Genomic DNA, 72,089 nt, shown 5'->3' on the forward strand with positions numbered 1-72,089 from the left:
ACTCTTTCTCCCCTTGTAATTTCTTTCCTTATCTTTGTTTCCTCTCCCTCCTGTATGTCTCCCACACACTCTGTATAACTCCCATGCTTTATTCTTTCTTTCTGTATGTCATTTTTTCTCTGTCTTTTTGTACGTTTGCCACTCCGGGTGCGATTTGCACAGCATGCAGCCAATGCACGCCAGAACAAAGAGGCCTGAGGACCGTCCTAACTTCGTCCTCGGGCCTGATCATATTCCAGCCGGCTGCAGGTGCCAATTGGGCATTCCCCGGCGCAGCTCGCCAGTCGGGGCCTGACCAATTTCAGTCGGCTCAGATGCCAGCCGAGGCCCACAGGTGAGACGGGGGAGTAGGCAATTGGGAGGGGGTTCAAGTGCGGGCCAGCAGTCTTAATGTGGAGGCAGGAGGAGCACTGCTGCTCCCACATCAGGATAAGTAAAGAACGCCTGGCTTCTTTCACGGCTTCTAGCAGTCCCTTGAGGACTGCTGGTTAGGCCGCTGTAGGGCCTGAAAAAGTAGTCGGAGCTTGTGGCCACCGAGGAAAAAGACCCTGCTGAATTTAGCAATGGCCCAGGTTCTTGTGCAAATTGAGTGCAGGCCTTCCCATTGCTAAATTCGTCATCATTGTGCACGTTTTACAATGTTGAATTTCTACACCGGTCTGTGGCGCGCGTGCACTTTCACTTTCTGTATGCCATGTATATGTATTTATATTTATACGGAGAGAGAGATAGGGATAGAGAGAGTTAGATAGAGAGAGATAGATAGAGATAGAGATATAGATATAGATATAGATAGAGAAATAGATAGGGATAGAGATATAGATATAGACAGATATAGAGAGATAGAGGGATAGAGATAGAGATATAGATAGAGGTATAGATAGAGATATAGATGGATAGAGAGATAGATAGAGTTAGATAGAGTTAGATAGAGATAGAGATATAGATAGAGATAGATATAGAGAGATAGAGAGAGTTAGATAGAGATATAGATAGAGGTATAGATAGAGATGGACAGAGAGAGTTAGATAGAGATAGAGAGAGATAGAGAGAGATCGAGGGATAGAGATAGAGATATAGATGGACAGAGAGAGTTAGAGAGAGATAGAGAGAGATCGAGGGATAGAGATAGAGATATAGATGGATAGAGAGAGAGATGGAGAGAGATAGATAGAGAGATAGATAGATAGATGGATGAACTAACATGACATCCTTATATATTAGTTATGAACTAGATAGGATAGTCGGTTTCGGAAATCAAAAACTTTCCACTAGTGCAGTAGGAGATACTCTTCTGAAGTTGCAGTTGTGAAATGTTGCTACGAAAGAGCTTTACTTTGAATTTGGTTGTACATCTGTTGTGGGAGTATCTGATGTTGAGACAGATGTCCAAAAAAGTATTGCTGACAACCTGATGCTCACAACCTTCATGTTGATTAACACATAAATTCACTCCCAAAGAACCAAAAACATTTTTTTTTTAAAGTTAAATTGTTTTCACAGAATGCGCACATGCTGCCGTCACTTTTTGCTTCTAATGGTTGGATTCTATATTTAAATTTGGCAACCGACTGAAATCAGATCTGAAGTCATTCAAGTTGTAAGGAAATGATGTGCATTCATATTCAAATTTAATTTTTAATACATCAATTTACTTTGTTAAAATAAAACTGCAATGCATAACAGTATATTCAAAATGAAGAGCCAAACCTGATTGGATTTTCACTCCTGAGAGATTTGCAGCACCCATAAATTATTGTGTTTTTTCCCTCTTTATTGAGGCAAACTTTGTATTTCACATTCTACCCTGCATTTATTATTATTCATGTGGCAACATCAAGCAGCCAAAGAGAGCATTGGACATTTATTCGGTATCTAATTTTGAAGTTGTATTGTCTACCTAGGATGCAGTTAAGATCTACCATGACATCTCATCATGACCTGTGTTGAATTTGACAGGCTCTGCCTTCAAGACAAATTTGGAAATGCTCTACTTCCACTGATGCAGATCAGTGTATAAATACTCCTTTATTTATGAACGTATTCTGACCCAGTGTATTTTAGGTTACGGGCTTTTTAGTCATATGTTTATATAGCATCAAGAATTTATTATAAGGACATAAACAATTTGTTGGAGTCAAAACAGAAATATTGAAAATAAAATGAATGGGCAGCGTGTGGTTGTGAGTGAGATAGAGCTAATGTATCTGTGCCACACATGTAACAAACTAATGTACTGTAAATAAGCTCTACCTCATGTCAGACATGGAAGTACTCTCCAGAATATATTGCCTTTATGTTGAATATGTGCAGTGCCTTTGCTGTTAGTCTCTGAAAATCTAAGATAACCTTTAAGACACAATGTAGTCGTGCAGTTTGTTGGGTGAAGGATTATGGGTTTTTTTGCGCTCAGAGCTCGACATAAAATCATCAATGCAGAATGATGGACAAAAATGTTGAATTCTGGACTTGTTTACAAGTAAAACGTTGACCACTGGAAGAAAGGACAGTTGAACTACCAGGTAAAAGTTAACCACATCGTGAGACCATCCATCAGATAAGGAAGTGTGTGTGTATAAGTTTAGTTAGAACCTTGCTGAAAAACTCTTATCTCCATGACCAACCATCTCCTTAATCCCTTCTCCCATACCCTCTCCACCCTCACCGCCAACAAGTGGGAGGAACTTACGGACTTATCAGGAACTCAGCAAAGCTGATGGTTGGCCAGATGACGCATAAACAAACCACAGAGAAAAGCACGTGAACAAGGACACATGATTGGAGTAGGAGGAGTTTGTGTGAATGGCCATGCACTGAGCACGCATTAAAATGTGGATATAAGGAGATTGTCTTCGCTCCTTCAGTTGCTGCAGTCGACGGTGAGAAGTTCCCACCTAGGAAGACGGAAGACATTGAAAGTGAACCCTCAAAGACTTGGGACCGATTACCTCTCCTTCTTGAGTGTCAAGACTGTCCAGAACAAAGGTTGTATTATGATTAACTGTTAATTAATCAAGTCAAGTGTTAATAAAACATTGCAAAGCTTTTTGAAGTGAATTGGCTTGTGTCTATAATAAAAACAGAAAATGCTGGAAATGCTCAGCAAGTCAGGCAGCATTTGTGGAGAAAGAAACAGAGTTAACGTTTCAGGTTGATGACTTTTGGTCAGAACTGGAAGATGTTAAAGAGTTAACAGTTTTTAAGCGAGTACAGAACCAGACAAAGGGAGTGAGGAAGGGGAGGAAGAACGAAAGGGAAGGTCTATGATAGGGTGGAGGGCAGGAGTGATTAAATGACAAAAGGGATGATGGTGCAAGGCAAGGAGGGTGGTAATGGGACAAGTAAAGAAATAAAAAATGGGTCTAGAGGAGCTGTAAATGGCAACAGCAGAACCATTACCAGCACTTACGTCCAAAAAAATAGGAGCATTGGTTATGATCTGAAGTTATTGTGTTTTTGACTGGTAGTCCCTCCGTTTCAGACCCTAAAAAGACTAAGGAGATGAACCCTACATGGGACAACAAACAGCTGAGCCATGCAGACCAGAAAGTTCCCAGGTCGGATCCCCTGATCGGTGCGGAGTTAGTTGGTATCAGCCAGGTGGCATTGGAACTACAATTGACACCTGTGCCCCTGTGATTTGTTGGGGGGGTGCGAGGAGAACATTCCTACTCCTGATCACTAGCTACCAACCCCCGCTGCAAATACAAATGTGTGTGGACATCGGATGAGGGCTGGGATCGGTCTTAGTTGTGATGTCCCCTACAGCCTAAAGTTCTGCCACTGACAGGACTTGCCTTTGGGTGAGGGACGGGAGGATGCCCAGTGCCTATGGAATCATACGTCAGCAAGACGTCAACACCTTCAGGAGAGGAGGGAAGGAGAAAAAGATGGTGGATAAAAGGATGAACAATAAAAAATCAGCAGTTATAGAATCATAGAATCATACAGCACAGGAAGAGGCCATTCGGCCCATTGTGCCTGTGCCAGCTCTTTAAAAGAGCTCTCCAATTAGTCCCACTCCCCTGCTCTTTCCCCATAGCCCTGCAAATTTTTTCCTTTTCAAGTCTAAAAGTTACATTTGAAAGTTACGATTGAATCTGCTTCCACCACCCTTTCAGGCAGTGCATTCCAGATCATAAAAACTCACTGTGTAAAAATATGCCTCCTCATCTCCCCTCTGGTTCTTTTGCCAATTATCTTAAATCTGCGTTCTCTGGTTACCGACCCTCCAGCCAATGGAAAAGGTTCCTCCCTATCTACTCAATCAAAACCCTGAAATCAATCCATAGTTATTCCTAGTTTAATCTTTTGACAATGCCTAGCATGCAACAGCTCAAAGGTAACTGAGGCAATCCAGCCAAAACGTGACCAAGGTCACACATTCCAGGAAGCCCACCTTGAAGAAGTTCTGCTCTTCTCGCCGATGACATTTCCGTTTGTCTTTTTACTTGTTCACCTTCATTACTTTCTATTTCCATTCTCGCGCTTGATCAGGTATCCACTGAAACTCACTTTCACAGTTCTGATGAAAGGTCATCGATCTAAAACATTAACTGTTTCTCTCTCCACAGATGCTGCCGGACCAGCTGAGTGTTTCCATCATTTTCTGGTTTTATTACACATTTCTAAACATGTATTTGCCTAAAAACTTGTTACTTCAACACAAAAATTAGCAATGTTTCAAAGGTTACGGGCTAGAAATTGGGCAGTATGGTGCCCATTGTTTCGGCGCTACGTGGCCTTCCGAAATGCCAAATGGCATCTTGGCCACGCATGCATGTTTCCAGCATGATGTGCACCGGACGCAACCTTGGTATAGGTATTAGCGCATGCACACATACTGAACGCCAGCAGCATGTAAAGTAAGGAGAAAATGGATACAATCAGTGTGCAACGCTGCTTTAAAGTGGGACTTAACGTTCGTTCAACTCAACCCACAGTCTTAACCACGACCATCTGAATATGTCTTAGAATGCCTGGAGGACCCCCCACCAGTGCTATTTAAGGGACCACGCAGAGTTACAAGTTAGTAGCTGGATTATTGCCTTAGGCTGCTGATACATTTGTAACTGTTTTTAGAGGTCTCCTACACTTGAATACTAAGAAGAGGGGACATGGCCTAACACTTAGAGCCAGGACGTGCAGGAGTGAAGTTAGGAAATGCTTCTACACGCAAAGGGTGGGAGAAGTTTGGAACGCTCTTCTGCAAATGGCAGCTGATTCTAGCTCATTTGTGAATTCTAAATCTGAGATTGACAGATTTCTGTGAACCAAGGGTATTAAGAGATGATATGGGCTAAGGCGGGTATATGGAGTTAGGTCACAGGTCCACCATGATCTCACTGAATGGCGGAACAGGCTCAAGGGCCTAAATTCCAAAGCCACTTGCTGCCTCCTGTTATGCGCCACCTTCTCCTGCAAGAAAGCGGGACATGTGTCTGGGTTATGTACCTGTCATGGTTGACTAGCTGCCAGTGTGTGTGGCCTGTGAGTCGTGGGTGGACGGCTTGAAACAGTGGTAATGTATAAGGGTGAGAGGAAGCATCCAATTGGAAGAGTTGAGTACTGATGGAAAGACTTTATTGGTATGTAGGTGATTGGGGTGTAGTGCGTGGAGCAGTGGGCATATGTCTGGAGGGCTTCTAGCGCACCCCCCTCCCATCCCGGCGGATATAGAATGTCCCTCCTTCTGTCCACCTCTTGAACCAAGGCCTCTAGTGCATCAGCAGAGAAACTTGGTGCATGCACTCTTGCAGGCCTGGCACAAACTCAGATCGGTCAGGTCTGGTAAGCAGATTGGAGAATGTGGGATTTAGTGGTGCGCAAGTTTAAAATAACTCATCACTTTCTAAAAAGGGGCGGGACCTGCATCTGTGTTTTACGTGTGCGATGTCTGATCTCCGTTCAGACTCCATGCAGACAGCAAACTGTTATTTTTAGCAAATAACAGGTACCAGCTATCTTTAAGAAATTTTAAGAGACATCCTCCCTTTAAGAGATTGGAACTCCCCCTGCTGGTGGAAAGTGCACATTTACTTCAATCATCGTGTAAGGCCTATTTTTCAACGCTGCTTGAAGGTAAGTACTGAGGCCAGACGAAGTTCTTGTCCTGCCTGCACGGGGCTATCGGGCACGGGTTAATAGCGGATCGCGCTTCCCACGCCCAATGATAGGCCTTATACAATTTTTTTTTTCCTCTACTTTTACTCAAATAGTTGAAAGAATCATGTAAACAAAGCAATGCAAAATTCACGAAATTTACACTTTTTGTTCAAAAAAAACTAAGGAAACAACCAATTTCATGGAAAGTCAAAAACACAATGGCCATGATGGGAAACTTTTTTGAAATTATTCAGTTATTCAGGAACGTTTCCCCCATCAGTGCATATACAATTCTTTCCTGCCCTCAATGATAACATTCAGATTTGTTACAAATCATAATCGAATTTTTATCATTATTTGTCTTACATTTGCAGCCTCAGGCCTTTCCCTTTGACACCAACTTCTTCAGTCTCCAGATCAGGACTTGTCCTTGGCCATAACTAACACTGAAGCCTCCATCACCTCTAGTTGTGAGGCTGAGAACGTTACCATTATTTTGACTTGGGTCGTTTTTGTGTGTGTGTTTTCTTTCCAATTTTGTTCTCTAATCTTTCTCCGGTTATTTGACTCATCGCAGCTGAAGCCGAGCATAGCTTCAGCCAGCACCCACACCAAGGTTCCAGCAGAGGTCACTGAACAGCGATCAGGAATAGGCACCATCATGGCCTGTTGTCTCTTCCCTAACCCAGGGACCCTTTGGCTCCACTGCTGCCTCAACTGAAATCAGCTAACTAAATACAAACTGGGAATTGAACCAAAGGCTCAGAAACATTTTTTTTCCCTCTAAGCCATTAAGGGAGCTGAGGATTAATGTTTAAGGAATTATTTCATTGGCAACTCCATCCAAATGTAAAAGAATTCTACCCTGGCACATTATTCTAAGTAGCCATTGAAAAATTCATTGTGTAATTACTTGTAGGCGTGTTTCTGATGGCTTATTGCTGCTAGTCTATTATCTTTTTCCTTTGACACTACTCTTACTCAGGGCCCTGGTTATCTTCATTCATACTGGAAATGAAAGAAAAGAAACAAACATTTCTGTCAAGCAAAGAACGATCATCAGAATATCGATCTGTCTCTTCTATGCTTCTTCTCTTGTGATAATTCTTTCTTGCTCCTGTTGCCATTTCTTTGCCTTGATGATGTCTTTAACTCTCACAGTTGTCAGCTCTTCCTTTAAACATGCACCCTCCCACCTTAATCTCACTTTGTTCTTATCCTTCCAAGTTGACTGTCACTGCTCCGCTTCTCACCCTGCTTCTCTTGTGCATCCCCGATTTCCTTCGTCCCACCATTGGCAGCTGTGCCTTCAGCTGCCTAGGCACTAAGCTCTGGAATTCCCTCCCTAAATCTCTCCACCTCTCTACCACTCTCTCCTCCTTTAAGCGCTCCTTAAAACCTACCTCTGTGACCAAGCTTTGGTCACCTGTCCTCATGTCTCCTTATGTGGCTCGGTGTCACATTTTGTCTGATAACACTCCTTTGAAGCGCCTTGGGACGTTTTACTATGTTAAAGGTGCCATATAAATGCAAGTTGTTGTTGCCCATCTTGCCAGTATCCTTCTACAAATTGCTCCTTCTGGCTGTCCTTGCACGCTATCGGTGATCATCAGCTCAAACATTCCACCAAAGGTTAACAGCTCCCAAACAATTATTTCTCTTTCTGCCTGATATATGGAACATCCACATTCCCATTCACTGGGACTCCAATGTGCTATAGATCAACACCAGACTGCAATGAATTGTCCCTGTCGCCATAGAAATAAGTGCACTCAGAATTAAAGGCATTTCTCTGCAAAGATATTTTCAAACTTTGTAAGCACGTGTTAAAAATGTGATGCACAACCAAAAAATAATCTATCTCACACAATTGGTTTCAGCTCAATCGTAATCCATTTACTTTTTTAATAAACTAGCACTCAGTGTTATATATCCTTTCACATCATGGCTTTTTATTTTCTTCAGTATTGTTTTTTTTCTTGGTGCTTCTTACTGCCAAGAAGAAGGTGGCGTAGAGACCCACTCTCGGGCTTGCCTCAGTGCAGCTACTTGCTGTCGGGAAATCTCTACCCTCTGATCAAAGTTTCCTCACAATGTTAGCTGTGGATCAGCGGGTGGCACTCTCAGCTCTGTCCCACTCCCAGAGACTTAAGCATATAATCTAAGCTGACAGCGGAGTGCTGCATTGTTGAAGATGAGATGTTAATCTGAGGTCCAGTCTGCCCTCTTGAGGTAGATGTAAAAGATCCCATGGCACTATTTTGAAGAAGAGCAAGGGGAGTTCTTCCAGACTCCAGGCCAATATTTATTCCCTCAGCCAACACCTGAAAAACAGATGATCTGGTCATTTATCTCATTGCTGTTTGTGAGTCCTTGCTGTGCGTAAATTGGCTGCCGCGGTTCCTACATTACAACAGTGACTTCACTTCAAAAGTACCTCATAGGTTGTAAAGCGCTTTGGGACATCCTGAGGTCAATTGAAGTCTTTCTTTTTTATTGCTATCAGAAAACTCACCCTGGATAGATCATGGGTTTGGAGCATTGGATCTCCAACTGAGCTTGCCACAGTTCGATTACTAATACACATGGGTATCAGTCTTGACAATTCTACTCACATTTAGAACTAAAGAGACATCTATTACATTCCAATCACCCTTATTTTCGCCTCTGTTTGCATGCATAACAGCAACTGCAATTGAAGGTAATCCATTGTGTGAAATGCTTTGAGGCTTTGTGGCATGTGCTATATAAATGCACGTGTTGTTGTTTAGCATTATTAGTTCCGTTTAAAGTTTTGATCAATATTCACTTACCAAGTACATGATTTTATTTTTTAACTGTGACAGTCTCGACCTCACCATGACGGAAACAAAAACATGTGTAGAGCGCCATCTTCTGGTGCCTACTACCAGCCCAAAGTCATCACACTCTGCAGCCATTTGGAATTGAGGCTATTTCAAAGGCATTCTCCAACGTTAATCATTGTTATCTTTCCTCTAGTATCGTCAAGTTCCTAAAATTTAAAATCATCAACAACAACTTGCATTTATATAACGCCTTTAACATAGTAAAACGTCCCAAGGTGTTTCACAGGAGGGCTATCGAACAAAATTTGACATCGAGCCACATAGAACAGGTGATCAAAAGCTTGGTCAAAGAGGTAGGTTTTAAGGAGCGCCTTAAAGGAGGAGAGAGAGGTAGAGAATCGGAGAGGTTTACGGAGGGAATTCTAGAGCTTAGGGCCTCGGCAGCTGATGGCACGGCCGCCAATGGAGGAGCGCAGAGAGGGTTGTAGGAATGGAGTAGGTTACAGAGATAGGGAGGAGTGAAGCCAAGAAGGGATTCGAAAACAAGGATGAGAATTTTAAAATCAAGGCGTTGCTGGACCGTGAGCCAATGTCAGCGAGCAACAACGACAACTTGCATTTATATAGCGCCTTTAACATAGTAAAACATCCCAAGGCGCTTCACAGGAGCGATTATCAAACAAAATTTGACACCGAGCCACATAAGGAGGTATTAGGACAGGTGAAGATGAAGATGAAAAATTTGCAGGGTTATGGGGAAAGGGCAGGGCAAAGAGGCAAAAAGTTTGATCAAGGAGGATGAGAATTTTAAAATCGAGGCATTCCCAGATCAGGAGCGAATGTAGGTCAGCGAACACAGGGGTGATGGGAGAATGGGACTTGGTGCGTGTAAGGATACGGGCAGCAAAGTTTTGAATGAGCTCAAGTTTATGGAGGGTGGAAGATGGGAGGCCAGCCAAGAGAGCATTGGAATATTCCAGTCTGGAAGTAACAAAGTCATGGATGAGGGTTTCAGTAGGAGATGAGCTGAGGCACGGGCAGAGACGTGCGATGTTATGGAGGTGGAAGTAGGCAGTCTTGGTGATGGAGCGGATATGTTGCCAGAAGCTCATCTCAGGATCAAATAGAGTGCCAAGGTTGCGAACGGTTTGGTTCAGCCTCCGACAGTGGCCAGGGAGAGGGATGGAGTCGGTGGCTAGGGAATGGAATTTGTGGCGGGGACTAAAGACAATGGCTTCGGTCTTCCCAATATTTAGTTGGAGGAAATTTTTGCTCATTTTGGACAAGCATGTGATAAATGAGAGATAGTGGAGGGCTCGAGGGAGGTGGTAATGAGGTAGATCTGGGTGTCGTCAGCGTACATGTGGAATCTGACGCCGTGTTTTCGGATGATGTCGCCGAAGGGCAACATGTAGATGAGAAATAGGAGGAGGCCAAGGATAGATCCTTGGGGGACTCCAGAAATAACAGCGTGGGAGCGGGAAGAAAAGCCATTGCAGGTGATTCTCTGGCTACGGGCACAGGACTAAATTTTCATCAGTTATTTTTGCCTGGACATATGGGGTAATTTCACTAAACATTTACTGTTGAATGTGCTGCATCGTCACCGACAGTAATGCAACACTAATGTAGAGGGCTTTCAAGGTAAGATGCACAATGTGTAAAACACCAATTAAAACAATTGATAAGGGACAAATCTGACTCAAACAAGAAATCACCATTGAAATCACCTTGAGCTCCATGAAACGTATTCAGTCAAAACTGGACCAAGGCAACAGAAATATTCAGTGCACCCTAGTGACAACTTGGCTCAGCTGGTAGCACACTCATAGAATCGTAGAATCATAGAATGATACAGCATAGAAGGAGGCCATTCGGCCCATTTTTAAAGATTCGTTCATGGGATGTGGGCGTTGCTGGTGAGGCCGGCATTTATTGCCCATCCCTAATCCTATATCGGCTCTCCAATTAGTCCCACTCCCCTGCCCTTTCCCCATAACCCTGCAAATTTTTCATCTTCAAGTATTTATTCAATTCCCTTTTGAAAGTCACCTCTGAATCATCAGATTCCATCTTTGAGCCCCACAACAGGGGCACATAATTTGGGCTAACACTCCAATGCGGCACTGAGGGACCACTGTATGAGTGACACCGGCAAGGCCACATTTATTGCCCATCCCAATTGCTCTGACAACTGAGTGGCTTGCTAGCCCACTTCAGAGGGCAATAAGAGTCAACCACATAATGTGGAGTAGAATCACACGTAGGCTAGACTGGATTAGTGAACCAATTGGGTTTTTAATGACAAAACAATTTACATGGCCATTTTTTCTAGTAATAGCCCTCAAATTACCAGCTTTATCAAATACAATTTTGTAACTTATCATGGTGGAAATTAAACTCAGAACCTCTGGGTTACTAGTCCTGTACCATAAACTACTACACTACCAAACCCTTGTTGTAGGTCTGTCCTTCGAATGGATTATTAAACTAAGGTTCTGCCTGTACCAGTGATTCAGGTGAATTTAAAAAAACTGTTGTCACTATTCAAGGAAGAGCAGAGCGTACTCCTGTACCCGCCTATGCCCATCAACATTCTTCTCTCAACCAATACCACTATTTATCTCATTGCTCACTACAGAACGGCGGCCATATTTTTCTACGTAAGAAAAGTAACTGCATTTCAAAAAGTATTTAATTACGTCAATCACTTTGAGACATTTCAATGCAAAAGGTGCTATATAAATGCAACTGTGATTTTTTTTTTATTCGTTCATGGGATGTGGGCGTCGATGGCGAGGCCGGCATTTATTGCCCATCCCTAATTGCCCTTGAGAAGGTGGTGGTGAGCAGCCTTCTTGAGCCATTGCAGTCCGTGTGGTGAAGGTTCTCCCACAGTGCTGTTAGGAAGGGAGTTCCAGGATTTTGACCCAGCGACGATGAAGGAACGGCAATATATTTGCAAGTCGGGATGGTGTGTGACTTAGAGGGGAACATGCAGGTGTTGTTGTTCCCATGTGCTTGCTGCTCTTGTCCTTCTAGGTGGTAGAGGTCGCGGGTTTGGGAGGTGCTGTCGAAGAAGCCTTGGCGAGTTGCTGCAGTGCATCCTGTGGATGGTACACACTGCAGCCACAGTGCACCGGTGGTGAAGGGAGTGAATGTTTAGGGTGGCGGATGGGGTGCCAATCAAATGGGCTGCTTTGTCCTGGATGGTGTCGAGCTTCTTGAGTGTTGGAGCTGCACTCGTCCAGGCAAGTGGAGAGCATTCCATCACACTCCTGACTTGTGCTTTGTAGATGGTGGAAAGGCTTTGGGGAGTCAGGAGGTGAGTCACTCGCCACAGAATACCCAGCCTCTGACCTGCTCTTGTTGCAACAGTATTTATGTGGCTGGTCCAGTTAAGTTTCTGGTCAATGGTGATCTCCAGGATGTGAATGGTGGGGGATTCGGTGATGGTAATGCCGTTGAATGTCAAGGGGAGGTGGTTAGACCCTCTCTTGTTGGAGATGGTCATTGCCTGGCACTTGTCTGGCGTGAATGTTACTTGCCACTTATGAGCCCAAGCCTGGATGTTGTCCAGGTCTTGCTGCTTGCGGGCTCGGATTGCTTCATTATCTGAGGGGCTGCGAATGGAACTGAACACTGTGCAATCATCAGCGAACATCCCCATTTCTGACCTTATGATGGAGGGAAGGTCATTGATGAAGCAGCTGCAGATGATTGGGCCTTGGACACTGCCCTGAGGAACTCCTGCAGCAATGTCCTGGGGCTGAGATGATTGGCCTCCAACAACCACTACCATCTTCCTTTGTGCTGGGTATGACTCCAGCCACTGGAGAGTTTTCCCCCTGATTCCCATTGACTTCAATTTTACTCAGGCTCCTTGGTGCCACACTCAGTCAAATGCTGTCTTGATGTCAAGGGCAGTCACTCTCACCTCACCTCTGGAATTCAGCTTTTGTCCATGTTTGGACCAAGGCTGTAATGAGGCCTGGAGTCGAGTGGTGCTGGCAGAACCCAAACTGAGCATCGGTGAGCAGGTTATTGGTAGATGCCAGTGTTGTCGCTGTACTGGAACAGCTTGGCTAGAGGCGCAGCTAGTTCTGGAGCACAAGTCTTCAGCACTACAGCCGGGATGTTGTCGGGGCCCATAGTCTTTGCTGTATCCAGTGCACTCAGCCGTTTCTTGATATCACTTGGAGTGAATTGAATTGGCTGAAGACTGGCTTCTGTTGATGGTGGGGATATCGGGAGGAGGCTGAGATGGATTATCCACTCGGCACTTCTGGCTGAAGATGGTTGCAAACGCTTCAGCCTTGTCTTTTGCACTCACGTGCTGGACTCCACCATCATTGAGGATGGGGATGTTTGCAGGTCCTCCTCCTCCCGTTAGTTGTTTAATTGTCCACCACCATTCACAACTGGATGTGGCAGGACTGCAGAGCTTTGATCTGATCCGTTGGGTGTGGAATCGCTTAGCTCTGTCGATAGCATGTTGCTTCCGCTGTTTAGCATGCATGTTGTCCTGAGTTGTAGCTTCACCAGGTTGGCACCTCATTTTTAGGTACGCCTGGTGCTGCTCCTGGCATGCTCTTCTACTCTCCTCATTGAACCAGGGTTGATCCCCTGGCTTGTTGGTAATGGTAGAATGAGGAATATGCCGGGCCATGAGGTTACAGATTGTGCTGGAATACAATTCTGCTGCTGCTGATGGCCCACAGCGCCTCATGGATGCCCAGTTTTGAGCTGCTAGATCTATCCCATTTAGCACGGCGGTAGTGCCACACAACACTTTGGATGGTGTCTTCAGTGCGAAGACGGGATTTCATCTCCACGAGGACTGTGCGGTGGTCACTCCTACCAATACTGTCATGGACAGATGCATTTGTGACAGGTAGGTTAGGACGAGGTCAAGTAAGATTTTCCCTCGTGTTGGTTTGCTCACTGCCTGCCGCAGGCCCAGTCTGGCAGCTATGTCCTTCAGGACTCGGCCAGCTGCGGCGCTACCGAGGCACTTTTGGTGGTGGACATTGAAGTCCCCCACCCAGAGTACATTCTGTGCCCTTGCTTCCTCCAAGTGGTGTTCAACATGGAGGAGGACTGATTCCTCAGCTGAAGGAGGGCGGTCAGTAGTAATCAGCAGGAGTTTTCCTTGCCCATGTTTGACCTGATGCCATGAGATTTTATGGCGTCCAGAGTCAATCTTGAGGTCTCTCCAGGGCCACTCCCTCTTGACTGTATATCACTGTACCACCACCTCTGGTGGGACAGGACATACCCAGGGATGGTGATGGAAGAGTCTGGGACGTTGGCTGAAAGGTATGATTCTGTGAGTATGGCTATGTCAGGCTGTTGCTTGACTAGTCTGTGGGACAGCTCTCCCAATTTTGGCACAAGTCCCCAGATGTTAGTGAGGAGGACTTTGCAAGGTCGACTGGACTTGGTTGGGCTTGGTTTGCCTTTGTCGTGTCTGGTGCCAGGTGATCCATCTGGTTTTATTCTTATTGTGACTTTTTTTAAGTGAGATTTTACAACTGAGTGGAATCAACCACATTGCTGTGGGTCTGGAGTCACATATAGGCCAGACTGGGTAAGGACGGCAGGTTTCCTTCCCTAAAGGGCATTAGTAAACCAGATGGGTTTTTACAACAATCCGGTAGTTTCATGGCCACCATTACTGGTACTAGTATTTTAATTCCAGATTTAATTTAATTAATTGAATTTAAATTCTCCAGCTGTCGTGGTGGGATTTGAACTTATGACTCTAGATTACTAGTCCAGTAACATAACCACTATGCTACCGTACCCATTAAGTAAAGCTGTGAGTTCAGAAATGTGTTACAGAAGTGAGATGTATGTGTATTTGTTATTTTTGTAATAATTTGCTGCTGGTCAGTACCCAGAAAGTAAAGCTTGGGTTTCAATATAGGAAACACATATAAAAAGGCCTTAGAGAAGGTGCAGAGGAGATTTACCAGAATACTGAGGATGGTGGACTCCAGTTAAAAAAATTCCCCTCATCTCCCCTTATATTCTTTTGCCAATTATCTTAAATCTATGACCTTTGGTTACCGACCCACTGCCAGTGGAAACGGTTTCTCTCCATCCACTCTGTCAAAACCCTTCATAATTTTGAACACCTCTATTAAATCTCCTCTTAACCTTCTCTGCTCTAAGGAGAACAACCCCAGCTTCTCCAGTCTCTCCACATAACTGAAGTCCCTCATCCCTGGTAACAGGAATAACATGGGAAGTAACATTGTCAAATAAGTTCTCGGGACTGGATAACATTCAAATTTCCTTCACTAACAGAAAAAAGGGAGAAAGGCATTTTTTCTGTACAGTTAATGACCCAACAATGGAACTGCAGGAACTTGATAAGTGAAATATCTGAGAATAAGATGTCGTTAGCAGATCGTTAATAATGGAGAAAAATAGGTATTCTGTTTTTCCTCAAAATTTCATCTGTTGGGGTCTTACTTAAGAAGGGCACGATGGAGGAAAGGTCAGAGCAGCTTTAGTAGAACACTGGAAAAGCTTGATGTAAAGAGAAGGAAAACTGTAGCAGCAGGAGATTCAATGGAACAATTAATGGAAGGTATCTTTGCTGTGTAAAAAAATAAAGTTAACAGGGAACTGCTTTGTCTGTTAAGGGTTAAAGTTGCAGATATTAAGAGGAAGGTAGATGGGCTAATGTAGAGGGGGACAGCAGTGGAAGCATTCTACTTACGAAATAATGTCACAGAGTGCTCAAAAGCAGATTTAAACATCAGATCTTGTTGATAAAATAACGGTGTGTTAACGACGCACGCTGTTATTAATGCGCAAACCGGCCAGCAAGTTCAGGGGATTAAGAGATACACCGTGAGTTGCAAATCTTCAGAACTTGCTGGTTGATTTACGCTGCTCCGCTGTTTGCTTTGCGCAAATGGCATCTCGTCCTTAGCCGCCTCGATGCCCCGCTCCAGTGAGATTTGGCCCATTGTCAGAGAACTAAAAGAGAGGGGCTGAAGTAAATGCATACTTTCCACCAGAAGGGGGAGCCCCAATCTCTTAAAGGGAGGGTGTCTCTTAAAATCTCTTAAAGGTAGCCGGTACCTGTTATTCGCTAAAAATAACAGTCTGCTGTTTAATCCATCTCTGGTAAAAGAAGAGAGTTCACAAATGGAAGTAAATGAGTGGCTTTGTCAGTTGGCGCCAGTAAAATTGTTTTGGCTTCAGATATAAATAACAGTGACTGTTCTGAACAGTTGGGCATTGATGACCTTCAGCAGGAATGGAAACAAACAAACATAGCGCCTATATTTAAAAAGGGTGACAAGTCTGAACCAGGCAGCTATGGAGCCATTAGCCTAACCTAACATCAGTTACAGGTTAAATAACGGAAACAATTCTATGGAGAAAGATGACAGATTGTCCGTATAACAATAGGTTAATAAGAAACACCCAGCATGGTTTGGAAGAGGAATATGCTGCCAGAAAAACACTTTGAGGCCATGACAGATAAAGTAGTGGTGAAACTCCCTATGATACAATTTATTTTCACTTTCAGAATGCTTTTGACAAAGTGCCACACGAAAGAGTTCCAATTCAACCAAAATCAAGGGAATTCATATCAGTACATGGGACTGAATATCAAGACGGCGAAAATAAAAAAAACAGATCTTGTGAACGGTATGATGTCAATGGGGGAGGAGGAATTCCACTGGGCTTAGTGTCTCGAAGCTTGTTATTTCTAATCTACATAAAAAAGCTGGGTATTAAAGCCAAATGTAAGCTTATCAAATTTGGTGACATCATTAAAATGGAGGGAACAGTAGAAACCAAAGGTGCAGCTAAAGATTGGCAGAAGGGTATACATCTTGGAGCAGTGCTAATACTCTTGCCACTAAATCAGAAGGTTATGGGTTCAAGCCCAACTCCAGAGGTTTGAGCACATAATCTAGGTTAACATTTCAGTATAGCACTAAAGGAGTGCTGCACTGTCAGAGGTGCAGTCTTTCGGATGAGACGTTAAATCAAGGTACTGTCTGCCCTCTCAGGTCAACTTAAAAAAAATCCCATGGCACCTTGCAAAGAAGAGCAGGGGAGTTCTCCCCGATGTCCTGGCCAATATTTATTCTTCAAACAACACCACCACCAAAAACAAATTACCTGGTCGTTTATCTCATTGCTTTTTGTGGGACCTCTCTGTGGACAAATTTGCTGCTTTCTTACCCTACATTACAATAGTGACCGCACTTCAAAAGTACCTCGTTGATTGTGAAGCGTTTTGGGATGTCCTGAGGTCATGAAAGGCGCTATATAAAAGCAAGTTCTTTCTTTCTTTAACATCAGTTATGCTTTAGCCAGACAAATAGCAAGTGTAATTTAGCACTGAGAAATGTAAAGGAGTACACATGTGTTGAAAAGTTGCATCATAAGTATATGGTCAAACCACACTTGGAGTATAGCTTTCAGTTCTAGTCACTATGCCAGAAAAAAGTGTACAAGAATTGGAAAGGGTACTGAGATGGACCCTAAGTGTGAATGATTGAGCTGCATGGAATCAATTTAGCTTAAGATTCAAAGGGGAAAATTTGGTTAAGGCCTATTATTGGGCGTAGGTAGAGCAATCCGCTATCAACCCGCGCTCGATGGCCCCTGCGCAGGCAGGACAAGAATTTCATCCAGCCTCAGTACTTACCGTCAAGCAACCGTGAAATCCAGGCCTTACACGATGACTGAAGTAAATGCGTACTTTCCACCAGAAGGGGGAGCCCCAATCTCTTAAAGGGAGGAAGTCTCTTAAAATCTCTTAAAGGTAGCCGGGACCTGTTATTTGCTATAAATAACAGTCTGCTGTCTGCACGGAGTCTGAACAGAGATCAGACATCACACATGTAAAACACACATGCAAGTCCCATCCCTATGTTTACACACTGATGAGTTATGTTAAAACATTGAATAAAGGTTGCACACTACTAAATCTCACATCCTCCAATCTGCATGCCAGGCCTCATCAATCTGCCGATCTGAGTTTGTACCAGGCCTGCGAGAGTGCATGCACCAAGGTTCTCTGCTAAAGCACTTGAGGCCTTGGTGCAAGAGGAGGACAGAAGGAGAGACATCGTATATCCGCAGAGGGAACAAGAGACCCTCCAGACATATACCCAAAAGGCAGTGGGAGGCAGCGGGGGACGAAGTCAATGCCAGGCGCACAACATCATGTACATGGATGCAGTGCAGGAAGAAGTTCAATGCTTTGAAATGAGTGGGCAAGGTGAGTGAGGTCAACTATCAAGTGGCGTCTCCTATCAATTGTACCATTAGCTGCATCCACTGCTCCACACACTACACCCCTCATCACCCACATACCAATAATCTCTTTCCATCAGTACTCAACTCTTCCAATCAGATGCTTCCTCTCACCCTTACACATTACCACTGTTACAAGCCACCCACCCACAACTCACAGGCCACACACACTGGCAGCTAGTCAACCATGACAGGCATATCACCCAGACACACGTCCTGCTTTCTTGCAGGAGAAGGTGGCGCATAACAAGAGGCAGCAAGTGGCCGTGGCATTTAGCCCCTTGAGCCTGTTCTGCCATTCAATGAGATAATATTTGATCTGTGACCTAACTCCATATACACGCCTTAGCCCCATATCCCTTAATACCCTTGGTTCACAGAAATCTATCAATCTCAGATTTAGAATTCACAATTGAGCTAGCATCAGCTGCCGTTTGCAGAAGAGGGTTTCAAACTTCACCCACCCTTTGTGTGTAGCAGCATTTCCTAACTTCACTCCTGCACGTCCTGGCTCTAAATGTTAGGCCACGTCCCTGTATTCAAGTATAGGAGACCTGCAAAAACAGTTACAAATGCACCAGCAGCCAGAAGCAATAATCCAGCCATTAACCTGTAAAAGCTGCATTGTCCCTTTAAATAGCACTGGTGGAGGGTCCACCAGGCACTCTAAGACATGTTCAGATGGTCATGGTTAAGATTGTGTGTTGAGTTGAGCGTTAAGTCCTAAAATGTGTCTATCACTTTAAATCGGTGTTGCACACTGATTGTATCCATTTTCTCCTTATTTTACATGCTGCCGGCATTCAGTATTTGCACATGCGCTAATACCTATACCAAGATGGCGTCCGGCATACGTTACGCTGGAATCGTGCGTGCGCAGCCAAGACGCCACCTTAACACTTCGGGAGGCTGCATAGCGCAAAACAACAGGCGCTACGCGGCCCAATTTCTAGCCCACAGTCTACAAAGAAGACAGGAAAGTCAGACTAGAGAACATTCATTAAAATTAGTGAAAAGTAAGTTTAATAGACATTTTAAGAAGAATTTCTTCACTGAAAGAGTGCTAGATGTTTGGAATAAACTGCCATGAAAGGTTGCGGAGACAAAAACATTAGATAGTCTCAGAATAAGGGGTCGCCCGTTTAAGGCAGAAATGAGGAGGAATTTCTTCTCCCAGAGGGTCGTGAATCTTTGGAATTCTTTACCCCAAAAAGCTGTGGAGACTGAGTCATTGAATACATTCAAGGCTGAGTTAGACAAATTTTTGATCAGCAAGGGAGTCAAAGGATATGGGGAAAAGGCGGGAAAGTGGAGTTGAGGTAAAAATCAGATCAGCCATGATCTCATTGAATGGCGGAGCAGGCTCGAGGGGCCGAATGGCCTACTCCTGCTCCTAGCTCTTATGGTCTTATAGATACATTCAAAATGCAGTTGGATACTAACATGGGATAGTTAGCTTAATAGAGGAGTGAGCTTCGATGGGTTTAATGGTCTCTGATGTATTGCCAAATTTGTTTCAGTTTCCTCTCTAATCAAGAATCAATATGAGCTCTTCCCAATACCTTTCACCCCCACTGTGAAAGATTTGCACAGCTCCCATTGTAGTCTGTTGTACTTTGAAGCAATGTTAAAGTGAGTCAGCCTTTTACTAAGTGCAACATTTTAGTTAATGCGTACCGGGACAAAAGTATTGCTGTGCATTTGAAAAGAAGAAAAATACCTTCACAGTGTACAAAGCCACAAGGTCAGTTGTTTTTTTATATATGGTCGTTAGTGATTCCCAAGTAGGCTGTATTATCAGTATTTCAAATTCATCTCAGGACACATTTGGAGGCAGAAGGACTACTAAATCTGTTCAAAATGCTCCCCCAAGACAAAACTGACTATTAGGATGAGGTAAAGCTTTTTATTACCACTCTGTCACTTGTAAGACATTTCCTTAAAAATTACAAAGTTGCATAAAACCCACCTTTATGGTTCTGATGCTGCTGATCGGCAGGTCACTGTCCTCTTTAAAATTATCATTGAGTTACAAGGTACAGTAGGTATTCGTGAAGTGAATTGGTATTTCTGCAGTGTTATAATGTTGGTAGAGAATCTATAAACATTAAAATAAGTACAAAACAAAAACTACGGGGTAGAAATTCGGGCACGGCCATACTTGGGCGTACCAGGGGGCACGTAGTACAAGTGAGGCCTTCATTTCAATGGAGTCGGTGTGGTGCGAGTGGCCAACGGGCGAAGTCAACATAGATCGAGCCGCTGCTAGCGTCGCAGCAGCCCTCAGGTAGGTGACGGGAGGGTGTGAGAAGTGGCGGAGGAGGGGGATCGGAGGGTTGGGGGGGGGGGAAGTGGTGGTGATCGGGGGGAGGGAGGGTGGAGTGGTTGCCCGTGTTCTTTAAATGTGGGGTCGGAAGGAGCACTCCTGTTCCTACCATCTCCATATTCAGGTCAGTGAATTTCAAAAATCTACCTTTTTGGTAGCAGGTGGCCCCCAAGGTCTGGTTTTACTGGGTGCAGCCCATGCTGGCACCGGCTGCCACAGGGCAAACCAATCTTGTAGTGGGGGGTCTCAAGCAGGCATTAGGCCCCTTATTTGCATATGCAAAGGGCCTAACGCCTGTTGCAGGCGTGGGCATTGTACATCAGTTTTTTTTTCCTTTTCCAATATGGTGGGCGATACGCTTCTGGACGGAAACCTGCACGTGCTTCGTGCCTGCCAAATTGGGGGCTTAATAGGCCGGTTAGCGCCCGAAAAGAGGGCATTGCACAGGCGAATTTATAGGCCAAAGACAGTCTAGTGCAATGATTGCACTGATTTCTCAACCTCTGCAACTTGGATTTGATTGCGGAAGAAACGTGTGGGAGGAACTTCAGGTGACAAGAGCCCCATGTTAAATGGGTTTTGACAGCCTCAACCCATTTCCTAAAAGTGCCCACAAATCTGGCACTAATAGGCAATCTCATCCAGACAGGCAGCAAAGTTGGCTGGTCTGGGCAACGGAAATGACACCCACCCTGGTACAGCACGGGTTGCATGTCTAAGGTTGAGGCTGAGGGCACATGGCTGGGGCCTTGTTCTGCATCTGACTGTGCTATACCAAACCGAGTGTGCTTGATGCTGACTGATTGTTGGGCACCTGAATTGACAGCGTGTTCCATTGCCCACTGCTAACTCACATTAATGGCCACAAAAAAAAATCATTCATAAAAGGAGCACAACATGTTGGAATCTCAACTGGCAGGATCAAGATTTTAATCCCCATTTCAACTGTCATTTGTAGTCCATCTTTCCCAAAGGATGTTGCTTGAGAGTTCAACCAAGAAGTGGCATGAGTGACATCATGCACACAAACTAGGAACCATAATTATAAGAGCGTCACTAATAAATCCAATGGGGAATTCAGGAGAAACTTTTTACCCAGGGAGTGATGAGAATGTGGAACTTGCTACCACATGGAGTAGTTGAGGTGAAGAGCATAGATGCATTTAAGGGGAAGCTGGATAAGTACATGAGGGAGAAAGGAATAGAAGGATATACTGAGAGGGTGAGATGAAGTCGGGTGAGAGGAAGCTCCTGTGGGGCATAAACATCGGTATGGACCAGTTGGGCGAATAGCCTGTTTCTGTGCTGTAAGTTCAATATAACTCGATGTAAAATTCTGATTGTTTACTTTCACCTTGCCCAGGAAAATATTATCGTCAGTGGGGCCTAACTTGGGAAAGAGGGGTAGAAATAGAGGGAAATTATGTTTAAAAAAATTTAAATTAACAGGCAGCTAGCTATATAGCAAATGAATGATCTTTTTCACTGCTTTGGGTATACATGGAAAATAAATGGAGCATAAAATCTACGAGGGTGAACGACCCACAGGTAGCACAAACTGACACTGCAGTGATTCATTATTCTGTAAATGACTGCCACTGGGTCATTTATTTGATTTATTCCCCATACTGTATGACTAGAAGAATGACTGTATAAACTGTAACTTCAGTCATTAAGCATTCCCCCAGTGATTCAGTGAGTAATTCTGTGGATCAGGCTCTCCAATCTCTTGCGTTTGACAGTCGCCTCATGCTTATGGAGGGACTTGTTTCTCCATAGTCTGAAATAAAAACGGAATGCTCTGGGAATGCACAACATGGCCCATCAGCATCTGAAAAGTGATAATGGTGATAAGTTTATTTAGAGCACTGACTAAATGGACACATAACAGCACAGTTCTGCTCCCTATACTATACTCAGTCCCGCCCAGAGTACTGTGCACAGTTCTAATCACTGGAAATTAATATTGGCCAGGTTCTATAATGGGCGGACTGCCCGCTCCACTGTCCAGTTTACTGGCCAAACGGAGAAGATCAAGGTCAAATATTTTGAACTTTGGGACAAGCTGGATAAAAACACAATGGCCATTTCTAGTCCTGCACATTCCTATGTTCCACACATGGTAGTCGAACAGATAAATGGTACGCTATCTACTGTACTCCCACTGCCAGTGCACTTCTTCCTGCCATTACCAGGACATGTGACGCAACAGGGCTGGTTTTAGTATCTGGTATTCCTGTTTTTTTTGAAGTAGCTACCATTGCTTAAACTCCTGTAATGTGAAAGTGCCTTTAAGTTGGTGCTAATATACTGGTAGATGCTAATAAGATGTTAATGCACTTTTATTATGGTTCTCTCTAGCTAATTCGCCTTATTAGCAGCTGCCAGTATGTCAGCACCTTTTTAAAGTTGTATAAAAAGGTAGCTCACTAGTAACCCACTCGCCTCTGAATCAGAAGGTTGTGGATTCCTGTCCCATTCCTAGAGGCTTAAGCACAAAATCTATGCTGACACACCAATGCAGTACCGAGGGAGTGCTGCACTGTCGGAGGTGCTGTCTTTCACGTAAGATGTTAAACCGAGGCCCTGTCTGCCCTCTCAGGTGGACTTAAAAAATCCCACTATTTCGAAGAAGAGCAGGGGAGTTCTTCCCGGTGTCCTGGCCAATATTTATCCCCCAACCAACATCACTAAAAACAGACGATCTGCTGATCATCACATTGCTGTTTGTGGGACCATGCTGTGTGCAAATTGGCTGCCATATATCCTACATTACAACAGTGACGACACTTGAAAAGTACTTCATTGGCTGTAAAGCACTTTGGGAGATCATGAAAGGCACTATAGAAATGCAATCTCTTTCTTTTATTTTACAGTTGTAGTGCTGATCAGTATTAGAGCTAGATTATTGTTTTTGTTGGCAGGATCCGGGTTTGCAGAATCCTGCACGTGAACTGGGCAGTGTTGCCGGTGAATTGAGCCTTAGCAAACTAGAGAATGCACCTGCTTGGTGCAGGTAAAGTCGTTTTATTTAACAGAATGGTTCTAATTAAAGAAATATTTTGTAGCACTGCCACAATTTGCATATGCAGCAGTTTTCTTATTGCGAATATGTCATCCATTTTACAGTACATCATGGAAAGGAATGGATTGATTTCAAAGCTGCATTTCAGAGGACAACTATGAACTATTGGAACCTCAGTCTCTTGGTTTGTGACATTAACTGAATCTCTGAATAAATTTACTGTCTTGTGATAACATCCAGATCTACAACAATCTCCGAAAAATTGTTTTTTAAAAAAAAAGATTCATTGTTATGCTGTGTGCTATTGTCAGATAAATCTAAAGGATACTTATTATAGGCTAGTGGCTCACGGCCAGTGTGCACAAACCTCTCTGTGATCCTTGCAGTCACTCTTTGATTATATTCAATTCACAATTCAACTGGCTTTCAGGCCCGCAGGGAAACAAAACCTCTTCAGTCAACTATCCTTGGCTGGTACCCAGGATAATAAAGTTAAAAGGACAGGAACTGGTGACAAAGAACTGAGAGTTTTGCGGCCTTTTTTGAGGTAAGGTGTTGCGTAGAATGGGTCAGTTCATAAAGCATGAAATCCAAGGTAGCCTGCAAACTAAATGATAACTGTTCAATTGATAATTAGGCATATTTTTATCATTTTTTTAAAAATTCAATTCTTATTCAACAGCCAATTTGCAAAATTCCTTAGTCTTCATTGCTCTACAGAGATCTGGGAGGATGAAAAAGACATTGAGAAGTTCCTCTGTGGATATATATATATAATCAAGCAAAATAGTATTTATAAAGAGAAGATCTGACGGTTATCAAAAGAAATTAACTAACCTTTGTCTCCAGGCACCTTTAGCTTCCTGCAGCTTGTGGCATTATATTGATATCCTTGACTGAAAATAACTTGTTAACCTCAAAAGATTTCACCTGATGTGACACAAATTTGGCTTTGGGCATCAATAACCCTATTTACTGTTTACAAGTCTCAGAACAGCAACCAGATTCCATTTAACTGTATCTAATAAACAAGCTTCTAACACGTTCAGGAACCGATGTCAGGAGGCACCTCTTTACACGGAGTGATTAATGCCTGCAATGATCTGTCAGGTAAAGTAGTAAAGGTAAAAACCGTTGAAGCCATTCCAGTGTCAGTTGGATGTGATGATTGGGGGCAGGAGAAATCATGGCCTTTTCAGGCGCAAAACGGGCGCCTAAGCATCCAATATGACAAGCGGCACGCGCACACACATTCCGTGTCAGAGGTACGCCGCCCGTCATCCTGGTAAAGGCAGAAAAGAGGCGTCCAGGGCCCACTCCTGAAACAGGCATTAGTCCCTTTGCATATGCAAATAAGGGGCCTGATGTCTGAATGAGGCCCCCTGTCCAAAATTGGTCTGCCCTGAACATAGCTGGCGCCGGTCCGGCTGCCTCGAGGAAAACCAGGTCTACATGCGGCCTAACCGACCATCCCTAATGGGACCGCTTAAGGTCACCGCCAAAAGGTAAGTTCGTTAAAAAATACTTAACTGAATGTGGAGCCAGGAGGAGCTGGAGTACCGAAGACCGATGTCAGCTCCCACTTGGCCCCCACCCGATCACAAACCCCTGCCCTTCTCCAAGCGATGCAGCAGCCTGAAATTCAATGCCGATTCACTGGCGAGTTGCCCGGGGATGTCCGCCATTTATCCACAGCTCGCTGGGTCATTTAAATGGGGCCCAATATCGGTATTAATTTTGTTTCTACTGGCATTCAGGTTGAATATTGTTACCAATTCTCCTCACCACCACACCATTACTAGTGACAGCGGGCTTCCCAATAGAGAATACCCAACATCAGAACTGATTGGGCCGATAATGGAATGCCAGGCAGTTCAGGCTGCATAAGAGGTGCTCTGTGGCTCACCTCCCTGGTGCTCACACACTGGCTTCTGCTGATAGACATGAACATACTTCACTTTGGCAGGCGATTGGACCGTCCAGAAGCTATTACTCCCTAAAGAAACTGGGTCTGCAGACCCAGTGGCCTCACTAAGATATAAGATAATAAGGCTAGAGAACCAAAGGTGAGATGAGGAAAAACTTTTTCACGCAGCGAGTGGTTAGGATCTGGAATGCACTGCCCGATGGGGTGGTGGAGGCAGATTCAATCATGGCCTTCAAAAGGGAACTGGATAAGTACTTGAAAGGAAAATATTTGCAGGGCTACGGGGATAGGGCGGGAGAGTGGGACTAGCTGGATTGCTCTTGCATAGAGCCGGCGCGGACTCGATGGGCAGAATAGCCTGCTTCCGTGCTGTAACCTTTCTATGATTCTATGATTCTCTATGTGAATGCCTGACTAAATGTAAACGAAAGAAAAACCTTGCATTTATATCGCGCCTTTCACGACTTCAGGATATTCCAAAGCACTTTACAGCTTATGAAGTACTTCTGAAGTGTAGTCACTGTTGCAATACAGTTTTATAGCACAGAAGGAGGCCATTCAGTCCATCATGTCTGTGTCAGCACCACGTTTGGGCAAGCCAAAACTAATCCCACTGTCCTACTCTTTCCCCATATCCCTGTGCTTCAAATATTTATCCAACTGTCCCTTAAAAAATGCAATAATCACTGCCCCAACCACTCCACGTAGTAAAGCATTCCATGCTCCAAAGACCATTTGCACATAGAAATTTCTACTAATCTATTGCTTCACTGTATTACTGACTATTTTAAACTAACAACCTCTCACCATTGACTCCCCAACTGGGAAAATAAAGGGGGGGGAGGAGGAAATTGGATAAAGCTTATTATTGGGCGCGGGTAGCACGATCCGCTATTAACCCGTGTCCGGTGTACCCTGTGCAGGCAGGATCAGAACTTTGTCCAGCCTGTGGACTTACCTTTAAGCAGCGCTGAAAAGTAGGTCTTACACGACAATTGAAGTAAATGCATACTTTCCACCAGAAGGAGTAGACCCAATCTCTTAAAGGGACAATGGGTGCTAAATTGGGCCTCCCGAAGTGTCAAGATGGTGTCTTGGCTGCGCACACACGTATCCAGCTTGACGGTCACCGGACGCCAACTTGATATAGGAGTTAGCGCGGGCGCAGATAATGAACACCGGAAGCATGTAAAGTAAGGAGAAAATGGATACAATTAGTGTGCAACGTTGATTTAAAGTGAGAGACACCATTTTGGGACTTAATGCTTAACTCACAGGCCACACACACTGGCAGCTATTCAACCACGACAGGCACATCACACAGACACACATCCCGCTTTCTTGCAGGAGAATGTGACGCATATCAGGAGGCAGCAAGTGGCAGTGGCATTTAGCCCCTCGAGCCTGATCTGCCATTCTTGAGATCATGGTAGACCTGAGACCTAACACCATATACCCGCCTTAGCCCCATATCCCCTAATACCCTTGGTTCACAGAAATCTATCAATCTCAGATTTAGAGTTCACAATTGAGCTAGCATCAACTGCCGTCTGCAGAAGAGCGTTCCAAACTTCTCTCACCCTTTGCGTGTAGAAGCGTTTCCTAACTTCACTCCTGCACATCCTGGCTCTAAATGTTAGGTCATGTCCCTGTGTCCTTGTATTCAAGTATAAGGGACCTCCAAAAACAGTTACAAATGCATCAGCACCCAGAAGCAATAATCCAGTAATTAACCTGTACATCCTGCATGGTCCCTTTAAATAACGCTGGTGGGGGGGTTCTCCAGGCACTCTAAAACACGTTCAGATGATCGTGATTAAGACCGTGCGTTGAGTGGAGTGTTAAGTCCCAAAATGGTGTCTATCATCCATTTTCTCCTTACTTTACACGCTGCCGGCGTTCAGTATTTGCGCATACCTATACCAAGATGGCGTCCAGCACAAGTCACGCTGGAACCGTGCGTGCACAGCCAAGATGCCATCTTGGCACTTCGGGAGGCCATGTAACGTGGAAACAAAGGGCGCTACTTGGCCCAAATTCTAGCCCATGGTCTTTCACCATTCACTATACACCATAATGTAGGAGATGTACTTTTGGATTCTTTCTCAAAAGCACCCTAATCACAGTATGTCATGCTTTCAGTGGCACTGCATGAGAAAAGGCCTTTCACAATAATCAACAGCCTACTTGGATATTCCACACCAAGACACCACTAACCCTATCCATAACTACAGTTCCCATCATTTATAGTGGGCCCGTTCGCGTGAAAGCGTCTTGCCCACTACACGCGGTGGCCGGTATTTCATGGGTCACGGAAGCTCTTCGACCTGAAGCGTTAACTCTGTTTCTTTCTCCACAGATGCTGCCTGACTCGCTGAGCTTCTCCAGCATTTTCTGTTCTTATTTTTGTTATTTACTTATTTTTGTTCTCACATTCAGTGCACCTTAATGAGGTGTTATTTACTTGTCTTTGTTCTTGCATTCAACGCACCTTAATGAGATGTGAATTAGTGAGTAAGCACAGCTGTTTCTGCCCGAAATAAATGGAGCACTTAAGACATTATAACCAGTAACTACAAAATTGATGTTAATGCAAACGGATATTGGCGGATGCTTTTTGGCCGATATAAGCGACTGCCCGTTTTAAACGTGGATGTTTTAAGTGGTGGGGATTGTAACCAGTTTGGCAATGATTTTGAGGAACTGTCTTCACAGGGGTTTGGGTCATCACAACAAGGCACATGCAGAGCCATATCATCTACTGCAAAGATGTCTGAAGCTATCATGCAGCTTCAAGCTTGCACACCCAGTGAGCTGTGGCCCACGGTTTGGCTCCAACTCCTTGTAATCATGCTGTAATATTGACCAACAGGGATACTGATGAGAAGTGGCTGAGAGGACCAACCTCCTGAGAAGTATCTGCTGCAGCTTCACCTCAACTTCAGTAGCTAGCAGAGAAAAGTTGGGTACTGGGCCGTTTCACCACTTGGCTGCAGACTCTTGCATGCATCTTAGCTTTCATTTCTGCCTGAATCATTTCAATGCCCATGGGGTGTTCCTAATACACATCACAGGTCACGTGGCATGCCATGTTAGAGTACAAGCGTGTTGTATCTGCAAACGTTCCTTGTTATTACTAATGTGCGATTCTTGTATCATTGTTTGCAGCATTGCCTTCTCAGTGGTCATTATTCTGTCAATTATTCTCAAAATCAATACACCATTTAACTTTTACCCTGGTCATCACGTACCATTCTCATAAACTGTCCGTCTGTTCGGCAGGATTAAAAGCGAGGTAGAAAATCGTAACCTGAGGTGCAAATGGAGAGTTTGCAATTGTACATTTGGAAATTTGCCCATCCAGTGTTTCTGTCACATTCGGCTTTTATTTGAAAGGTTTTTTTAAAAATCCATTCTGTGCGAAACTTTCTTCCAAACACTACTCTGTGAAATCTGTTACATGAATTGTTGCCCAACACTAGTACTGGTTAGCTTGTAATTAACAATATTAACCTTCCCTCGTTTGCTACTTTTGTAAAGAAAAATGTTACATTCTTTAAATAACATAATTGCCCCGTGTCGATTTTTGGGAAGCACACACAAACCATCCTAACTCGGGTAAGTCTGGGTTTATTTTTCAATATAACAGACCTGACCGAACCCTGTCGGTCTGACTTTGATTTGTAAAACTCCACTATTACGATGTAAAAGACATATGGATTTCTGTTCCATCTCCCTTTAATTGTGATATAACACTGAAATATATGAAGCAAACTAAAATGTAACAGAGTGCTGTGGAAATTAGCAGTAACTTTATGGAGAGGGGTATTATGATACTCATAATCTAAGCAAAGACTATTTTAGGTATTTTAACTCAGTACACTAGAAGGAATTAGGTTTGCAGTTCAAAATATATTTACCAAAGGTTGTAGGTCCAATTCCTGCCAAATAAAGTAAGTCCAACCTAACCTCCATTCAGCAAAATAATGCACATTATTACACAAAACTATATTTACATTATCACTCTTCAGATGTCTAATTAGCAGACACACATATTTACAATGGGTAAATTCAAAAAAGAGCACATTATCGGGAATTTGGTCCAATATATGTCCAACAGAATCATGAGATTTATAAAGATAGTTCTATTAATTATGATTTAACTATTTTAACTCTGGCTAACCGTTAGCAATATACCAACATAATGTACTTTAAAAAAAGTTATGTGTTGCAAAGTAATTTCTTTGGCAAAATGGTTTTTCAGTAATTAATGAAACGGTTGGAAAAGTGGCGCTGGTAATATCGGTCTGGTATATTCTTCAGCTGCTTTTCAATGATCTTTATTTGCTTGGTTCACCTTTTGTTATGGTTTCCTTTATGCGCATGAGACACTATGATGCTAAAAATGAATTACAGCCAGAAGCTGTATATAGATCCCATGCTAAAATATTAAACCAAAATTGCGTTACAATAAATTGACTTAAGCACTTGCAACATCACCGTGAATATTGCCACTTCTCCTCGGTACACATTATACATTCAGAAAAGTAAATTTTCACTTTACATTCAGTTCACTCAAGATTTAAATGAACAAAACATCTGGTTAAAAAAAACTAAAATTAAGCTTCCCATCAATGGCACTGATTGTGATTTCTCACTATCTTGTAAAAGGAAAATTAGGGTGTAACTAGCATGCAACATTGTCCTTTTAAACTTACTCTTTTAAGATGTTTCATGGGTTCCTTCAGACACCTCACATTTAACGCTTGTAATCCAATATGGCCGCCGGAAGTTATTGAGTGACGTCATTAGGAACACCCTATACTTTCAGCCTTGTCAAAGGTTCATCAAAGGTTGAGCCTCCATAAAGACTTGTAGAATTGTTGTCCCCCAATTGTGACCCTTCCCTTTAATTGTCCCTATCCCTTTAAATTTCACTTGCATGCAATCTTGTATTCCCAATGCTGGTGTATTCCCAACACCCACCCTAATCTGCACCTGAAACTATGCCAATGTGACCACCTCGAAAAATTGGGTGCAATGAGCAGACTTACACTTCTGCCCTACATTTTTGCAAAGCCTGTCAATAACCGTCTAAACTACACTAACGGCAGAAAATCTATTCCACTGTCTCGCCTAACAGATCAGCTGTGGGCTGCTCCAGCTCCTTGCAGCAGATCAGATTGGGTGTCTTTGATGTGCCCTTACAGGAATGGGCTGGCCGACTCAGTTATGTTGGAGAGGGTCAACCGTCATTAGGATAGATGGATGGGAGTTCCACTCCACCACATTTATGCCAGATTGGGATTCCTGGAATTTCAGGTCCAAAGTCTTTGAAATGATGCTGTGCAAATATGAATGACTATACTTAAACAGTTGTATCAATTCCTTGTAGGAGAAAAGCTCTTAAAAAAACCCCAGTGGTGTCCTTATAACGTACTGAGGGAGTGCTGCACTGTTGGAGGTGCCGTCTTTCTGACGAGAGGTTAAACCGAGGCCCCATCTACCCTTTCAGATGGATGTAAAAGATCCCATGGCACTATTTTGAAGAAAATCAGGGGAGTTCTCCCTGGTGTCCTGGCCAATTTTTATCCCTCAACCAACATCACTAAAAAAGAGATTATCTGGTCATTATCGCATTGCGGTTTTGTGGAACCTTTGTGGTAAATTAGTTGCCGCATTTCCTATATTACAACAGTGACTACACTTCCAAAGTACATCATTGGCTGTAAAGCATATTGGGACATCTTGCGGTTGTGAAAGGCAGTATATAAATGCAAGTCATTTTTTCTTTCTTTTCAGCAATTCGGCTGAACTCTGGGCAAACAGGAAGAGTTAATGCTAAGAACGATAGATACTTCAAGGCAGCCCTGCACACTGTGAGAGACAAAAATGATCTCTTACAGTTAGCATTTAGTTTCAATTAGTGACTGGAACCAAAAAAAACACCCAGGCTTGTCAAGAGTGAATGAAGCATTATTTTCTGATGACCACGAGAGTGTCCTGTTCCCCTTGTTGGGATTATGGGATTATGGCCAACACAATGAAAAAAAGTCGTCATGAAAAGCCCAGAAAAAAATTATTCTTGTTTGAGGTACTTTACCATAGGTATTTGTGGCCTAGCAGAATAAACAATTTTGCAGCTAATCTGACCCTTTTTTCCTGAGCTTGTTCATTATAAGTCCTTGACTTATCAGTCTGAGGTATTTGTCACCAAATAAGTGTATCCCTACAACAAATGTATATCGGAGTTTAGTTAAAAATAAATCAAAGGAATTTACCTTGTGAATCAAATGTATAGAAGGCGGTGTTTATGACACAAAAAGTCAGTTGTGTCACAGTGAGAAAGTTCAAGAAAGGAAGTGAGAGGTTACAGGAGTTCAGAGAAGCTTAAGAACTCCATTAGCCAGACAAAGGCTGAGAATTCAGTCTACCACTTGTCTATAAGAATTATGTTTCTGAGTACAGAAGCAAGATTAGTTATATTGAGGGAACAGACACCAGGAGGAGGAAGGAAGACTATGATGACAGACTGAGATTGATCACTCCGACGATCTGAAAACAAGCCCAAGTATCTTAGACAGAGGCAAGACAACCAACTCTGCTGCCCTGTTTCAGAAGGACAAGGTCATGTAAGCTCCTGAATTCTGTGTGAAAGCTGCAATCTCACTAGCAGTAAGCTGAGTGAACTAAGCTCTTAATATGTCCGATAGACTTATTACTCAAGGCTGTTATGTTGTCATCTATATACAGAATCTGAACTAACATTGCTGATTTTATGTGAATGTTAGACATTGTGTATAATATCAACAAAGTGGAGTCCAAGTAATGCTGAGTTGCCGTGATACACTGGAATTACCTTTGTAACCTCAAATATTAGCCCTGAATTTTGTCCGATGTCCGTTGCACCACTGTTGCACTAGAATGTTATTCCATTCACCAGCACTGGGAGTTGCACACAAGTTGCCTGGGTAAATTAATTTGCATATGAAGTGGTGCAAATTCTGGCATAATTGCATTCTAAAAGTGCAGTGAGCATCTTAGACCCCAGGAAACTTCAGTGCAGAAGAGATGCAGACTCTGTAAAGACTGTAGTCCTATTTAGAGCATTTGGGGACAGCAAGAGGTGGCAGCAGAAATGTATTTTTCTCAACAGCATTCCATTTTATCCACTCAGGGCATCTCCCACCCTCATCTGAAGTGCCAGAATCAGATGCAGTAATAAGTCAGCTGTGCCCACAAGGCACCATGACAGGGCAGCATCTCGTCAAGGGGCAATGGATTTTTCACAGGTTGACCTACAAGACCTCCTGGAAGAGGTGGAAGACAGGAGGAACTGACGCCTGGATGATATTGCCCTGATCCCCTGTGGCAACATGATCGTATCCGGTGCCAAAAGAATTCAGGCCAGTGGTCACTTTCATAGCAACAGACAAGAGTCATCCTGGTAATGGAGGGAGGGTGAAGACCTTCGCAAAGAAGGTCACACAAATCTGCAAATGGCAGCAACAAACACAGGCTTCCTCCGAGAGATCCTCAATGGACCTGTGCTGCCTCTAGACATGCTGCAGAGGGCAGTACCTGGTGGGCTGGTGTCTTCTGCCATGCTGCCTTATTCTCCTCGCCTCCATGTGCTGCTCTTCCTCCTCCATAAATATGACATAGAGAGGTATGTCCGTCAGGAATTCCATAGCCTCTCCAGAGTCGTTTGAGTATGTTGAAAAATGTAGGGAATAAAGTGAGTCTGTAGCACAGTGGGGTCAAGTGCAAGTTTCAGTGAGCAATCCGTGGGGAGAAAATGGATTGAGAAAACATCTGTGAAGCCAGAAATCAGACAGCAAAGTTTGGGAACTCTTCAAAACTCCCTCAGTACTGCACTGAAACGTCAGTCCAAATTTTGTGCTCAAGTCACTGGAGTAGGACTTGAATCCACAACTTTCTGACTCAGAGGCAAGAGTGCAACCACTGAGCCACAAATGACACCTCTAGTGCTAAATTATCTTTATTTTACAAAAGCTGCTATTATAGTGGTATCAGGTCAAGTGTTAAAACCCGCTATCATAACAACAGTGGATGGTACTGGTCAACACAGAGTGCCAGGCAGTGTTAAGTAACCTGGGCACCTCCAGAAAGTGCTAATGACATCTGACAGTTTAAGTGCCTGGTGGAGGGGCATGGGACCCTCGAAGGAGGAAATGCCATCAAAAGGCAAATGGGTTAATCCTTGAATTAGCCAATGGTATCCACAACCTGCAAGCTATGACGCCACTGAAGTACATAGCAAGTCACTGAAAGAGCTTCTAGAGACAGCCTGAAACACAACACCAGGGTTCAAGTCCCTGTCTTCTAATGAAGTCTGGAGGAGTTCAGACGATCATCGGCCGGTGATATTGATGCTATTATAGCACACTGAGCATATTCAAATATTCAGCCTTGTGCAAGGATACTGTAGCAAAAGGAATCATCAGTTTAGTACTAATTGATTGATTTGTGAACCAAAATCATGAACTAGAAACCACTCTTTGACTCTCTACAGTAAAACAAATGTAGAATAATCAGCTTTCCTCAAAATATAAAAAAGATGGTCAGCTATCCCACATCTCAAAGTTCTTTCTAGTTGATGTGTTTATTCCCATCCACCTTTGCTGCACGTGTTTGAAACAAATTACAACCTAAGTGGTTTTGTGACATGGTTGTTAAGCGATGACCCAAGAAATGTCTACACATCCTAATCTGTAATACCTTTGGAACCTTCCTGCCTACTTTCAGTTAGAATTAATAGAGGTGTTTAGAATTATAGTGTGACAGGGGTCAGAAACCTTTATGTCAAAGCATTAAACCTGTGGTTAAAGCACAGATTTGTAAATTTCTCTGAAATGCATCCTATTACTTACAAGGTGTTTTCAATTCTCAGAGTATGATAGGGATCTGACACAAAATCTATTAATGCATTTAATGACCACATGTATGTCCATTGTGCCTCTCTTTCCTCCTACCCTTGCCCCTTACATTAAAACTAGATAACAACAAGGGCATATTGTCTAACTGGTGAGATTCACATACAAACCCCAATGCATATATTCCTCTCTACTCTTTCAAGGCAGTAAGAAAAAATTTGCATTTATATAGTGATTCCTGACCTCAGGACATCCCAATCACTTTACAGCCAATGAAATACCCTTGAAGTGTAGTCACTGTTGTAATGGGAAACGCAACAGCCAATTTGCACACAGCAAGGTTCCACAAACAGCAACGTGATAAATGAACAGATCATCTGTTCTAATGAAGTTGGTTGACGGATAAATATTGACCAGGACACCAAAGAGAACTCCCCTGCCGTTCTTCGAAATAGTGTCGTGGAATCTTTTAAATCCACCTGAGAGGCCAGATGGGGCTTCGGTTTAACTTCTTATCTGAAAGACAGCTCCTCCGACTGTGCAGCACTCTCTCAGTACTGGAGGGTTGTCAACCTTAGACTCCAATGATTCTGGAGATTCTTGCAGGACTGTAATGCAGGGCCCCACCAGGTATATTCAACCACTTAAAATGAGACTTCAAAATGCATATGGTCTGTTTTATTAAAATTCTTGTTCCATGGGCCTCATTATTTTGTTCTTCTCTTCTGTCTGCAGATGCCTTACTGGAATCATAAGCCATGACTGCAGGGAATATCCCTGATTACTAATCAATCGTTCTGATACATGGACTTGAGCCGTTCAGGCTAGTGTGATGAATTCACGCATGATAAAAGTTTCATGGCGGCTTCTGAGGTGGTGGGCATTTATGTACATGATAAAATGATTGACATCACACACTAGCTGGACCTTTATTGAATTGAAAGCTATTAATGAAATTGAGAAGGTTACCGTATGTGGCTTTCAACACCACCTATGTTCCATCAATTGCTGTTTTCACCTGTGTGAACCATACCAATCTACAGAATTGGACTGCTCGCTCTCTTTGTTCCACTAGTTCCATGGAGAAAATAATAAACTGCAAGGCCTGTCTGAATAGAGCACCAGTGACCTTCTTTATACAATAGTGTGCTGCTGCTTAACTAATGTGACACAGGTCAATCGAGGCTACCTGGAAGGACAGAGTGGCAAAAAAAAATTAAGGGAGTAATCACTTTCACCAATACAGATAATGTTGTACTCTTGGTGGAAGTGGGCTGCAGATCCTAAGTCGGCAGTTGGTATATCTCAACAAAAGCCTGTGGTGGGGGAAAGGGAAAGCTCAGCCTTCTGAATAGCTTCCAATGTATCCCATTGTATTCCAATGTATTCTAATGTTCTTCTGTATCCTCATCCCTCTCCTCTTCAAAAATACAGAGATTCCCATTGGGAAATTCATTTCCCCATTCTGGAAATTTACTTTTCAAGTACTCATGAAAACTCTCAGGAGAAATCTTCAGAGAAGATCCGGGGTAAGAAGCAAACAACATTTCTGCGAGTAGCATGCCTGCCTGTTTCGGGCATGAGGCCACTCAAATAAGCAAATCGGGGTCATAGGCCAGATGCTCACCTTGCAGGTATACCAGGCAGCGAGCAGCCTTACCAGGGGTCTTTAAAGGGACCGCTGGTGGACGCTCAGGTAAAGGCCCAGAAATCTTTGGGGGAATAATTTTTATGGGAGCAGATGTGCTGCTGGCTCGTGCTTGACTTTCTCGAGATTAGCTCTGCCCCTCCCATCTCCCCTCCCCGGCCTGACGTATCGGCTTCCTCAGCATGGTAGAGACAGCCAATTCCCTGCCCTCCCAGAAGCAGCAGCAGTGCCCCCATTTAGGGACCACAGATCACTGGAGGCATTCAAATGAGGCCTAAACCTGAAAATAGTTCTGGCCTCCAGACACCAGCTTTGGGGTGGGTGGTTAGACCACTCGGCCAACTTCACACCCAGTTCAGGCGGATGTCAAGTTCCCCCCTTATGAGTCTAGATCAGGGGCTTCAAGCAGAGGAGATCAGTAAGAATGACCCTAGTGCAAAGAGCATGAGCTATGAAGGAAGGTAGAAAAGCCTCAACTCTACAGTCTTGAGAGAAGATTAGGTGGTGACCTCATTGAGGTATATAAAGTATTAAATGCATAGATAAAATGAACCCAAGTATTGTTTTAAGGCCTGTTAGATCAGTAGAATGATAGGACATATATCTAAATTAGTAAAAAGTAAGTTTAAAATAGACTTTAAAAAAATCTTTACTCAAGGGCCTGATAGACAGTATAAATGATCTACAAGGTAAGGTATGGATGTTTGAGCTGCGATGAATGCTATCTGGGTAAGTTGAAGTACTAGAGGGACAAGTTTGATGGACCAAATGGCTTTTTCCTCGGCCTTGATCTTTTCTTATGGTTCTTATGGTCTTAAGATGTCCCTCTGAGGTGGGGCTGAGACACATGTAGGAGGCAGGATAAAGGGAGTTTTACTCCGGATTCTTATACTGGGTGCCTGAAATGGAAAGTGTTCCATTCACAAGCACCAAAACCCCTTACCTTGATTAATTGGAAAAAAAAAGACACACAGAAAGTCATTAAAAATGTATCTGTATAACGAAGCCATGATACTGACAGTGTTAACCATCTTCCCATTATGGCTATAAACTGTATTTATTTCTGACAAAGGGGTGGCTGTTGTTCATATCATAGTCTATGATGCTGCCTAAAGAGTTTAAGAATCAATGTTAGTTTGTCCACTTTGGTCGTGATTGATTTATTTTACACGAGCTGAGTGATAAACATAGATCCCAGTATTAAACATAGACTTCTGTCTAATTGTTCTTTTTTTTTACCAATCAGAGCCATTAGTTACAAGGTTTAAACAAAAACCTAAGGCTCACACCAGATGGATATAAATCCCAAAAGGGCCTATTCAAATAAGTTTGTACAAACAAAAACACCTGCAGACAGGCAAATTTCCAATAAAAAAAATTACTTCGGGATTGTTGCAGTCTCCAGGAGTTGTATTGTACCAGGAAGTCTATTGGCAAAAGTGATTGCTTCACGATATATAGGAAACCAAAGACATATCTGAACCAAAAGAGATGAGCCAGCATTCCAAATGAGATTAAAATGAGCACGGCATTCTTGTAATTGCAGAAGTAATGCAGCTAGGGATTTGAGAAGCAGAAAGACTTTGCCTCAGACCTAGAAGCTTACTATGATGTAGTGTACATTGTGAAAGATTGTGAGCACAGGTTGAATTATACAATTTACAAATGCTGGAAGCTGACTGGAACCCTGCTGGAGTCTAATGCTTTTAATAGCAACACTGATAGAAGTGCGTCCTTCTTAAGAACAAGTTAATTCCATCTATGGGCATTATTCTATTCATTCCAATGGGGCTACAGTCTTAAAAATTAGCCGGTCATTGCTCTGCTAGATTTCATAGGTTATGATGAAGAATCTAGGGTTACCTGAGCGAGTTGATTTCTGTAATCATCTGGTCAGAAGCATCTAGTTTTTTTTTTAATAGTCCATATGTCTTTTATAAGAACAGATGGGAAATTCCTGACAATTGCAATTCTTTTCTTTGCCAAATTAAGTTTCCTATTGTCAGGAATCAGCTGTATGTGACCATATGCATCAATGTGTTTCATCAGCACTCCCAGTTTGTGTTTAGTCAGCATTTCTGGCAGAGTCTGTACAAGTGTCCTACAATTACAGTGCACTTGCCAATACTGTGAGTGGGAAAACATATGCTACTGATGTTCGCTCCCTTGTCTGAGCCATTGGCCCAGAATGTTTTGCTGCCATCATTTCATAGAATCATAGAATGATGCAGTACAGAAGGAGGCCATTCGGCCTATCATGTCTGTACCGGCTCTTTGAAAGCTATCCAATTATCCCCTGCCCTTTCCCCATAGGCAGCAAATTGTTCCCCTTTAACTGCCCCTTTAATCCCATGGGCTTCAATTTTGCTAATAAATCTATTGTGTGGTACTTTATCAAACGCCTTCAGAATCAGAATATTCTCCTGTCCCCAGCACTCTCTCCCTCTCTAATTTTCTTCATCTTTATTGCTCCATCTGGAGTTCTGACATTCAGATTGCTGTTCCATGACCACTTCACTTATGCTATGTAGGTGCAAGCTACTCATAGCTCGACAATCCTGCCTTGTCAAAAATAAAGCGAGAATTTTTAAAAACTGTAAATTCACTCATTCTCTTTTGTTAATACTATACTTTTTGGGGATGTAGGGCCCAGTGAGTTGTCTCATACAAGGATGATGCCAGAACTGTGAGGTTATAACTATCAGGAAAGGCTGGGGCTCTTTTCTCTAGAATAGTGACCTATTAAAGGTCTTTAAAATTATAAAAATAGTTTGGTAGGGTAGAGGTAGAGTCGATGTTTCCACTTGTGGGGGAGTCCAAAACTAGGAGCCATAAATATAGGATAGTCACTAATAAATCCAATAAAGAATTCAAGAGAAACTTCTTTACCCAGAGAGTGGTTAGAATGTGGAACTCACTACCACATGGAGTAGTTGAGGCGAATAGCATAGATTCCCTTAAAGGAAGCTAGATAAGTACATGAGGGAGAAAGGAATAGAAGGATATGCAGATAGGGCAAGATAAAACAAGATGTGAGGAGGCTTGCGTGGAGCATAAACACTGGCATGGACCAGTTGGGCCGAATGGCCTGTTCCTGCGCTGTACATTCTATGTAATACTGAGCTTTCACCGCTGTGTGATGCACCACTTTTACACCAATGTAAAATGATTTGTGCCCACTGATGGCCTGGAGAGGTATTTACGTGGGAAATTCCTGGGTTCCACAAAAAATAAGGGGTCCTTATTTGCTACACAAGACAGGTTTTGACCGTTAATACCGCCCCCTCACAGGCTCACCGTTGCTGGGAGGGAGGGATATTCAGTACTGCAGTTTTAAAACACTACAGGCATTTAAAGGAGTGCATGTCAAAGATAGCAAGCAGTCGCAGGGACGTCAGCAGCTGGAAGGGCCCTGAGATTTTCGGATGCATCTGTGTACGTCCTTTCGACAGGAGTGTGCCGGAAGAGTAAGACTGCTGGGGACTGAGGGCAGGATGCCCCATAACAAATTGGTTCAAGGCAGTATGGAGGGAGGTGGCAGAGGCAGAAGACTGGACTCTCCATCAGCCGAAGATAAACAGAAATAAATGCGATACAATAATGAAGAGAATAAAGAAGAATTATATGGGAGACTTCGGCAGTATGATGAGTGTCTAGGGACAGAGTAAGCAGTGGCTCAGTTGATAGTGCTCTCGCTTCTGAGTCAGAAGGTTGCGGGTTCAAGTTCCATTCTAGAGGCTTGAGCACAAAATCTAGGCTGACTCTCCAGGGAAATGCTGCACTGTTAGAGGTGCCGTCTTTCAGATGAAGCACCGTCTGCCCTCTCAGGTGGACATAAAAGGTCCCATGACACTATTCAAAGAAGAACAGTGGAGTTCTGCCCAATATTTATCCCTCAATCAACATCACTAAAACAGATTATCTCATTGCTGTTTGTGGGAGCTTCCTGTGCATAAATTGGCTGCTGCGTTTCCTACACTACAACAGTGACTACACATAAAAAGTACTTCATTGGCTGTTATAATGCTTTGGGGTGTCCTGAGGTTGTGAAAGACACTAAATAAATCCAAGTTCTTTCTTTCTTGCTAGTGTATGTCTTAAATCACAGAACATAATGAAATGGTAGAAGAAGGGAAAAAGCTCACCACAGGCCTGATATATTTGATACTGGGCATAAACTTGGCTGCGGCCTTCATTAACTGAGCCAGGGGAGTTCTGAAAGATTAATGCTTACCGCTCTGTAGTGGGACTTGGGGAAATAATGCAGAAAAATTACATTTTTTGAAAATAATGCTCTTTGTCCTCGCTAACAGCTTTACTCACACAAGGAGGTAAAAATTGGTTATGGCCCATTTTCACAGACAGTGCACACCCCAACCAGGAGGCCCAAGGCTCACCCAAAATTGAACTTCAGGCCTCATTTCAAAATGGGCGCAGCATGATCCAATTTCTAGGCCTGCACTTTGGGGCTGCACCTTGTCATATAAGTTTCCTGAAAAATCGATTAAAGGATTCAAACAGTCTTTCCAGCAGAGTAAATGTTATTATTTCAAGTCAATAATTTAGTTAGAAGTTGCATTCTTTTGAAGAACCTTCAGTCTGCCCTACAGGGGCAGAACTAATGATTCAGTGATGAGCATCTCTTCAAATTAGCTCTGAATTTGTACTGCAAAAGAATGTAATTGGGAGATCTAGCCCAGCTCCGTTATAATTATGCCAAGGTGTTCTTTCCCTGATGCATTCTATGTGAAGGGAAAACCAGGACAGTGATATTTTAGTGCAATATTTATCAAGGGAAAGTGTCTCTGATGTCAACCAATTAATTTTATACGGCTGATGTATGGTACCCTGAACTGTGTCAATTTCACTGTTCCGTTTTCAAGTAGTTTCTTTGAGGGTATCCATCTCCTATATTACATTGTATCTGTGGCAAATTACTGAGCTTTCCTCCAATGTGACTCAGTAATGATTCAAAAATGGCAAATCTGCATCATCAACATGCATTTACGTAGAATTACATAGAATGTACACCACAGAAACAGGCGTTTCGGCCCACCTGGTCTATGCTGGTGTTTATGCTCCACATGATCCTGCTGCCACCCCTCTTCATGTAACCCTATCAGCATAACCTTCTATTCCTTTCTCCCTCATGTGATTATCTAGCTTCTCCTTAAACGTGTCTATGCTATTTGCCTCAACTATTCCTTATGGTAGTGAGTTCCACATTCTAACCACTCTCTGGGTAAAGAAGTTTCTCCAGAATTCCTTATTGGATTTATGAGTGAATATCTTATATTTATGACCCCTAATTTTGGACTCCCCACAATTGGAAACATCTTCTCTATGTCTAACAAACCCTTTCATAATCTTAAAGATCTCTATCAGGTCACCCCTCAGCTTTCTCTTTTCTAGAGAAAAGAACCCCAGCCTGTTCAATCTTTCCTGATAGTTATAACCTCCAAGTTCTAGTATCATCCTAGTAAATCTTTTTTGCACCTTCTCCAGTGCCTCTATACCCTTTATATAATATGGAGACCAGAACCATGCACAGTACTCCAAGTGTGGTCTAACCAAGGTTCACACAAGTTTAACATAACTTCTCTAATATTACGTATCAGGACTATCCCAGCTTTGGGAGGCGCCAAGCTTAAGAGAGATGTGTCTTTGCACCATAGAGAGGGATGGAGTATCAGATGGTGAGTCACCCCAGGCCGGCAGAGGCCTGTGAATGTATCATGGCTGAGGACCCCTGAAATACTGGAAGAAAAATACATTTTAAATGAATTAAAATTAAAAAACAAATACAGGGCCTTGTATTACCACTGGTCTTTGGGGATAATTTTGGCCTTGTGCGATAGTGTTAAACGGGTGATAGCAAGTCGGCAGCCCGGTTTACATCTTTCCCTCAATGAAAATAAAAATCGAGAGAATTGTAAAATGGGCTGCCAAATCGCTATTTGTCTTTAATTTTCATTCAGCTAAAATGTATTTATAGTCACAGGCCTCTGCCAGATCGGGGTGACTCACCTTCCAATTTTCCATCCCTCTCTACAGTGCATAAAAGCATCTCTCTTAGGCTTGACGCCACCTAAACCCCCAGCATTGAAGATTGACAATAATGGGTCCTGCCGAGAGTCATCAGAAGCAATTAAATGAATAATTAAGGAACCAAGACAGTAAGAAAATGGGACAGATTTAACTTGTCGAGATCGGGTTTAACGAGGCAGGAGTATCTTGATACTCATCCCTCCCACAAGGCTGCACGTGCCTTGACATTACCATTGAGTTTGGCAAGTTTAGTCGCATCACAGGACTCAGGCAGCAGTCAGCAGCGGAGCAGGCGGTTCTTGGTTTGTGACTTAGCATCACAGCAACAATTATATAGTGCCTTTAATGTAGCAAAAACATCCCAACGTGCTTCACAGAAGAGTTATCAACAAAATTTGATGCAGAGCAACATAAGGAGACATTAGGACAAATGACCAAAAGCTTGGTCTATAGAGGTAGATTTTAAGGAGGAGAGAGATGGAGAGATTTAGGGAGGGAATTCCAAAGCTTAGGGCAGCTGAAGGCACGGCCACTAATGGTGGAGCGATGAAAATTGGAGATGCCCACGAGGCCAGAATTGAAGGACCGCAGAGATCTCAAAGGGTTGTAGGAGGGTACAGAGATAAGGAGGGGCGAGGCTATGGAGGGATTTGAAAACAAGGATGAGAATTTTAAAATCGGGGAGCTGCTGAACCGGGAGCCAACGTAGGTCAGCGAGCACAGGGGTGATGGGTGATGGGGTGAGTTAGGATACGGGCAATGGAGCTTTGGACATTTGGACAACCACAGTCGCACGTCACTGAGTTACTATGGAAGGAACATTCACATCGAGGCCTCTATTAAGCTGATAAGTGGTCTACGAATCCGTCTACTAATTTACTCTAGTCTGAATAGGGTCATTAGCGTTCCCTATAAGCTGAAGATCAGCCTGCTGCCACTTCCTCAGGGTCCTTACTGCTAGGTGGCTGAGCGCCTGCCTGTTTCCAGTGATGGCCCATTTTAATATGCAGATCGGGGACCTATGACAGTGGTCTGGTCTGGTCAGAGCCTGTGCCGTGCACTCTCTAACCCCTTTAGCTGCTGAAAGAACCAAAGAGGCCGTGAGAATGGTATGTTTAAATGATTTTTGTGAGGTCAGGAAGAGCAGGAGTGCACCTCCAGGCCCCAGAAAAATAATCGGGCCCACTGCCGCCCAGGGACAACCCTTCCCCTCCCCTCCCCTCCCCCTGCCATGTGATCGCGAACCCCCAGCCCCAGCCCCAGGAACTTACCTTGCTGCCGGGTGGGTGGCTGCGATGCCCGCCTGATATATCGCGCCAGCCTGTTTGGCGCAACTCGCCAGTTCTATTTAAATAAGGCCCAGGCTTCCAAATGGCTCTGGCCTCTTCACTGTCGGAACAGGCAAGCTGCCAGTTCACTCCGCTGGCCAAAAGCAAAAAACGACCCAGTCCAATTTCAAATATAAATTCTGCCTTTAAATACCAGTCAGTATTAAGGCCAAACAAACAGCATCAAATAACTATTCTGCAAGCATCGTATCATTAAAATCACTCAAGCAATGTCAACAGTACAGAGGAGGTGCAGGAAGTATTAAGATGCACTGTAACCACGGATTAATTGGTTCTTATTGACGAGGCATATCTAAAGTTTTATTTAGGTAGAGTTAAATCTAGCAGAACTTTATTTGATCAAAATTGCAAGCGTTACTCACTGTTATTTCTCAAATGCAAAATACTGTGGATGCTGGAAATCAGAAGTAAAAACAGAAAATGCTGGAGAAGCTCAGCAAGTGAGGTAGCATCTGTGGAGAAAGAAACAGAGTTAATGGGGTCGATTTTAGCACCCGCGATCGGGTGCGTTCCTGGCAGGGGGGGGCCACGAAAATCGGCGATTCCCGGGGCGGGGCGGGAGCCCGGCTCCGACCCGCCCACTTCCGGGTTCCCCACAGACGCGCTGACGTTCGCGCGCAGCCCCCGCATGTGGGACTCCCGCAGGCAATTAAAGCCAGCGGGGTGCCACTTAAGGTATTTATTTTGGTATTTCAGGTCGTTTAGGGACCTGATTAACGTGATATTTTAGGAGGGGTGGGATTTTAGAGACAACTGGGACCGTTTCCCGTACTGGGGGAAACACTCTCAGTTCAAATGGACGTGTTGCAGCTATCAGCCTGTGGCAGCTGCAAAGGTCCATTTGACAGGTGGTGGGGGGAGACCCTCACTCATTGCAGGAGGCCACTCTGTCACTTGGGACAAAGTTTGGCCTCCACCACCCTCCTCCTGAGAATAAAATTCACCAACTTGCACATTTACCCCGGTGTCCAGACACATGTACCTACCTTGCGGACCCCCTCAGATGTATATCTTCCGGATGGGGGCCGCCGTAGCTGCAGTCATGTCCTCCTCGGAGGGCAAACAGCATCACCATCCTCACCGGCCACGCCATCCACCTCTGACACGTGGAGCTCCACAATACAGTGCTGTGACACATCCACCTGCACAGTAGGAGGGAGGGCAACCGCAGAGAGAGATGCGTCGCAGAGGGCACTACCCTCGCCACAGGGTCCACAGACCGAGGCTCAGCTTCCTGGACCTCTCTGAGCAGCAGTGCACACGGAGGCTCAGAGTCACTCGACATGTAGTCGTGGACATCTGCAGCCTCCTTCATGCCGAGCTGCTCTCGGTTGGCCCGAGCACCATCTTCTTACCTGTCGCTGTCAAAGTCACCACTGCCCTCAACAACTTCTCCTCCACATCCTTCCAGGGTGCCACCGGGAACATCGCCGACGTCTCTCAGTCGTCTGCACAAAAGAGCCCTGCAAATACACCTACACCCACTCTGCAGTGACACAATGGGTGGCATCAGTTGTGGGTCTTCATTGTGATCCTCAGGAAAGGGCATTATTGCACAAACCAGACAAGATTCGCAAAGACGTGGCAGTAGTGGTGACAATATAATATGTAATGTGAGTTGGTCAGAAATTAAATAGAAGTAAAAACTATGACAAACCCTCAAACACCCTTGTGCATCCCCTTCATGCTCACAACACGTTTGCCTTACGCTTCCTACTGCACATATGTGATGCATGCCCTGTGGCTGCAGCACAGGTAGTGGCAGGTTGAGTGAGGCTGACTGTGAAAGAGATGCATGAGAGGGTGAGTATGAGATAGAGCCATGAGATTGTATGAGGATTGGGTTGAGTGGTAGTGGCGGGATGAGTACTGGCGAGGTGAATAAGTGCAGGTAAGATGAGGATGAGGTTTGAGTGGGTGTGAGGGGTGATGTGACAGAGTAGTGTTGGCAGTGCAGAAGGAGATGTGGGTGGGGGCGGTGATGTGACAGACGGAGTGTAGGGGAATGAGTAAGTGTACTCACTTTGGCTGACCTACTTAGGTCATTGCAGCGCCCCCTGCACTGTATGCAGGTGGGCGATATGTTGGTGGTGCAGGTGACCTCCTCTGCCACCTCGCGTCAGGCCTTCATGGTGGCAGAAGCAGGCCGCTTCCTCCCGCATGCCGGGGGGAAGATCTCTGTCCTCCCCCTCCTCCTCACCCCATCTAATGATACCTGGAGTGAGACATCATTAACCTGGGAGCAGCCTTCTCCCTGGGCTGCTCCATGCTGTAATTTTTCCTATTTCTTGCAGCATCTGTCAGTGGAGGACTGCCCCTTTAAATAGAGCTCCTCCAGCTGACAGACCTTACTGCACATGTGCAGCCCGCCCGACGCACAGATCAGCAGCGGGGAACCCGGAAGACCAGGTAAGTGGATCCAATCAGCCTGCGATTGCACGCGGGGCAGACTGATTTCACCGGGCACGTTACCCACGCGCCCAATCACCCCCTCGCTGCCCTGGTAATATCAGGCCCAATGTTTCAGGTCGAAGACCTTTCGTCAGAACTGTAAGATGTTAAAGAGTTAAAGGTTTTCAGCAAGTTCGGAGCCAGGGAAAGGGGGGAATAAAAGAGAGGGGAGGAAAGAACAAAAGGGAAGGTCTGTGATAGGGTAGAGGGCAAGAGTGATTAAATAACAAAAGGGATGATGGTGCAGGTCAAGGAGGGTGGTAATGGGACTGTTATTTCTGTTCTCTTAGTCAGTGCATTTTGTTTGAGGTAGCAGAGAAACATGCTTTCATTGGGCACTTAGATGGATACTCAGTTCTTATCCATTCTGATCATCACAGGCAAAACTATTGTGTAGGATTATTACATAGAATTTACAGCACAGAAACAGGCCATTCGGCCCAACTGGTCTATGCCGGTGTTAATGCTCCATACAAGTCTCCTTCCACTTTACTTCATCTCACCCTATCAACATATCCTTCTATTCCTTTGTCCCTCATGTACTTATCTAACTTCCCCTTAAATGCAACTATGCTCTTCGCCTCAACCTCCATATTCTTTCTTTTAGCATAGTTGAAAATACATTAATACAGAGGCCTAACCTATGAACTACCAATGAACAATTACCTTATTCACATGAGACTCCACCAGTGTCACCAGGAATTGCTAGACAGGTAAAATAATCATAGTGTCATTCAGCACAGAAGGAGGCAATTCGGTTCATCATGCCTGTGCCAGCTCTTTGAAAGAGCTATCGAATTAGTTCCATTCCCCTGCTTGTTTCCCATAGCCCTGCAAACATTTCCCTTTCAAGTATTTATTCAATTCTCTTTTGAAAGTTACTATTGAATCTGCTTCCACCACCCTTTCAGGCAGCACATTCCAGATCATTACAACTCACTACGTACAAACAATTTCTCCTCATCTCCCCTCTGGTTGTTTTGCCAGTGATCTTAAGTCTGTGTCCTATCGACCCTCCTGCCAGTGGAAACAGTTTCTCTCTATCTACTCTATCAAAACCCTTCAGAATTTTGAACACCTCTATTAAATCTGTCCTTAACCTCTCTGTTCTAAGGAGATCAACACATCTTCTCTAGTCTCTCCACATAACTGAAGTCCCTCATCCTTGTTACCATTCTAGTAAATCTCCTCTGCACCCTCTCTAAGGTCTTGACATCCTTCCTAAAGTGTGGCACCCAGAATTGGATGCAATACTCCAGCTGAGACCGAACCAGTGATTTATAAAAATATTCTTTGATTTTTCAGAGTTAACTTTGTCCAGACAAAGGCTGGGGCCTACTGATGAGTATCCTGATCTAACCGGAATGTGTTTTTACGTGCCAAAGATTGATTTTGGCCATAGTTTCTAGTTGTTAGAATTATAATAGGCTGCAAAGCTGGCATTTGGACCTAGTTTTCAGCACACAAAAGACCATTTAAAAAAAAATCCAATTAAATGAATAGTGGGGAAAGAATGCAGGTAAGAAAAGTAAAGTATTTTAAAGTGAGTTTTTTTTAAGAGGAAAATATATTGTACTGAATTTATTAGGTTAGATTAAATATAAAAAAAACTAAAAGGAAAGAAAGAATTGGAATTAGGAAATGGGGATAACGAAGACATGGCAAATTTCTTCTATTTTCTTTTGAATTGTATTTTAAGTGTGTGCTTTTTCCTTATTTGTTCTTGGGATGTGGGCGATGCAGGAAAAGCCACATTTATTGCCCATCACTAGTTGCTGAGAGAAGGTAGTGGTCGTTCATGTGGTGAAGGTGCTCCCATAACGGCGTTCGGTGGGGAACGGCGACATATCTTCAAGTCAGGATAGTGCGTGACTTGGAGGCGATGGCGTTCCCACAACATTGCTGCTCTTGTCCTTCTCGATGGTGGAGGTGCTGTTGAAGTAACCTCAGTGAGTTGCTGTGGTGCATCCTGTAGATTGTACGTACTTGGGCTCATAAGTAGCAAGTAACATTCGCGCCAGATAAGTGCCAGGCAATGACCATCTCCAACAAGAGAGAGTCTAACCACCTCCCCTTGACATTCAACTGCATTACCATCGCCGAATCCCCCACCATCAACACCCTGGGGGTCACCATTGACCAGAAACTTAACTGGACCAGCCATATAAATACTGTGGCTACGAGAGCAGGTCAGAGGCTGGGTATTCTGCGGCGAGTAACTCACCTCCTGACTCCCCAAAGCCTTTCCACCATCTACAAGGCACAAGTCAGGAGTGTAATGGAATACTCTCCACTTGCTTGGATGAGTGCAGCTCCAACAATACTCAAGAAGTTCGACACCATCCAAGATAAAGCAGCCCGCTTGATTGGCACCCCTTCCACCACCCTAAACATTCACTCCCTTCACCACCGGCGCACTGTGGCTGCAGTGTGTACCATCCACAGGATGCACTACAGCAACTCGCCAAGGCTTCTTCGACAACACCTCCCAAGCCCGCGACCTCTACCACCTAGAAGGACAAGAGCAGCAGGCACATAGGAACAACACCACCTGCACGTTCCCCTCCAAGTCACACACCATCCCGACTTGGAAATATATCGCCATTCCTTCATCGTTGCTGGGTCAAAATCCTGGAACTCCCTTCCTAACAGCACTGTGGGAGAACCGTCACCACACGGACTGCAGCGGTTCAAGGAGGCGGCTCACCACCACCTTCTCAAGGGCAATTAGGGATGGGCAATAAATGCCGGCCTCACCAGTGATGCCCACATCCCATGAGCAAATTTTTAAAAACCAACAGCTACAGTGCACCAGTGATGGAGGGGTAGGATGTGGAGTCCAGTGGCAGGGATGCTGATCAAGCAAACTGTTCTGTTCTGGACGGTGTCCAAACTTGTTGCAGCTGCATCCATCCAGGTGAGTGGGGAGTATTTCATTACATTCCTGACTTGAGCCTTGTAGAGGATGTTGAAGCTTTCAGGAGTCAGGAGTAAGCCCCTTGTCTGAGTACCAAGTCTCTGCCCCATTGTTGTACCATGGTGTTGAAATGGTTGGTCCAGTTAAACTTCTGGTCAGTGGTGGCCTTCAAGATATTGATGGTGGGAGACTTGCCGAAGGTGGTTCCATTGAAGATCAGGGGGATATGGCTGGGCTTTCTCTTGTTCGAAACTGGTTATTGCCTGGAACTTATGTGGCACGAATGTTACCTGCCACTTATCAGCCCAAGGATGGATGTTATCCAAATTCTGGAATAGGCTGGTATATGTTGCTTCATTATTATAGGAGTAGTGAATGGAGCTGAACACTGTGGAAATGTCAGTGAACATCCCCACTCCTGACCTTGTAACGGAGGGGAGTTAAAGATAGTTGGGCCGAGGACACTTTTCTGGGAGACTCCTGCAGCATGAATATAACAGTACTGTCATGAAGTTAATCCTGACAATTCAGTAGCTTTATTACTGTAACATGTTTTAGCATCAAGTGTACAAGTTGAAAACTTAAACCTGGCCAGGCCAGCGAGATAATCATTTCCCTGGACCTGCCAGCAATCCAAGAACGAATGCAAAAAAAAACCCCATCATTTTCTTATTACAGCTCAAGTTAAAAATAGCCAGCCCTTGGCAGCGACTATTACAGCAAGGAAACCCATGGTGAAATACATTAATGGTAGTAATCAGGCAAAGATGGGCCGTGGGTCTCTTTATACATGAATGCCAGTAAGTTTCAAAGGTAAATCCAAATTGTGCCAAATTTGGATATTTGGCATTTTAACAAAAGCAGTCCAATTTAGACCATTTTAGTGGAAATGCTCATATCGGTCATTGACTCTGACAGAGCCATTTAAGAGTTACTGGGGAGCCCTAAGTCAAATAAGAAAAAAAAAATCCAGTTTGCTTATCCTTATTGTGCGCACTGGTGGAGGCGGAGGTAATTTTGGCTTTGGTTGATACTGTAAAGTAGGCACTATCAGATCGGTCAATGCAATTGGCATTCGTCGAAGTCAATTGAAGTGAAAATCAGGAGAGATGTATAACGGGTGGCTGAATCGATATGGCCCATTTTACACTATCACCCAAAATCAAAATTACCCCCCCCACCGATAGTTTTAAATCTTCCTGGCTATGTTGATTTGTTACTGCAGAATATTTTTTTTAGTTTGCACAGTTCATGATTTAGTTGCCAGATAGAGAGATATATATAATATAAATAAACATAATATATAATATATAATATATGTATATACACATAAAACAGTAAAATATCCTGACTGTGGTTTTCTGTGCACACAAACCATCAGAGGCACTGTGACAAAGCCACAAGAATATAAATTTCTCTCACATATCTGAAACCTTGTAACTCCGAGGCTGATTACAATAGTTATTTTGTTGAGATATTGGTGTTGTGCACTGTAATCCAACAAGATTACGGTGAGATCAATAAACCTATCAAGTTAGTACATTTAAGTAATACTATACTTACATTTGTCCTTGTATAGTACAGAATCTGGGTTATTTTGTTCTGTAATTAACTGGAGTTTTCAAATGCCCCAAAAGCCTTTAGGGAAAGGGTACAGGAATGTTTTTCTTAAAAACAATTTCCCGAAGCTGCTGCTTTAATGCAGTTGAGTGAGGAGTAGTAAAATCACCCTTGATTTCTAATCATTCTACTGCACACCTGCACATCCCTGCGTCACCTATCTTTGCTAAGGCTTTATCCAATAAGAACACCATAAAGTACTTTTCCATTCAAGACACCAAGTTGCCTTTCTCAACAGAGGTGAAATGAATTACACGCCTTTTGTGCTCCAGATAAAAAATGGAATGATTGACAGACACAGACACTGTAATCAGTTTATAGTGCAAACAGAGTGTTGCAGGTAGTGCTGAATGATTTCTCTTTAGTAATATGGGATTTTTTCCCCTGCATCTACACATTCACCCACTTAAGCAACGAGTCATTAAATCTGTCACATCATCCTTCATTCATGGTTAGAGTCGGGAAAATCATCACTGCTGTACGGAAAAGATGGGATTACTGTAATTTCGCAGATGTGTGACAAAAATAGACATTTTGACTTGGTAGGCATGTATCTATCTATTTGGATATGATGTGGAGATGCCGGTGATGGACTGGGGTTGACAAATGTAAACAATCTTACAACACCGGGTTATAGTCCAACAATTTTATTTGAAAATCACAAGCTTTCGGAGGCTTCCTCCTTCGTCAGGTGAATGTCAGGAAATCCTTGAACGTTTCGCATTTATATTCAGAGAACAATACCTGGTGATTACAGATAATCTTTCCAACTGCCCGTTGTCAAGGCAATCAAAGTGTTCAGACAGAGAGGTGTTACCTACAGGACCACCGAATATACAAACGGCCGGAACACAAAAGAGAGAGAGAGAGGGAGAAACATCCGAAAGGAAGAGAAAGACAGAAAATGACCCGTTGAATTAAAAACAGATAACTTTTATTCGCTGGTGGGGTTACGTGTAGCGTGACATGAACCCAAGATCCTGGTTGAGGCCGTCCTCATGGGTGCGGAACTTGGCTATCAATTTCTGCTCGACGATTTTGCGTTGTCGTGTGTCTCGAAGGCCGCCTTGGAGTACGCTTACCCGAAGATCGGTGGCTGAATGTCCTTGACTGCTGAAGTGTTCCCCGACTGGGAGGGAACCCTCCTGTCTGGCGATTGTTGCGCGGTGTCCGTTCATCCGTTGTCGCATGGTCTCGCCATGGAGAACAGCGTCCACGACACCACACAACCCTGCCACGGCAACCTCTGCAAGACATGCCAGATCATCGACACAGGTACCACCATCACACGAGAGGACACCACCCACCAGGTGCATGGTTCATACTCCTGTGACTCGGCCAACGTTGTCTACCTCATACGTTGCAGGAAAGGATGCCCCGGAGCATGGTACATTGGCGAGACCATGCAGACACTGCGACAACGGATGAACGGACACCGCGCAAGGATTTCCTGACATTCACCTGACAAAGGAGGAAGCCTCCGAAAGCTTGTGATTTTCAAATAAAATTGTTGGACTATAACCCGGTGTTGTAAGATTGTTTACATCTATTTGGATAGATAGAGAGAGAGAAAGATAGAGAGATAGAGAGATAAAGAGAGAGAGAGATACAGAAAGATACAGAGACAGAGACAGAGAGACAGAGACAGCGATACAGAGGCAGAGATACAAAGACAGAGATACAAAGACAGAGATACGGATAGATAGAAGCCAATCAGGACAATAATGCTGCGCAAATCCGTAGGCTGCGATCACCTCCAGTGCCGACCCCACTGGAGTTTGTGGGTCAGTGGGCGGGCACCTAATTTATATGGAGCTGGCAGGCAAACATGCTACGATGGGCACATTTCTGACACTTGCCAGCCCCACACAACAGGAAGATTTGGCGTTTGACCGCTTTTGTTGGGGGGGGGAGGGGAAGTTGCCCAGGTCTCCTCCCCCTGATTCCAAGGAAACCCCATTGACCCCTTGTGTAAGATCGATTTTTTAAAAAAAGATTCTTCGGGGTCCAAGCCACTTACCTAGCCTCGCCTCTCTCTCTCTCCCCTCCCGCCCCCCACAGTGGTCCTCATTTCCACTCATCTGGCGGCCAGAACACCTCATCACTCTCGTGAACCAGCCTCCAGCCCAAGACTGGGTCCAGGCTGAGTGGGCAAGCTGGACCTCCCAGCTTAGGGAATTGTTGCCCCATGGGGCCATCCCCTGATGTCTTTAGGCCTGTAAGCAGTGGGCAAAGGTTCGGCCCCTCATGAGGCTGCCCAGAAAGTCCTGGAAATGGCAGGGACATAACTGCTGTTCTCCATTGCATTCCGCTGGACATCTGTCAGTTTGTGGAGAAGAGTCCGACAAAAACCCTGAGGATATTCAGGGCCTATTTAAAAAGCTGACGGTGACCAAGTTAAAACAGTTGTTGTCCTTCCCCAAGTTTCAAATAGAGGATCACTTCTGAGAATAAAGAAAGACTTGCATTTATATAGCACCTTTCACAACCTTAGTCCCAAAGTGCTTTACAGCCAAGTGAAGTGTATTCACTGTTGTAATGTAGGAAACGCGGCAGCCAAATTCCGCACAGAAAGGCCCAACAAACAGCAATGAAATAAACAACCAGATCATATGTTTGAGGTGTTGTCTGAGGGATAAATATTGGCCAGGACAATTCCCCTGCTCTTCTTCGAACTAGTGCCGTGGGATCTCTTACGTCCACCTGAGAGGGCAAACAGGGCCTCAGTTTTACGTCTCATCTGAAAGAGGGCACCTTCCAACAGGGCAGCGCTCCCCCAGTACTGCATTGGGAGTGTCAGCTTAGATTGTGTGCTCAAGTCTCTGGAGTGGGACAACGAACCCACAACCTTCTAACTCAGGCAGGAGTGCTACCAAATGAGCCACGGCTGACACCTGCGATTCTCCTGATCAAATGATAATTATGGGAGCAGTTATACCGCGCTTCTACATTGATGTAAAACAGTTTTGGATGCATGTAAAGAGTGACGTCACAACTTGGGTATCAGATCCTAAAGCAGGCACACTAAAGCCAACTTGTGCAAGGACCTTGCCAAAAGGCAGTCTCACACCGCTTCACATTAATACTGTATAATTTCAGTACCTCCGATCTAGAGCAAACTTTGATTAATTTGGAACTTTTAAAACCTTGCATGGAATCGTTTTAACGTTGAGAGAAAGTGGACATTTTCGGCTGTGCTCTCCTAAGATTTAGGGTTGCCAACTCTGTATTCCTGAGGGTTTCATCACATGACTCCCCCACCTCCAACCATCCCGACCAGTCAAACCACCTTTTTTCCTGCCTGCGATATTTTCAATAACTAATAAACTAAAAGAAAATTAAAAATAAAAACAAAATTTTTTTCAATGTCCCGATGATTTTTCTCCTGGGTTGTTCGCAGCAGTGTCCAGGAGATAAATGTTTAAGTCCTGGAGACTCCAGGACAATCCTAGAGATTTGGGAACCCGACTAACATTAAAAATGAACTGCCAAGAGCTTGGAGGTCTGTGCTCTGTTTTCACTTATCATGTGGAGATGCCGGTGATGGACTGGGGTTGACAATTGTAAACAATTTTACAACACCAAGTTATAGTCCAGCAATTTTATTTTAAATTCACAAGCTTTCGGAGATTTTCTCCTTCCTCAGGCAAATGTTTCAAGATCTCCTTGAAGCCTACGCATTTATACATATTGAACAATAATACATGGTGTTTACAGACTGCCCCTGCAACTGCCCGTTGCCAAGGCAATCACCGTGTTCAGACAGAGAGGTGTTACCTGCAGAACCTCCGAATACACATTCAACAAAAAAACAAACAGGGAAAACGCCATCAACGCAACGCCATCAACGACAGGGAAAACGCCATCAACGCAACGCCATCAACGCTCTCAAGACCAACCGCAACATCGTCATCAAACCAGCGGACAAAGGAGGAGCCATAGTCATACAGAACAGAACAGACTATTGCAAAGAAGCATACCGACAACTGGACAACCAGGAACACTACAGACGGTTACCCGCAGATCCGACCAAAGAACACACCCACCAGCTCAACAAACTGATCAAGACCTTCGATCCAGACCTTCAAAGCATCCTACGCATTCTCATCCCACGTAATCCCCGCGTGGGAGACTTCTACTGCCTCCCAAAGATACACAAAGCCAACACACCCGGACGTCCCATCGTATCAGGCAACGGAACCCTGTGTGAGAACCTCTCTGGATACATCGAGGGCATCCTGAAACCCATCGTACAGGGAACCCCCAGCTTCTGTCGTGACACTACAGACTTCCTACAAAAACTCAGTACCCACGGACCAGTTGAACCAGGAACACTTCTCACCACGATGGACGTCTCGGCACTATACACCAGTATCCCCCACGATGACGGCATCGCTGCGACAGCATCAATACTCAACACCAACAACAGCCAATCTCCGGAAGCCATCCTACAACTCATCCGCTTCATCCTGGATCACAATGTCTTCACCTTCAATAACCAGTTCTTTACCCAAACACACGGAACAGCCATGGGGACCAAATTCGCACCCCAATACGCCAACATTTTCATGCACAAGTTCGAGCAGGACTTCTTCACTGCACAAGACCTCCAACCAACACTATACACCAGATACATCGACGACATTTTCTTTCTATGGACCCACGGCAAGGAATCACTAAAGAGACTACACGATAACATCAACAAGTTCCATCCCACCATCAAGCTCACCATGGACTACTCCTCAGAATCAGTTTCTTTCTTGGACACACGAATCTCCATCAAAGACGGGCACCTCAGCACCTCACTCTACCGCAAGCCCACGGACAACCTCACGATGCTCCACTTTTCCAGCTTCCACCCTAACCACGTCAAAGAGGCCATCCCCTATGGACAGGCCCTGCGAATACACAGGGTCTGCTCAGACGAGGAGGAACGCGATGGACACCTACAGACGCTGAAAGACGCCCTAGTAAGAACGGGATATGACGCTCGACTCATCGATCGACAGTTCCGACGGGCCACAGCAAAAAATCGCATAGACCTCCTCAGGAGACTAACACGGGACGCAACCAACAGAGTACCCTTTGTCGTCCAGTACTTCCCCGGAGCGGAGAAACTACGCCATGTTCTCCGCAGCCTTCAACATGTCATCAATGAGGACAAACACCTCGCTATGGCCATCCCCACACCTCCACTACTCGCCTTTAAACAGCCACCCAACCTCAAACAGACCATCGTTCGCAGCAAACTACCTAGCTTTCAAGAGAACAGCGTCCACGACGCCACACAACCCTGCCACGGTAACCTCTGCAAGACATGCCAGATCATCGACACAGATACCACCATCACACGAGATGACACCACCCACCAGGTGCATGGTTCATACTCCTGTGACTCAGCCAACGTTGTCTACCTCATACGTTGCAGGAAAGGATGCCCCAGAGCATGGTACATTGGCGAGACCATGCAGACGCTGCGACAACGGATGAACGGACACCGCGCAACAATCGCCAAACAGGAGGGTTCCCTCCCAGTCGGGGAACACTTCAGCAGTCATGGACATTCATCCACCGACCTTCGGGTAAGCGTACTCCAAGGCGGCCTTCGAGACACACGACAACGCAAAATCGTCGAGCAGAAATTGATAGCCAAGTTCCGCACCCATGAGGACGGCCTCAACCGGGATCTTGGGTTCATGTCACGCTACACGTTACCCCACCAGCGAACAAATGTTATCTGTTTTTAATATAATGGGTCATTTGCTGGCTCTCTCTGCCTTCCGGATGTTTCTGCCTCTCTCTGTGTTTTTTTTTCTCTGTTTTTTTTCCCTGTTTGTTTTTTTGTTGAATGTGTATTCGGAGGTTCTGCAGGTAACACCTCTCTGTCTGAACACGGTGATTGCCTTGGCAACGGGCAGTTGCAGGGGCAGTCTGTAAACACCATGTATTATTGTTCAATATGTATAAATGCGTAGGCTTCAAGGAGATCTTGAAACATTTGCCTGAGGAAGGAGAAAATCTCCGAAAGCTTGTGAATTTAAAATAAAATTGCTGGACTATAACTTGGTGTTGTAAAATTGTTTACAACTGTTTTCACTTAACAGGTTACTCTGCAGTATAAGTGACATATTGCGGGGACTTCTAGAATTGACACAGGTGCAAGAGATATCCGTGAAATAACTTTAATTGTATGTTTACCAGCATTTTTCGAGCTTTTAGCTAGGCCATGAAGTATTTGTGAATACACACCACCTCAAAATGGATTCCAACCGTATTCCCAATCTTTACATTGACCGAGCACTCCCTCTGCTGGCCATTATTTACATTACATACACATTATAAACCTAACTCAACATCCATTCCCCTTTCTAAGAAATATTACTGTATATTCAGTTCCATTCGCAGCCCCTCAAATAATGAAGCAGTCCATGCCCACATGCAGCAAGACCTGGACAACATCCAGGCTTGGGCTGATAAGTGGCAAGTAACATTCGCGCCAGACAAGTGCCAGGCAATGACCATCTCCAACAAGAGAGAGTCTAACCATCTCCCCTTGACATTCAACTGCATTACCACCGCCGAATCCCCCACAATCAACATCCTAGGGGTCACCATTGACCAGAAACTTAACTGGACCAGCCATATAAATACTGTGGTTACAAGAGCAGGTCAGAGGCTGGGTATTCTGCAGCGAGTGACTCACCTCCTGACTCCCCAAAGCCTTTCCACCATCTACAAGGCACAAGTCAGGAGTGTGATGGAATACTCTCCACTTGCCTGGATGAGTGCAGCTCCAACAACACTCAAGCAGCTCGACACCATCCAGGACAAAGCAGCCCGCTTGATTGGCACCCATCCATCACCCTAAACATTCACTCCCTTCACCACCGGCGCACTGTGGTTGCAGTGTGCACCATCCACAGGATGCACTGCAGCAACTCGCCAAGGCTTCTTTGACAGCGCCTCTCAAACCCGCGACCTCTACTATCTAGAAGGACAAGGGCAGCAGGCACATGGGAACAACACCACCTGCACGTTCCCCTCCAAGTCACACACCATCCCGACTTGGAAATATATCGCCGTTCCTTCATCGTCGCTGGGTCAAAATCCTGGAATTCCCTACCTAACAGCACTGTGGGAGAACCTTCACCACACGGACTGCAACGGTTCAAGAAGGCGGCTCACCACCACCTTCTCAAGGGCAATTAGGGATGGGCAATAAATGCCGGCCTCGCCAGTGATGCCCACATCCCATGAAGGAATAAAAAAAAATTCAGATTCTCAGTCATAAACTTCAAAAGAAATAATAGGGTCCTCATTTCATTGATGTTTGTTCCTTTCCCTAAATTCAAACAGTACTCAAATAAGTGTTCATCTTCTCAGTACAACTTGCATTTATATAGCACCTTTAACATTGTAAAATGTCCCAGGCTTCATAGGATTGTTATCAAGCAACATTTGACTCCAAGCCACGTAAAGAGATATTAGGACTGGAAACCAAAAGCTTCGTCAAAGAGGTAGGTTTTAAGGAGTGTCTTAAAGGAGGAGAGAGAGGTAGATGGGGAGAGGTTTAGGGAGGGAATTCCAGAGCTTAGTGCCTAGGCAGCTGAAAGCTTGCCACCACTAATGGAGCAATGGGAATCGGGGATGTGCATAAGGCCCGAATTGGAGGAATGCAGAGTTCAACCACAGTTATAAGTCTAATCTTTTTGGAGGAATAGATAGTCTCTCCGATCTTGCCCTCGTATTTCTGCATTCCTTTTCCTCATTATTATAAAGTAGCTTCTGATCCAACTCTAGAGTGGTTTTGATACATCGAGTTACATCGAAACTACAGCTCAGAAACAGGCCATTCTGCCCAACTGGTCTATGCTGGCGTTTATGCTCCACATGAGCCTCCTCCCTCCCTACTTCATCTAACCCTACCAGGATACCCTTCTATTCCTTTCCCCCGCGTGTACTTATCTAGCTTCCCATTAAATGCACCTATGTTATTTGCCTCAGCTACTCTTTGTGGTAGCACTTTTCACATTCTTACCACTCTTTGGGTAAAGAAGTTTCTCCTGAATTCCCTATTGGATTTATTAGCGACTATTTTATATTTATGAACTTTAGTTTTCGTCTCCCCCACAGGTGGAAACATTTCCTCTACGTCTACCCTATCAAACCCTATCATCTTAAAGGCCTTTATCAGGTCACCCCCTCAGCCTTCTCTTTTCTAGAGAAAAGAGTCCCAGCCTGTTCAGCCTTTCCTGATAAAGGCTTCTTTACTTCAGTTATCTGTGAACAAGGATGCTAGGTTGAAGTGCTGTGTTTTTTTCTTTTGGTTGGAAATATGAGGCCCATAAAACGAGCATGATGATTTTAAATTTAGACCCGACTGGCTTTTATTGAGGCCTACCTGTATGGGAGGTCGATGACATGTCACGGAAATATGTTTTATTTTTGAGAATTAGCACTCCTTATCCAGCATAGAACCCTTCCTGTAGTTTCTTCAAAACAGATTTGGGATGTTTTGTCATATCTTCTATATATATTAGTTTATCATTCATTTGGCACACAATCCATTGGAAGTTTTCCCAGAGCATTGGCATTTGCCTCTAGAAATGTTCTGGAGCTCAAGACTATCAAATGATAGTCTATTGAAATAGAAATGCCCAAAGGGTGTGATGAAGATTGGATGCAGATTCTTTAGACAGAGGGATCTGCCAGAATCCAGAACTTGCACGAATTTTGAAAAAAGAATTTTGCCTTCTTCAGCTGAGCTAGACTCTGATCTACTGAGGGCATTATATGCTTCTCCGAGACTCATTATTTGTTCAACTTGGTCAAACACCACACAAATTAGGACTTTGCTGTTTGACTTTAAGATTCCAGCACTCCAGGCTGTAGATTCCTTCACTGATGATTTCACTTCCCATCTCTTGATCCTAGACAAGTCTTCTTTCACTTTCTCTCATGGTGGAATAGGGGATTCATCTAGAAGCTGATATCAAAGAGAGTTTGCGACAAGTTTGAGTTTAATTTGGTATTCACTTAAAAGCCTACCCGGCCGGACCTTTATTAAGTTTAGGAAGCTCTGTTTTGAAGTCCTTGAACTAGAAATTGGACAGCGCTGCGTCCATTTTACAGGCATAAAACGGGTGCCTAAAGATCCAATATGGGGGCAGCGTGCGCGTGTTCATTCCACACGGAAAGTGCACTGCCAGCTATATTGGTAAAGGCTCCTCCATACGCATCCAGGGCGTGTGCTTGAAACAGGCATTAGGCAATTTGCCTATGCAAATAGGGATCCTAGATACTGTTTGAGGCCCCCTTTGCAAAATACAATTGTGCACGACCGCATGTGCCGTGCCTTGCTGCGGTCAGTTTTTTCAGGCGCTTGGCAGCCAAACCAACGGATCCTTAGAGTGACAGCTGGAGGCTGCCACCGGAAAGGTAAGTAACTTGTTGTGGAGCTGGGAGGAGGAGGAGTGCCTCTCCTGTCTCCACGTTTAAATCTGCGAGCCATTGCTGGCCACCACTCCCACACCCCACCCTGGACTCTCAGCCTAAAGGTTTGTACAGTAGGACGCTCTAATAGTGAATGTCTAAGCTCTTGCCACACATGTATTTCCTGCTCTATCGCTTTTTTCTCAGAGGATGGGAGCTCTTAGGACTACACTCATCCCATCGACAGCATTATGCCTGGACCATATAGAGATCTATTTGACCTCTGTTGGTGACCCCATTTCCTTTTCTTTATACTGGAAATCAGCCAACAGTGAGATATCTGCCCCTATATAATCCTATTAATGGTTGATGCATTTAAGGGGAAACTAGATCAACACATGAGGGAGAAAAGGATAGAAGGACATGTTGATGGGGTTAAATGAAGAGGGGTGGGAGGAGGCTCATGTGGAGCATGGACCTGTTGGACTGTTTCTGTGCTGTATATTTGTGTCATTCTATGTAATTGGGACTCTTTAAAGGAACAATTTACTATCCATAGGTTTCCTCTCCCTCTTTGTATCATGCCCAAAAAAGCATGTTTGAATTCTTTCTGGATCCCCTCTAAAATGTTGCCGACTATCTTTTCTTTCCAGTACACCAACTGGAAGTGTGCCTTTAAGTGACATTTACAGCATTGTAAGGGAGTATCGTTTAGATGAAGGTTTTTTTTTAAAATGTATTAGAAGTTTAGTTTGAGTTACTGCATTTATTCAGTCGTCTATGCAGCATTTAGTATTTTTCTAACAGAGACTCAGCATTTTTCCACAACTAGCAGACGGATTGACCCCAATTCCACATAGAGTGTGGAAAACATCCCATGTCTTCTAAGATATGCTAATATTGGAGATTAGCCAGAACAATGGGAGGACAGAAACTGGTCAATAGACCAGCCCCTAGATCACATTTAACCGTCTGGGAAGGGTTTAAGACATCTCATGTTCCTTTGAAATGCCTGGCAGGGAACATCAGGTTAAATTGATTAGCAGTTAGACAAACAGGGTGGCCATTATCTGTTCAAGGGAGATGAAATAGGGGAGGTGCAGTTTTGATGGCTCAGGGGTTGGGTTTCTAAAAGGGGTACATACGAACCCAGAACAAACCAACACCTTGCTGTAGAAGGAAGACAGCTCAGTGAGAAGGAAGCAGGCAGGATTCAAGGCAGTGACAAAGTTACGATCTCTACACAGAGGACAACGGAGTAACACAGTACCTTGTTCTTTGATAATTACTGCTTAAATACCTGCATGTGTTAATCCTTGCTTTTGTTCAAATAAAAAATCATTACTATAACCAATTGGTTTCAGGTCAAAATAGCCTTACTGCATTTTGCCTCTTTCGCTGCACACTAATGTCCACGATGTACTGGGAATCTCCAACAGGCCCCCTGTTACTTGGGGTCTTCACTCTCTCCATACAATCCTGTTTTTTATTTTTATTCATTCTTGGGATATGGGAATCATTGGTCAGCCCAGCATTTATTACCCATCCCTAATTGCCCTGAGAAAGCGATGATTAGCTGAGTGGCTTGCTTGGCCATTTCATGCACAGCAAGCTCCCACAAACAACAAATGAGATAAATTATTAGATAATCTGTTTTTTGGTGGTATTGGTTGAGGGATAAATATTGGCCAGGACTTCAGGGAGAACTCCCCCGCTCTCCTACAGAGAGTGCCGTGGAATCTTTTATGTCTTCCTGAGAGGACAGACGGGGCCTGGGTTTAACGTCTCATCCAAAAGACGGCACCTCCAATAGTGCAGCATTCCCTCAGCACTGCACAGAAGAGCCAGCCTAGATTATGTGCTTAAGTCTCTGAAGTGGGGCTTGAACCCACAACCTTTTGAGTGCTGCTCACTGAGCCATGGCTGGCACCAGAAGTTGAAAAGAGCTAACAATACCTTCCACTTCCTCACATTGAATATTATATAGAACTTACAGCACAGAAACAGGCCATTCGGCCCAACAGTTCCATACCGGTGGTTATGCTCCACACGAGCCCTCCTACTTCATTTAACCCCATCAACATATCAGTGCATTATCTGATTCAGTTTTTCTTGCTTATCTAAACCTGTAGCAATTCTAAATCTATCCATCTTACTAACATCAAACTAATCTGTGGATTATGTGGAAAACATCCATTTCTCTTGTGATTTTAAATCTTTTCACCTAAATATTTGTAGGCTATGTCTTTTTCGAACCAGTCTCCTGTCTGATCACTGGAAAACATATTCTGTTTCTCATGGTTTCCAAATAGTTCCTTTTTCTAAAGAACAACAAATTCCACCACCATGATCCATTATGGGTTCTTGTAGAACGGACTTAGACACAATTGACACAAGAGATTACAAAAACATAACTTTATTTGCACTTTCCACGAGCTTTCCAATTTCCAGGAAGCCATGAAAACTCTGCAGCTGCAAACCAACCCAAACCGGATTGTACAGTCCCCACCGCTTATGGCGGGCGCGTTCATGCGAACGCGATTTGCCCGCTATACGCGATGGCCAGTAGAACGTAGTAGTGCTATTACTATATAACAAGAATGTTCCTCCCGTGTTGCGATCTTTTGTCCAGTTGTTTCCAGCTCCACTCTGACCTGAAGCTTTATTTGAACAGCAGTCCAGTGCTTAGTACAAACTTGGACACACCACTTGGAGGGGATTAGAAGCACTTAAGCACAGAAAACGTAATTGGACATTAACGAGGTGTTATTCACTTATTTGTTCTTGCAATGCACCTTAACAAGGTGCGAACTAGTGAGTAGGCACAGCTATTTCTGCCCAAAATAAATGGAGCACTTAAGACGCTATAACCGGCAACTTTGAAATTGATGTTAATGCAAATGGTTAATGGTTTTGGCCGATATAAGCGACTGCCTGTTTTAAACGTTTTAAGTGGTGGGGACTGTACCTATTTTCTCCAGTTTAACAATGACTTAGTACTCCCCCGACTGGCCTGCATTTGCATTACACATACATAACATAACACAGTACCTAATCCTTCATAAGAAGGGGCTGCTGACTCCACACCTGCAGCCCAAGATAAAGACTTTATTAAATCCAGGGTGGAATTGCTTGAAATGTAAATCAACAAATAGCCTGATAGCTCTACTCTAAATTACACCTCACCGCTGTATAGCAGATGTTCAGGTAGTGAGTTCATGACTCGACTGATGATTACACATTTATCTCGAGGAGATCACACATTTACTACGAGGCCTTCCTCCCTCTACATTAAATTTCAACTGAAGGCCAAAGGAGAGCCCTGGGAACCAGAAATACAAACAGAAAATAGAAAGGGGTGGGTGGGCTGCCCTGGGGAGCTCTCCCCCACATTGCATGAACCCGGAATTGATGTCATTGAGGTCAGGGGACAGGAAGTCAATGTTCCAAATACAGCACAATGGAACCATTTAAAGAATTGATCAATCAGCTATGGTATTGAAGAGCTAGCGCAGGCATAGTGGGCCGAATGGACGATTTTATGCGGTCATTCCCATGATCCTTTGAAACCAACTGAACAACATGTCTAAGCAGAAATATAGACCAGTGGACAAGTTTTGGACAAGATTAAAAATTGGATAAGGCAAAATGGTACATTTACAATTATAGTGTTGCAATGAAGCAGCTTCCATTTTATTGCAAAGATAAAGTTGGTGCATAAACAGGGATTCACCGAAGGAAACTCACAATTGATTGAACCAGAACAGTGCAGAGGTCTCACACCAACAGTGCACTTCTCCGACCACAGTGTAAACATTGTCTTCGGCAATTCGGGTTCAAAAGTGCAGAGCAGCAGAGGCCCATCCCCTTCCCTGCCCATTCTGGGTGGCAAGTCAGCCAGCGGCATATTAATGAGGCCCAGCAGTTAAAATCGGCATGGCCTCATTCTGCCATGGGGCTGGTGGGTATCTAACAGAAGACAACGGGTTCCCACCGGAAACCCACTGGAAGTTAAACCCTCATCCCCACCTCCAAAACGGTCTCTACATTGAAGCAACGTGTGTGTGGATAGTAGGGTTGCCATCTCTGGTTGGACATATTCCTGGAGGTTTCATCACATGACCTCCCACCTCCAACGGCCCTGCACAGACAAACAGCCTTTTTTCCCCATTTCCAATATTTCTATAACTGATAAAAATGTTCAAAGAAATTTTTTTTAAAAAGCACACATTTTTTTTAATGCCTCTGTTCTTTTTCTCTGGGTGTTGCTCGCAGTAGTGCCTAGGAGATTAATCTTCAATTCCTGGAGACTCCAGGGCAATCTTGGAAGGTCGGAAATCCTAGCAGTTGGAACATCACAGCTAACTGGTCACTTACTCATTCAACAACAACAACTTGCATTTATATAGCGCCTTTAACATAGTCAAACGTCCCAAGGCGCTTCACAGGAGCGATTATCAAACAAAATTTGACATCGAGCCACATAAGGAGATATTAGGACAGGTGACAAAAGCTTGGTCAAAGATGTAGGTTTTAAGGAGCATCTTACATGGAGAGAGAGGTAGAGGGGTGGAGAGGTTTAGGGAGGGAATTCCAGAGCTTAGGGCCTAGGCAGCTGAAGGCACGGCCGCCAATGTTGGAGCGATTAAAATCGGGGATGTGCAAGAGGCATGAATTGGAGGAGTGCAGAGATCTCGGAGGGTTGTAGGGCTGGAGGAGGTTACAGAGATAGGGAGGGGCGAGGCCATGGAGGGATTTGGAAACAAGGATGAGAATTTTAAAATCGAGCCGTTCCCGGACCGGGAGCCAATGTAGGTCAGCGAGCACAGGGGTGATGGGTGAACGGGAATTGGTGCGAGTTAGGATACGGGCAGCAGAGTTTTGGATGAGCTCAAGTTTATGGAGGGTGAAAGATGGGAGACCACTGGCCAGGAGACCATTGGAATAGTCGAGTCTAGAGGTATCAGAGGCATGGATGAGGGTTTCAGCAGCAGATGAGCTGAGGCAGTTGGCAGAGACGGGCGATGTTACGGAGGTGGAAGCGGGCAGTCTTGGTGATGGAGCGGATATGTGGTCGGAAGCTCATCTCAGGGTCAAATAGGATGCCAAGCTGTGTCAGCAATATTGCAGTCTTCAAACTGTTGCGTTCGTCTGGTTTAAAAGAATGGCTGCACTGGCTTAAAACAGGTACAATCACATTATTTTTGAGATGAATTTCAAGCAATAGGAAAATCATTTAGAATAATAGCCTAGATAAGTGAGTAGGTGTCACCGTCAAGTAGCCTATTCCCTTTAAACAGGCTCTCCTGTATTTGTATGTAAAAAAGCACTAGAGTTCTGATATTCAGTTTTATCCATAATTGGAACATTTTAGCATCTTATTCGTGCAATGCATGAGAGTTCATAGTCAGCATTTTAATGAACTGCTATGTCTCTAGCTAAAAGGGGAAATCCATTATTCATATGATTAATTAAAAAGATACTTTTATGCGCTCTCACAGACATGAGGTTTTGGAGCTTTTTGGAACTGTATTAGCATCTCTGCACCAGACGCAAAAGAATTTAACAAGGTTCCACTCCCCACCTCGCCCCACACAAGAATGTTGTGACATAAAAGTTGTTCTCCGGTGCTACAAGAATTCTTCAACTCTACTTTAGAATAATAGACATTAAGAAAATGATTTTGCATTTTTGAAAGGAGATGTGTGCATACTTTGGAATGCATTGCGAGTTGCAAACATCAAGGTAAGGGATGTAGGGAAAGGAAGATATTCTCACAGTTAAGGCTTTGTAGCCCTGAAAGTCAAGGGGGGAGTGGAGGCACAGAATGGAGAAATGGGTCAAGGAGATTTTTCTTCTTTTAAAACCCTGTTGATAGATTGTTTTAATACTTTAAATGTCTTTTTTGTGGAAGTAGTATTTACACAGCATGCAGGGCATGCCATGTTCTAGGGGGACCTCTGTTGGGAGATGTACTTGATGCCACAATTGTCGGGAACCAAACTCGCTTCGGTTCATCAGTCATCAAAGTCCTTGGCATTGAATTTGGTGAATCCCCACTTCTTGGAAATGTGGATCTTCTGGCGACCGGCGAACTTGTGTATGGGATCATGGCAGGTAGGCTTGTTGGGCCTGGAGGAAGCACTCCTGCTCCTCTGGGCCCCCAAGCAGTGCAATAAAGACGCTTACCTGCTGAGCCGGGCCTTCCCACCTCCTCTTACCCCGACGTGAAGCAGAAGGCCCGGGAAGTTAAAAATAAAAAACGGTCAAAATGGAGGCTCACAGCCTCCTTAAAAGCTTTCACTGAGCGACCCGCCTCCTGACAGCAGGTTGGTGGCCTGGCCCTTGACCCGCCTCCGTTAAAACCAGAAGTGGGCCGGTTGGAGTCGGGTTTCGTTTTTCTTTTACAATTTATGCCTTCCCACCCGTTCGTGGGGTTAAAATTTACCCCCAGGTCTCAGAAATGAAGGGACATTATATAATATAATTTATACTAATCCACTGTACCACCCATTTAATGTCTTAAACTGTAAAAAAAAAAGTTACATTTCAGTTTTAATATTCCTGTAAGTCAATAACACATCTGCTGTTGACATTGGATAGTTATATGGCGAAGGATGGAATACTAGTCTTTAGTTGCTTCCAAGCCTTTATTCACAGAGATTCCCCTTACACACATGCCACACCCTAGATAAGCTCTTCTATAAAGAGGGTCCCCAATTGTTACCCAACACCTGAATACAATTAATGCTAATTGCTATAAATCATACAATTAACATTTGCCTCTAACTCACGCAGATACACACACACACAAACTGTGTCTACCTTATCAGATGCACCATTATTCAAAGTGTAGAGAAAATAGTTATGGTTTAAAGTATGCAAGACTGAGAAGGTTCATCTCTGGTCCCACACATGTGGCAACAATTAGCATATAGCACAGAGGAGATGACTAAAGCTTTCATCTACTGTTTTAAGAAGACCCCTCAGCAGACACATACATAGAAATTTGAACCTAATTATTCTTTCTACTTCAAGTTCCAATATGAAATCAAAAGTTGGAATTTAACTTTTAATCTCTGTAGGTGACAGAAACCAGAAAGATAATGAAAAGAATGCTGATGAGAATGTAATGATGCCTATTCCACATTGCAGGATGACAGCAGATCAAACACAGCCTCTCAGGCCACGTCTAGAGATTCTCGTGATTTCACGCTTGGTCCTCACTTTAAGTTGCTGCAGGGTTGAGTGCTTATCAGGGCATACATAGTTCTTCAGTCCAACTGCTGAGGAAGAAATCACTGGAATTGGCATCGGGTGACTGCAGACGCAAAATGTATTACGTGCAACAAGAGACAGAGTGCTCTGTTGGGAATGTATGTTTGAGCCATTTAAGCAAAGTGTTGTTTGTTTGAGATATAGCACCATCACGTTGAAATAAAAGGTAATGACTTTAATTCCAGGTGGAAACTTTTGTAGATATAGACAGAGCAATGATTTCCCTCCCTTCCCTCAAGCACGCAGTTCAGGTTTTAGTATGTTCTAGGGGAAATATAGTTACCGACTTTAACCTGTCCTCAATGGCTGTTCTCCACGACTGGTTCTTCTTGCCCGCTGGTTAATTTTCTTCATGTCATTGAAACACTTTCTCATCTCCTGCCAGATCCTTCTATTCATTGTGATTTGATTCAAATATTGGTCCGTCCAGACCTTCCTGGTGTGTGGATTTGGTGCTGGAGCCCAGTCTCAAATAGTCCATCTCCCTTCACCTCCATGATGAGGAACCCCTCTATATCTGTGAATCGTGCCTTTCTTAGTCTTGCCATTAGCTCACCATTATTCTAATCAGCTCTGCTGGGCAAGTACCTTGTTAACTTCTTGTATAGCTTTTAAACTGTGTACTAATTGAATGTCTGAACATACCATTGTCAGTAAGATATTATTCTGCAACTATTCTCTTGCAAATATGAACAGAAGAATAGAATTGAAAAACAGGGAAGTTATGATAAATTTGGTTATAGAACCTTGGTTAGACCACACTTAAGAGTACTGTGTACAGTTCTGGTCTCCCTATAGAGGACAAAGAGGCACTGGAGAAGGTTCAAAAAAGATTCACAAGGTTGATACCAGAACTGAGAGGTTATAACCATCAGGAAAGACTGAATAGAAAAGCGAAGGCTGAGGGGTGACCTAATTGGGATCTTTAAAATTATGAAGGGGTTTGATAGGGTTGATGTAGAGAAGATGCTTCCACTTATGGGGGAGTCCAAAACTAGAGGCCATAAACATAAGATAGTCACTAATAAATCCAATAAAGAATTCAGGAGAAACATCTTTATCCAGAGAATGGTTAGAATGTGGAACTTGCTACCACATGGAGTAATTGAGGCGAATAGCATAGATGGCTTTAATGGGAAGCTAGCTATGTACATGAGGGAGAAAGGAATAGAAAGATATGCAGATAGGGTTAGATGAAATAGGGTGGGAGGAGGCTCGTGTGGAGCATTAACACCGGCACAGACTAGTTGGGTCAAATGGCCTGATTTTGTGTTGTAAATTCTATGTAATTGTATGTAACATACTCAGACCTAAACAAAATATCAGGGCAAGACAGGAAACAAATAAAGTGACCAGTAATGATGTTCCTGAACAGAATTATACATTATACATTTACTGCATAGTTGCATGTTCATGCATATCCAACGACAAGATGAATAGCTACCTGGTCAAAACAAAAAGTGAAAAGTGTTTCCTTTTGTAGAAAAAGCCAGGAGCAGAGATTTAAATTAAAGGAAATTGTCCATTAAATCAATTAATCAAAACTTCAGCCCCAAGTCCACCAGTTTCCAATCCATGGATGTCTAGAAAAGGGAGGACAAATATATCATCACTTCTACTTTCACTTATTCTTCCTACTTTTTTTTTACATCTATGTTTTCTTTTGATCTTTCTGATCAATTTTCCCTACCTTTTTTCTCTTTGTAATTAAAATTGGTTGATGCAATTCCCCGCTTTTAAAAACTCAACGTTTTCCTTACTTTACATCCTTTGCATTTCATGGTTATACAGTCACAAACTTCCAGTACTGGCAAGGGAGCCAATTGTGTTGTGTTCAGCTACAGAGAACCTACATTTCTTGACTCCTGACATGACTACAGGCCAAAGGGCACAAGGGATAATGTCACGGAGGACACGAATCAGAAAAATGATTCTCGCGTCACTGGACCAATTGGAAATTAAAACTGCCACTTCAAACCTAGCCTGTAAAGGATTAGATGATCAAACTGACTGCTGTGTCGAGCCGCAAGTGAACCGCACTGTGGTCATTTCAGAGTTTTGTAAAGGATGCGTGCTGCAGCAGAACAGTGACGTGTACTCTCACACAGGGTTAGCACTAAAGGATAAGGGGGGAGGGGCGGGGTGGAATCATGCTGGTATACTTCTGAAATCAAAGTAATTGTATTAAATATCATAAAGCAAATACAATGATGCAGAGGTTTTTAAGCTTTTTGGTGCGTTGGGACCCCGTGCAAATATTGATCCTCCCGAGGACCCCTATCCTAACTTCCGAAAAGCAATGCCATCTAGCCAAAAGGAAAACAGTACTAACATTGCAGAGTTTGTCAGTACGAAGTAACGTTCTATTAAATCAACAGATAAAAAAAAACAACAGAATTCAAGACGCTGGGGATAGATCTTGACTTTATGCGATAGTGTAAAACGGGTGATAGCAAGTGGGCGGCCCGTTTTTACATCTCTCCAGACTTCAGCGGAAATAAAAATCAGGAGAGACATAAAATGGGCTGCCAACTCGCGATTTTTCACTATTGCACAAAGTCAAAATCTACCCCGCTGTGCTTATGCACATGGTTTTGCCTAGCCCTAGAAAGACAGAATTCTGAACCTAGGGAGAATCTCAAGAGCCAATGGTCCACAGACTCCAGTTTGAAAACCTATTCATTGAGCTCACTTAATACAACCCTCTTGATTCTAGCACTATTTATATTATTATAGAATTACTAGAAGAGCTAAATAAAAAATGGGGGTAGAATTTCCATGGTGGGGGGGGATCTCCTGATCCTGTGCAGTACTTTTGGCCGCTTATGCCTTTCCTCCAGGGTTTCTGCTGATCTTTGGAGCACCCCCGCCTCCAACGCATTTGGATTACAAAATCGAGCCCCATGACTCAGGTCTTCATGCATCAGGTGGCACATCTCCCCTATTACCTCTTTGATGAAGCACACTCTTCTGATACACTAAGGAACCTACTGTATAACTCCAATGAAATGTTAATAACCAGTTACTTTCTCAATGCACACTACAGAAACCTCCAATACACACAGTGCTTTCCTCGGCTCATCACTAGAGAGCAAGAATGATAGAATTTTGAACATCAATATCACCATCCTGCAAAATAACATTAGGATAGCCTAATGTCACAATGAATTGGTGCTCCGGTGTGTTCTACTGCAGAGCCGTGAGGAGATTGGAAAGACGCACAGCAAGTTAGAGATTTCCCTATGCACTGGGCAGAAGCCTGATGGTACTTAATGGGGTGGGACAATCATAAATCCTCCATTTGTGCATCACTGTTGGCCCATTTTTGATTTTAATAGAGTCGCAATTCAAACAGGCTGAGCTAATCTCTGGGCTTTCTTCTCACACTATTGGATACAGCAACATTTCAGCTTTCAGCTGTGGGGGTTATGAACTGCTCCCTGCAGTATATTATCTCTCATCATTGCCTGCATAACATAATTTCCTACATCCTGGGTAACGTTCGTTTCAGTGGTCTGTTTTTTTTATTTGTAAATATAAGAGGTGATCCACTGGTATTTTTGTGAGCTACACGCAAGTCTTTTGAGGTTGAAGTGGAAATGCATTATTTAGCCTGGCCCACACACTCGGCTCCAGTTTGAGAGGTGCAGAATGACACCAGGCAGCTTGGGGCGTGGCTCCTAGTTATGGTCATTTTTAAACAGAACAGAGGACGAGGAACAACAGGACCCACGTACAGTTATGTACGTGTTTTCAACAAGTGAGCAAAAGCCAACAAGTGAAAAAGCTGGTGTGCCGAAAAGCCAAAAGACAGACCAGGGACTGAGCCAATTGGTACACATGGGCTGTGTGCAACACTGGAAAATTGGAGTGGATGGTGAGGATGGGATAAAGTAAGAAGTCAAACATTAGACACCTCGAGTTACAGGGGCAAAAGATACACTGGGAACAAGATGGTGGTTTCAGAGCAGGAGTTAGATTGTGAGTGATGCTGAGGAGGTTAGGCCTCCCGAGGCAGAGGTAACAAAAAAAAAGAGTCTTCAGACAGGAACCTAAGTCAGAGAAGCACACGGAAAGAACCCCAAACTGAGGAAGAGAGCTACGAGCATGTGTGAGAAAGAGAACGTGAAAATGGAGCAACCAAGAGAGCAAAGGATAAAGGTCCTCAGAAATAGGTGTGAGCTGAGAGCCGCACAATGAGACTAAGGTAACCAGCCTAAACCTCATGCCAGAATCATCCAAATTCAAGGAGAAAGTCAAGAAGTCGCCTGAGTCACTCAACAGCAGAGGAGGAATATCAGACAGGCGAGAATCCTTCTGACAGGTAACCCCTAATTAACCCACTAGCAGCAATTCCGAGGCTATTATTCAGATGGTCTCAAAGGAGCTGTATTCTGGGACATTGTGTTATACCTGTTCTGGGAGTGCTCAACGCAGAGTGGAAATTGAGTGAATTGTAAAAAGTAATGGATATTTTGTATAGATAAACAAACTGTGTAGCCTGGAAATGGCTGTCGGTATTAATGGTGAATGCTTAATGCTCTGCCTGCAATTTTAAAATGAATAGGTTTACACCTTTGTTAAAGTGGTTAGAATGTGGAACTTGATACCACAAGGAGTAGTTAAGGTGAATAGCATAGATGCATTTAAGGGGAAGCTAGATAAGCACATGAGGGAGAAAAGAATAGAAAGATATGCTGTTAGGGTTAGATGAAGTAGAGTGGGAGGAGGCTCGTGTGGAGCATAATCACCAGCACAGACCAGTTGGGCCGAATGGCCAAATTAAATTTTGAATAAGCCAAACTTTGCTTATATGCGTATTGTCATACTGTCATTAAATGAACTCAACTAAAGCTAGCTAGCATTTCCATCAATTCACTTAACCACACCCTAGTTGTGACATCAATTGGCTGTCGCGTTTCCCACATTACAACAGTGACTACACTTCAAAAGTACTTCATT

General features: G+C 43.9%; 1 long non-coding RNA gene across 1 annotated transcript; it reads left to right on the top strand.

Moving 5' to 3' along the window:
• Positions 1-2,763: 2,763 nt before the first annotated feature.
• Positions 2,764-23,814, top strand: LOC137320594 (uncharacterized). Its single transcript, XR_010962596.1, has 3 exons — positions 2,764-2,985; positions 23,460-23,551; positions 23,665-23,814. It is a non-coding gene; the product is annotated as an uncharacterized lncRNA (long non-coding RNA).
• The last annotated feature ends 48,275 nt before the right edge of the window (positions 23,815-72,089 follow it).

Source organism: Heptranchias perlo, chromosome 4 (assembly GCF_035084215.1).
Source record: "Heptranchias perlo isolate sHepPer1 chromosome 4, sHepPer1.hap1, whole genome shotgun sequence".
Taxonomy (NCBI): Eukaryota; Metazoa; Chordata; class Chondrichthyes; order Hexanchiformes; family Hexanchidae; genus Heptranchias; species Heptranchias perlo.